This window comes from Pelobates fuscus, chromosome 2 (assembly GCF_036172605.1).
Source record: "Pelobates fuscus isolate aPelFus1 chromosome 2, aPelFus1.pri, whole genome shotgun sequence".
NCBI classification, from domain to species: Eukaryota; Metazoa; Chordata; class Amphibia; order Anura; family Pelobatidae; genus Pelobates; species Pelobates fuscus.
Genome location: NC_086318.1, coordinates 450,787,369 through 450,859,457, shown reverse-complemented (window position 1 = coordinate 450,859,457; position 72,089 = coordinate 450,787,369). Strand labels below are relative to the sequence as shown.

General features: G+C 49.5%; 1 protein-coding gene across 4 annotated transcripts; it reads right to left on the bottom strand.

Moving 5' to 3' along the window:
* Nucleotides 1-25,094: 25,094 nt before the first annotated feature.
* On the bottom strand, nucleotides 25,095-56,478 carry CNPY3 (canopy FGF signaling regulator 3). Of its 4 annotated transcripts, none has more exons than XM_063444218.1 (8): nucleotides 56,397-56,478; nucleotides 46,965-47,066; nucleotides 45,641-45,770; nucleotides 45,164-45,260; nucleotides 42,623-42,745; nucleotides 39,547-39,664; nucleotides 27,871-28,099; nucleotides 25,095-26,200 (listed from the first exon to the last, which is right to left on the bottom strand). In XM_063444218.1, exons 2-7 carry the CDS (start codon nucleotides 47,056-47,058, stop codon nucleotides 27,909-27,911), a joined length of 753 nt encoding a protein of 250 aa, XP_063300288.1. In that variant the 5' UTR covers nucleotides 47,059-47,066; nucleotides 56,397-56,478; the 3' UTR covers nucleotides 25,095-26,200; nucleotides 27,871-27,908. The 4 variants fall into 4 exon arrangements, with proteins under 4 accessions (XP_063300288.1, XP_063300291.1, XP_063300289.1 ...); XM_063444221.1 differs by having other exon boundaries at nucleotides 25,095-26,057; XM_063444219.1 differs by lacking the exon at nucleotides 25,095-26,200 and adding an exon at nucleotides 26,577-27,521.
* Nucleotides 56,479-72,089: the final 15,611 nt, after the last annotated feature.

Genomic DNA, 72,089 nt, shown 5'->3' with positions numbered 1-72,089 from the left:
AGACCATACCATACTACTAGCCCCTTTACGTGTCATATTGGTGATGGGGGCTATTACAGAAGAAAACCCCTTGATAAATCTTCTGTAATAGTTCGCAAACCCAATAAATCTTTGGAAGGCTGTAAGCCCGCTTGGTACTGACCACTGTATAACATCCTCTAGTTTCTTAGGGTCCATCTAAAAACCAGAGGCAGAAATGTTATACCCCAAAAACTGTACTTCAGTATGATCAAACAAGCATTTTTCCAATTTACAATAAAGTTTGTTTTCCAGTAAAGTCTGCAATACTTGTTTGACCTGTTTGTGGTGGGTTTGAAGGTCAGGGGAATAAATAAGGATATCGTCCAAATAAACCAGGACAAAAGAATAGATATAATCCCTGAGTACATCATTAATAAAATCCTGGAATACGGCCAGTGCATTGTGTAGCAAACTCACCCCTTTAACAGAGTTTGCCATGAGCTTTTGGAGGGGGCTGCTTGCCCGCCTCCTGCCCTGTGATTATGGTCCCTGGGAGATTTGGCCCTTCAAGTGCAACATTTGGGCGGACTGTATTTTATTATACTGCCACTTAAGCAGCATATGGAATTCTATTGGACTGTGTATGTCTCTTTCAGACTATGGCCCTCTCATTAGCCCATGCTAAACTTAAACTCCATGGTGATTTGACTGTGTTTGTGGCATCTCAGCGCTGTTCGGATATATTGTGCGCTCAGATCCAAGCCATCTGGGGATGGGTTGAATGTGGGGGTTCTGTTTAGTATGATAGGAGTTATGTATTTTTGTGTCTTTTTGTGTCTTTTGCTAACATGTGCTCAATTGAGTATGCCTTTATCCCTGGATATAATTGGATTACCTCTCCATTCGTCTCCAGGATAGAGGACTCTTGTGAAACTGGTTTGGGCCGAAAAGCCATGCTGGCAGTGGGTTTTATTAATACTTTTGCTAACTTTTGAATCCCTGGTCTGATTCGTGCCATTTTTTAATATGTTGTTTCCCTGAATGGATTGATTGTGAATATGTAATAAATTTTTATGTGAATGTGATGTATAGTTTTAAAGTTATAGTATATTTGTAAAAACTGTATTCAGGGCCGGCCTTAGGGGTGTGCGAGCTGTGCGGCCGCACAGGGCGCCATGGAGCAGGGGGCGCCCTGTGGCCGCACAGCTCACACATGGCAGAAGAAAAAAAAAAAAAAAAAAATTGCGGAGGGGGCGGAGGGGGTGGAGCTTAGCGAGCGGCGGGGACGGGGCTTAGCGTGCGGCGGAGGCGGAGCTTAGCGAGCGACGGGGCGGGGCTTAGCGTGCGGCGGGGGCGGAGCTAAAATGCCGTCTTATTGCTGCAGGGGAAGCAGGAAGGAGTCCCTGCTTCCCCCCACAACCAGAATCCAGGAGCTGCACTGCCTGTCTGCCTCCAGAAGGAACAGAGATAACTATGTGATTGTCTGCTTGTGTGTTTGACTGTCTGCCTGTGTGTGACTGTGTGTGTGTGAGAGACTGTCTGTGTGTCTCTGTGTGTGTGTGTGTGATAGCAATAGCCAGAGCACTTATTCGTTCACCCAAAGTTCTACTTCTAGATGAAGCCACTTCTGCATTGGACAATGAAAGTGAGAAGGTAAGAACACAGAGTATAATATAAATCCCAGTGAATGGTGAAAGAGATCTATTAGAGCAAAACTGTAATGGTTCTTGTCTAGATTAACACCAAACATTCAGAGTTCCGTTTTTCATGTAGCTGAGTTGTTTTTAATTACTTAAGCAGGTGTAAACACTACAAATTCCTGTGACCCATAGCCTAAAAAAGTTTTTAAAAAACAAAAGAATACTGCTCCATTGCCAAATTGTGAGCTCTAATTAATATATTGATTGCCGTACAAATGTGTAGAGTGAGGAAATACAAAACTGTCAAGTCACTATGATGGATGCCTTTAACAGCACTCCAGATAACCAGATCTATGACAAAATGTCTTTGAAAATGGTTCTCTTAGGGAGTACAGACACTGCCAGATGGGAAGAGTGGAATAATTATGTACATTCCAGATTATCCTCATGCACAATCCCTAGTATGATACTTTAACCAATCCTTCTACACTTCTGTTTAGCTACACAAGGACATTAGATAGGAGAAAATTTTAAAAAAGACTGCTTATCTAATTTTTGTGAAATCCTAGCATATCATAACGAAAACATGATTAGATACCTCAGACTTAAAAATTGTGTCCCTTCATATTAAAACAAATATAAATAAACGATTAAAAAGAAAATTAGGGTTCCCTGACACACCCCCAAAAAAATTTCAAGAGGCCCAACAAGGGACCTCTCCTCTTCATCCACCACCACATTGGCTATAGTGTGAAGAATAATAGAAATAAAGGCTCAAGAGATGCTAAAGATCCAGAGGACCTTACCTCATCAAATCCAATATTTTGAAAGCGGGTTAATATACAACAGTGGATAAGAGTATACTCTTTGGTTAATTGATTTTCTTGCGACTACAGTTTGTTTGTCTGTTTAGAAAAGGTTGGAATGCCTGTTCCCGTTTAGTAAAAAATTGACATCAGGCACTCCAGCAACCTTTTTTCGATTGAGTAGGTTTTTGGGGGTAAATTTTGACAACCACATGCTTTTCTTAGCTTAAATGTTGGTCATCATACATGTAATAGTTAGCATGTACAAGTGCATCCTTTGAAGAAAAAATATCTTTTACACAGCAACTTCTACCATGCATTTCTGGGCCCAACTCTTTTTAACACACCCATGTATATTAAATCATCCAGACAAAACATACAACATTTTGCATTGTGGATTAAGAAAGAATAATGGGGTCACAAGAAATTTCAAAACTTCCCTATCCTTTCAGTTAGACTGATCTCAATTATAGAACTGCTGGCCTTTTCCAAATTGACACTGAATTTCATCTGAAATTTCCATTAGCTGTCTATGTGATTGTCTGCTTGTGTGTGTGACTGTCTGTGTGTGACTGCCTGTGTGTGTGACTGCCTGTGTGTGACTGCCTGTGTGTGTGACTGCCTGTGTGTGTAACGGTCTGTGTGTGTGACTGTGTGTGCGTGGCTGTCTGCCTGTGTGTGTGTGTGCGTGGCTGTCTGCCACAGTGTGTTTGGATGTCTGCATGTGTGTTTGTGTGTGACTGCCTGCCTGTGTGTGTGACTGCCTGCCTGTGTGTGTGGCTGCCTGCCTGTGTGTGTGGCTGCCTGCCTGTGTGTGTGGCTGCCTACCTGTGTGTGTGTGTGTGTGTGTGTGTGTGTGTGGCGGTCTGTCTGTGTGTGTGTGTGTGTGGCGGTCTGTCTGTGTGTGTGTGTGTGTGGCGGTCTGCCTGTGTATGCTACTGACTGGGCAGACTAGATGGGCCGAATGGTTCTTATCTGCCGTCACATTCTATGTCTGTGTGTTTGTGTGGCTGTCTGTGTGTGACTGCCTGCATGTGTTTGTGTGTGCGCGTGTGTCAGGGTGTGTGGGAAGGGGGAAGTAGTGGGGGCGGGGGGAACGGGAAGGGGGGGCGCTGTGAAGATTTTTCGCACAGGGCGCCTAAAGGCCTAAGGCCGGCCCTGACTGTATTTATCTGCCTGTGATAATTGTAGAGTATTTGCTTAAGTCTCTCTTTACTAGAACTCCACAGCAGCACAGAAAAAACAACCAATCAGAAAAAAGTTAGATACTATAAAACTCCCCTCCCCATGCATCATTTCCTCTTTCAAGCTGCGACAAAACAGAATAAAAAGCAGAGAACATCATGGGGAAGTCATAGATACGATGAATACAACGATGTCCACCATCCGAGAGTAACCGTCAAACTAGATAGTGTTGATGGACTGTAAACTGAAACGAGAGAAAAACAGAATCGAACAGGTTGATTATCCAATGAAATGTACTCTGAATAAACATGTAGGTACCCAATGTAGCAACCAAAATTAACCTAAATATGTAGATATCCCAACCCTACTTATGAAAAAAACACAGACATAAGGAACAAGCGACAGGTATCAGAGACAACAAACAGAGTTGCATACATACCTGATAATCTAAACTATAACATTAAACAAGGGAGGGACAAGAATGGGTGGGAAATACTCGCCTCCTGTCATTAATAAAATTAAGATTATAGGTACACTAAAGCTAGCATAATCTACAATTTTATAACATGACAGGAGGCTTCGTATTTGCTGTTTCAACGCTCAGTTCACCAATCCAACGCTGTTTGTGTCGCTGGTATCTATTCCAGGAAATATCGGAGTAATCCTAATTGGACATTCCAAGTACGATAACTGACAGTAGACGGATCAAAGAAAATGCCAGCCGACGAAGCATCTGAATTACAGAAAAAAGTACCATCCGCTGGTAAATCCATTGTATGTGGTTGCGACATGTTTACTAGTAGCCGGTCCATGAGCTGGCAAGCTGACCTATCAGCCACATTCCTGTAACTGTAATATCGAAGGTCAAGTTCGGACTTGGGGACACGAGAAGAAACTGCCACCATGTCTCAACTCTCAATGATCCGTAAGGCGGTTCCTCCGATCGTGCCAGGGACATTCGGCTATGAGGCCTTGCAGGTAGATCTCCAATCTCAAGGAATGCGCCCAAGTCCACCACCAACATCGCACTAGAAACCGAGGATGATCTTTCGTTCCTTCCTGTCCTACCCGGTGAGATGTCTCATCCGAGAATAAATTCATAATGCAGGCAAGAGTGTGGCCAAACTAGCCGTATTCCAAGTGATTCCAAGATTCCAAATGGACTGTGTAAACCTCGGACGCCATTCAGGGTTCCGAACTGAACTTGTGTGGAGGGACGGTGGTCGACTATTCTGGGAATAGTGAATCCCGGAAACCTTCAAAGGAAAGGGAAATGCCAACCGGAATGCAGATTTCCATCCAGTAATGCCCTCGTCAAAGAGTGAAAGATGTCTGTAGGAGTCGGGGCACACCAGGTACCTCCGTAAAGTCTCGTAGATCTCCTCGACGGTAGTTGAAAAGAAGGTTAGCGCGAATCCAAAAAAGAGGGATGAATAGAGTATAAACAAAGGGTCCTCCATCTCCGAACCATGTTCACCAGGTATGCGCTCCGAGGAGACGGGGCAGTCACGCCATCTTATCCCAAGATCGTAAAGACCGGGGAAGTCAAGACAACCGGGGATTCCTGACTTACCATGTGACCCATACGTACGGTTTTACCTTCAGACCGGGTAATAGGCCTTCCTTAATCTTGTTACCCGAGCAAGGCAGTGCCTGTTTGCTCCATGAAGGTATCCGTATCTCCTGACATCTTGACATGGGAGAAACTGTCTGTGCAGTTTGCTCATAATGGTCTGGATATCCAAAACAGAAAGTAATCTCTGTATTATATGGTGCAGAATACGCCAAAAAACCTGCACTCTCATAATACCGGAGGACCATCCGTTAGCCGTACCATCTCCAGGAGTGTGTGTAAATAAGTGGGAGACCCCCCCCGTTATACCTCTGAGTATTTCTCACGTGTTTTACAGTGGTCCAGATTAAGTAGATCCATTACAGGAGATAGAATAGAGGGATCTAGTCTAAACATGTAATTCTTGCATGACCAGGCAGTCCTCTAGAACGAAGGCAGTAGTGTGGATGTCAGCCCTAATTGAATTCAGGCGGGACGCCCCTCTATGTAGTCATCAATGTCTTGCACAGGTACAAGCCTGTGTGATGAACAAATGGCCGGTACTGTAGAGCGTTGAGTGTATGAGAGAGCCGCGCTCTCTACTACTTTGATCGCATACCGTGAGAGCGTTCGGCTGCTAGCCTGAGCGGGCCGCACCCGTTAGGAACCAACAGCAGAGTCTACATCCGTGACTGGTTCTCTCTATGAGAATGGGTCCACCCAACCTGTCCTCTGTATCCAGCCCAGTATCTGGTTGAGGACGAGTGAGGGGCTGCGCCCTTTAATAACAAATCAGTATCTGGTTCTGTATGAGAGGGTTCGCCCTCCGTTCCTGAAAATAAATATACTCGGATCGAGGTGATGGAGGGCCGCACCCTCTTGTGGTGCAAACTAGAGTTCCTAGATATTCAGGGTGACCAAACTGTAGGGCGCACCAATTAAAAAATGTCAGCATAAGGCCGAGGGCAATCTGGGAAAACAACGATGGAAAACTATCAACCGACTATCCGGATACCGTGCGCGCGGGGTCCAGGTAGACCGCTGGTAGTCCGAGGAAAGCTGGAGACGTTCTCCGCAATCCACGAGTGCCCGGGAGGTTGGAGGAGGACAAGTCAGGCCTCACGACGACCCGAGCGAAAAGGAAATCATGAAAAAAAAAAAACAATTAACATAGATAAGAGAAAATACACCCATTCTATCTCGGATAGAAGGAAAACAGCAGGCCGGAAGGTAAGAAAAGTAAGTCCCACTGGACAGGGCCAGGAGCTAACCTAACGCAGGAAAAAACTACCGAACCTATAAGGATTCCGGGAGGCAGATACGGAGTAGCTGGTAAAGACAAGGAAAAACACCGCTTTCTCCTGTAGGAGTCTGAGTACCGGTCCTTGCCTGTGCGAAGTTCTCCTTGGAGATGTACCGTCGCCGGTTTGGAGTAAACCGTGGATGTGTCTTCATAAGAAACTTTGTCCTTCAGGCATGAGGTTAAGGGCCTTTCCCACCATATTCAGATGGCCGTATACTGGTGTCCTCTTGAACACTATGGCAATGGTGTTTGTCTGGACACCTGCCTATCTCCATGTCACTGGTGGACACTGGGTTTTCCTCATTGATATTACCCCAGGCCTGCGGCCAAAAAGGGTTTGGTACCAATAGTGTACCAATAGTGTAGGCCCATCAGTAGGGCATAGGCCCAGCAGGCCAAACGAATGGACACAGAAAGGTTAGCCAAGCATATAGTCACAGACCTAGCAGGCCATTCAAGTAGGCACCAACATAGGCTATTCAATGGGGCACAGACATAGCAGGCCAATCAATGGGGCACAGACATAGCAGGCCGTTTTAATGGGCACAGGCATAGCAGGCCGTTTTAATGGGCACAGGCATAGCAGGCCATTCTTATGGGCACAGACATAGCAGGCCATTCTTATGGGCACAGACATAGCAGGCCGTTCTTATGGGCACAGACATAGCAGGCCGTTCTTATGGGCACAGACATAGCAGGCCAATCAATGGGGCACAGACATAGCAGGCCAATCAACGAGGCACAGGCATAGCAGGCCAATCAACGAGGCACAGACATAGCAGGCCAATCAATGGGTTGTGTATTACCATAATATTATTATTAACATGAATTTATATAGCGCCTTCTGATTCCGTAGAGCTTTACAGTGGGTATTGAATGAGTAACGGGGACCTCTGAGTTCGGGTAGAGGTCCCTAAAAATTGTAGATCCTCAGGGCATCTTGTGACCTAGGACCCTTTTAGACAGCGTAATGCTGTGTGAGTAACTTGAACCGGGACTGGCAGTCCCTATGTGCCCAGTCGTCAAATAGTGGTATTCCAGCTGTATTGGGTATAAGCGGAAGTATTCCAGTGACCATCATGTCCATGAATGTAAGGTACACTGAGCGCTACTGTCCATGAACTGTGGATAGGTATGCACATTCACACACGGATCTATTTGAACTATCTTAGCATATTATAGATTACCATCCTCATACCACGTGAAAGGTATTGTAATCACGGACACCTCAAGGAGTAGGGTTAAACAATAGCCAACTCAATGACTCTCCCCAAGAACCTGATAAAATTTATAATATCAGCGTAGACTCGTCTCCCATATTAGTTTGAGTGAGAGCCAGGTCTTATATATACGTCATGGGCAGAGAATTCATACCAGAGTAGTCCCCTCTGAGACCTCATAGCTGGGCCAGAAAAAATATATACTGAGAAGGATATGAATCCAAGAGCTAACTGGCACTGTACACACCCTGTACCGAGCCTGTATAACTGCGTTCATATACACCTGTAACTCGCAGAAATCTGTGATATACCCTGACAGAACGCACAGTAGTCAGCGATACGCACTGTCCGCAAAACTCTCAGCGATCTGAGATACACACTGTCAGCAAAACTCACATGTCAGTAGTAAAAACTCAGTGTCAGTACAACTAAATCTGTGATCTACACTGTCAGAAAGCGCACATCAATCTGTGGTATATACTGTCAGCATGATACACACTTGTCAGCAAGATTCACAGTAATCTTAAGAACCTATCTAGTGAGGCACAAGGATAGGAACAGAAGAACAATAGCTGAATAGTGCAAATAAATTACTTCCTAAACCTATAATATATTAAACTCATAACAAGCTAGAACCCTGGTACTTGTACATAGCCAAAACCAGTTGCCATAAAAGTATAAAAATGTGCTTACCCCTTATCTAAATAGCGAACTGGCTCTGCATGCTGAGAGCCAGAATCCCAGCGTGGAAAAAATCTTGCGGTCCAACTACCGTGGGTGGAGGAGGGGCCGCGAGCAAGTGCCGGTCGTGTGCACGTGGCTCCTGAAGGAGCCGGCCGTGGCGAGGCGGCCATGTGCGCGAGCAGGTCCGACCGCGGGCAACCCCGCGCGGTGACAGGCTCACACCGGAGCTCGGGGAGTCAGAGGAGACAGCCAAACGGCTAGTCTCCTGACACCCTGAGTGAAAGCGCCCGCTGCCCGCGAAGGGCGTAGGAAAGGGGGGGGGGGAAGGAAACAAAAAGGGGAGCGACCCTGGCAGCATCCCCAGCCCCAAAGAAACAGGGGCCAACTAAACCTATACAATAAGTTATAAAGCATAATAAATAGAAAAGAAACACAACATGATAACTAGGTAAAAAGCAGAAGCCATAAATCTGATAACTACATTTAATAAAAATAATATTTAAACTAAATATATAGCCTATAAACTAAATAAGAGCAAATAATATATATGTACATAATATGACAACAAAAGAAGGTATATAATATATAAAATAAATAAATAAGGTAACTATAAACAGTGAATATAAATCCTAATAAATAACAATAAATCGCAGTAGTGGGTGGCTACTATAAGCAGGAGGCAGTGGTACTCTGACCTGCACTGTCTGCGGAGCAGCAAAGAAAGAGGAAATGATGCATGGGGAGGGGAGTTTTATAGTACCTAACTTTTTTCTGATTGGTTGTTTTTTCTGTGCTGCTGTGGAGTTCTAGTAAAGAGAGACTTAAGCAAATACGAAGCCTCCTGTCATGTTATAAAATTACATTTCCCATTGTGTAAGATAATTGTATCACAGGAAGAGGGAATGACTTTACTGTGGATTGTAACTGTTATTTTATTGGTTATTTTATACCTCCCTGTGGGCGGTCCTGTATGTGCAAGACCGTAATAAAAACCAGGCTGGGTGTGCCAGCACAGTCAGTTCTACTTTACCCTCAATTTGGAGTGTTGTCTCTTATTGGGGGAATTTGCTACAAGGGATTGCTATGCTTGTCATGTCATATTCCCTTGCTGAATCACTGCTAGCTGGTTCCTGTTTTGCTCTCTGAAGGAGTCTACGGTGGTTATGGTGTCTGCTGCAGTGCTTGGAGTCCTCAGGAAGCGCTAGGAGCATCCTTCAACGGAGGTACCCAGTCGGGGTGCCAGGTGATCCGTTACACATTGCATAGCCCAAAAGGCATAACAAGGTACTCATAGTGCCCGCATCTAGTGTTAAATGCCATTTTCCACTCATGTCATTCCTTGATTCTTACCAAAATTGAATGCACTCCTGAGATCCAGTTTGGTAAAGATCTTAGCACACTGGAGTCTATCAAACAATTTGGAAAGGAGAGGAATAGGGTAGGCATTCTTAACATATCCCCAGATAGCTTAGGTCTGAGCGCACATTATTACTGAATGGCGCTCAGACTACACACATACAGTTCAATTGCCATGGAGCCAAAGTGTTTTATTAGACGAATAGGCTCCATGCCTGAGTGACAGGCAACAGAGGGTTGTAGTCAATGGAGTATATTCAATGCTTGGGCTTGTCACCAGTGGGGCACCTCAGGGATCTGTACTTGGACCCATTCTCTTTAATATTTGTATTAGTGATATTGCAGAAGGTCTTGATGGTAAGGTATGTCTTTTTGCCAATGATACTAAGATATGTAACAGGGTTGATGTTCCAGGAGGGATAAGCCAAATGGAAAATGATTTAGGTAAACTAGAAAAATTGTCAGAGTTGTGGCAACTGCGCAAAGTAGATGGTGGGAACCGCACTCAATCCCAACGACCAAGGGTGCTCCGGATCAGGACCAGCAATCCCAGAATTATACACGAAAGAAGAAAGGACCACAGACACTCCAAATTGAAACAGTATGCAGATTTATTAGGAAAAAATGCAACGCAAAGCAACGTTTCGACCAACAAAGAGCTTGAAAAAGACCTTTGTTGGTCGAAACATTGCTTGGCGTTGGATTTTTTCCTAATAAATCTGCATACGGTTTCAATTTGGAGTGCCTGTGGTCCTTTCTTCTTCAGAGTTGTGGCAACTGACATTTAATGTGGATAAGTGCAAGATAATGCATCTTGGATGTAAAAACCCAAGGGCAGAGTACAGAATATTTGATAGAGTCCAAACCTCAACATCTGAGGAAAGGGATTTAGGGGTGATTATTTCTGATGACTTAAAGGTAGGCAGACAATGTAATAGAGCAGCAGGAAATGCTAGCAGAATGCTTGGTTGTATAGGGAGAGGTATTAGCAGTAGAAAGAGGGAAGTGCTCATGCCATTGTCAGAACACTGGTGAGACCTCACTTGGAGTATTGTACGCAGTACTGGAGACCATATCTTCAGAAGGATATTGATTCTTTAGAGAGAGTTCAGAGAAAGGGTACTAAACTGGTTCATGGATTGCAGTAATAAACTTACAAGGAAAGGTTAAAGGATCTTAACATGTATAGCTTGGAGGAAAGACGAGACAGGGGGGATATGATAGAAACATTTAAATACATAAAGGGAATCACCACAGTAAAGGAGGAGACTATATTTAAAAGAAGAAAAACTACCACAGCAAGAGGACATAGTCTTAAATTAGAGGGGCAAAGGTTTAAAAATAATATCAGGAAGTATTACTTTACTGAGAGGGTAGTGGATGCATAGAATAGCCTTCCAGCTGAAGTGGTAGAGGTTAACACAGTAAAGGAGTTTAAGCATGTGTGGGATAGGCTATCCTAACTATAAGATAAGGCCAGGGACTAATGAAAGTATTTAGAAAATTGGGCAGACTAGATGGGCCTGATACCGGAGAAACTGACGGAAGCCAAGCACAGAGAGATGGACACAGGTTTCTTCCGGAAGGAAGAGATTCTTTATTCGATTCACCGACCGGGACTCAGAGGGACTAATGTCACCAAAATACAACAAGATCTGAGCCCCGAACAATAGTGTAGGCTCCTTATATAGGCATGTAACTCCTCCCATAATAAGCTCCACCCACACATACTCTTACCCAATCAATCGAACAAGAACTAACTTCCTGTTTGACCACATGGCTTGCCCAGCACAATGGAGGAGGGGAATACTATATCCTGTATCCTTGCACATGCTCCGTACACTACTGATTGTATCTTTGCCACGTGCAACCAACCGACCGATACACCAGGATATGCACGTACACATACCACGTGGTAATCTCGGCCTACTAAATTTATTTTTACCGAGATTCCACCACAGGCCTAATGGTTCTTATCTGACATCACATTCTATGAGAGGCTGAACCAAGGACACTCTAGTGGCCATCTAAGTGACTGTTACTAGGCAGCAATGTGAACAGTGCCTTTTCTATGAAAAGGCAGTGTGACAGACGTCTCTGTCTTTGGATTACTGTGATTTAACTGTGAGTAACTATGTGAGGATTTGAACCCTGGTTCACATGCTGCTAAACCGCTTCCTTACCAGTACACCAGCCTGCCTTTTGCAAATTTACCTGAGATCTGATAACGTTGACTCTACAAGCAATGATATCAGTGACAACTCTCTTCAGCTGTGTCTGATCAGGTGTCTGGTTCTTGGCCTATTTAAGCCACTTCCTGTCTCTGTACCTTTGCCAGATTATTGTGGTTCCTGTACTCTCTAATCAAGCTCGTTCCTGTTTCTCCTACCTGTTGCTGAATTTGGACCGTTTTCACTTTGCTGCTTCTCCTTCCCACTGACCTCGGCTTGCCTCACTACGATTATCATCTTTCTGTTCCAGTCTCTCATCTCTGCTTAGAACCAGACGGCCACTCAAGGCTCAGGGGCTCAACCACCTGGGTAACAAGTGGCTACCTCTGGCAGAAAATATTGCTGATCTAACTACTGGACTCCAAAACTTTGTAACATCAATATCATTACATTAACCCTGGTTCATCTGTTTGTTCGGTAATTCCCACTTGTCCGTACGGCCCTATGTTTCATTACCCTTTATGCGAAATAACTACCGAATGGCAGGCCACCCAGCAGGGAAGTGTGCTGCTTGTTAACCTTTTTGCCCTCATTAATGTTGTGGTTAACCGCAGACACTTCCAACTCCCGAACAGTCGGCTGGGTGGTTGTTGTTCGTATGAACCAACGCGTGGTGGCGGCCATCTTGGACATTCGAACGCCCAGTGGTGTTTCGTCGCCAAAACCCATGGAACTAAAATCGGACACTGTTTCATACGAACACCGCTGAAGTCGCTGACCCTTCCTCGTCCTGTTCCCAGTTTATACGAACGCAGTGCCGTTCAGTACATTGATTATATGAACAGAGCCGCCCAGATAGCCAACCCATGGAGTCCATTCGTACGACAAATACACTATGTGCAAGACTTTAGCTCCATGGCTAATGAACTGTGTATATGGGATCTGAGCGCTATTCAGTGATATTGTGCGCTCAGATCTAGGCTATGTGGGGATACGTTGAATGTGGGGGTTCTGTTCGGTAGTTTGGGAATTATATATTTTTATTGTATTTTACGGTTTCTGTAAAATGGAGGTTATGCTCTATCCCTGGAGATAATCGAGTTACTTCTAGCACTTAACCCAATTATCTCCAGGATAGAGAGGTTTGTAATGTCCATGTGGGAGTGTTTATCCATGTGTCTGTTTGTGATTGGTTAATGCTAAAAATTGTCCCAGTCTTCCACAAAGTCCCTATGGGAGTGTCCCTTGCTGGAAGACCTGCATAAAAGACGGGCATGTAGCCCACATTAAACAGATTCCTGCTTGAACCTCAATACAGAGCCTCATCTCGTACTTGTGTTTTCCTGTTCGGTGCTTAGGAGTGTAGCTGACTTCGTATTCGGGAAGGGAACATCTTTGGCGGCGTTAACCCCTTCTATACCCGGGGTGCCGTTACAGACAGTGTTTACATTGAAAGTTCGGCAGGTACCGGCTATAGACACCAGAACATTAAGCTGTAATGGTTCTGTGCCTATAGTGTCCCTTAAGAATTTCATTTTTCTAGTTGAAAATTAAACTTAAAATTAGTTTTAAAAAAATTGGCTCCTAATTTTTTTAGCTGGCTCCTAGATTCTAAACAAATTTGTCAAGTCCTGGTCTACCATAAAGAGAAAGCTTCACAAGAGCAAATACCGAGGGTTCACCTATAGAACAGAAAGGCCAGATTAGATTTTGCCAAAAAACATCAAAAAAGCCAGCCCATTTCTGGAACAGTGTTCTTTAGACAGATGAAACTAAGACCAACTTGTACCAGAATGATGCAAAGAAAAAAAAGTATGGAGAAGGCTTGGAATGGAACACGTTAGCAGCAGTGTGATGGCATGGGCATGCATGGCTTCCAATGGCACTGGGTCACTAGTATTTATTGATGATGGGACAGAAGATAGAAGCAGCCAGATGAATTCTGAAGTGTATCGGGATATATTGTCTGCTCAGATTCAGCTAAATTCAGCAAAGTTGATTGGATGAGCGCTGCAAAAGCAACACAGGAGGTTTTTTTAAGGCAAAAAACATACATTTTTACTTACCGTAAATTTATTTTTCCTGAAGATTAGAGGCAGTGCTTTACCAATGGGATTTCTAATCTGGAGGGAAAAATAGGCAGGCAATTCTCCAACTTTTTTAAGACCCTCCCCTTAATTAACTACATTCCTTTAAATAACATCTCACCTCAAACAACCCCAGAAAATGCACAATTCCGAGTTTATTAGAAAAAAAGGGGGGGGGGGGAATTATAGCACTGCCTCTAATCTTCAGGAAAAATAAATTTACGATAAGTAAACATTTATGTTTTTCCCTTCAGATTAGAGGCAGTGCTTTACCAATGGGATATGACAAAGCAATTCCAAAGGGCGGGATTTATTTCACCACTGCTTGTAGCACCTTTCGCCAAAAAGCTGCATCTTCTGAGGCCAGTATGTCTAACCTGTAATGCTTCGAGAACGTATGCAGAAAAGACCAAGTAGCCGCTGAACAAATCTGAGAAGGAGTAGCTGCCGCACGCAGAGCCCAAGAAGTAGATATAGCCCTAGTTGAATGGGCCTTTATGGGGCCTGAAATTTCCGCGTTGCTTGAGGAATAAGCCAAAAGAATACAATCCTTCAGCCATCTAGCCAGAGAACTCTTTGAAGCTTTCATCCCTTTCCTTGTGCCATTGATCAAGACAAAAAGGCTGTTATCCTTTCTAAAAGATTCCGTAGATTCAAGATATTGCATAAGACATCGCTTCACATCTAGGCAGTGAAACTTTCTTTCCAAGGCATTTGAAGGATTTTGGCAGAAAGCAGGCAATACCACTTCTTGGTTGATGTTAGAAGAATTCAAAACCTTAGGAATAAACGAAGGGTCGAGCTTCAAAACCACCTTGTCTTGATGAAAGACCAAAAACGGAAAATTCGCCCGTAGAGCTTGGATTTCTCCCAACCTCTTGGCCGATGTGATTGCCACCAAAAAAAACGTTTTTTAAGATAAAATCTTCAGAGATGCCTCTGCTAGAGGTTCAAAGGGCGGCTCACAAAGAGCGGATAAAACTAAATTTAGATGTTGGGAACTAAACGGCCCAGAGCCCTGAAGAATCTAGATATCAGAATGTTTGAGGCTAAACAACTGAAAGAAAAGAAACTGAAAGAAAAGAAAAAGAAGCTGAAACTTGTAATTTTAAAGATGCTGGCTTCAATCCCTTTGCGAATCCCATCTGAAGGAATTTGAGAATCTTTTGGATGGAGGCGGAAACAGGGTCCTCTTTAAACCTACAACGCCATTGACAAAAATTCTTCCAAATCTTGGAGTAAACTTTAGACGTAGACTCTTTGTTAGTAGCCAATACAATTTTTATGACCTCAGGATCTAGGCCTTTACTCTTTAAAATCTGGAGTTCAGACACCAAGCCGTCAACTGGAATCTCTGAAGGGTTGGAAGAGGAACCATGGAGGGATCTAGAATTTCTTCTGACAGTGGAAGATTCCAAAAAGTGGCCCCTGGAATATTTAGAAGAACCGAAAACCAACTTCTTCTTGGCCACCAGGGAAGGATTATGACAATCCTTAGTTTTTCCAACTTGATCTTTTGAAGCACTTTGGGAATAAGAACTAGGGTGGGAATACATATGCAAGGTTGAACTTCCATGGTACTGACAGAGCAGCTATGATATCAGGTTTGTCTGCGGGGTTCAGAGATGCAAACCGTCTTGTCTTCCTGTTTGTCCTGGAGGCCATAAGGTCTATTTCTGGACAACCGAAACGGTCTGAAATAAGCCTGAAAATTCTGCACGAAAGGGACCAATCTGTTTGTTTTAAGTGATGACGACTCAGGGCGTCTGTTAATACGTTGAATTTTCCCAGTATGTGAACCGCCGAGATCGATAGGAGGTGCACTTCCGACCACAGCATGATCTTTGAACAAAGAGTTTCCAATCTTGTCGACCTTGTACCTCCTTGTTTGTTTAAAAACGCCACTGTCGTTCGATTGTCCGAACGTATCTGAATATGCTGACCTTTTATCTGGAACTGAAACGCCAGGAGAGCCATCCACACTGCCTTCAATTCTTTGAAATTTGAGGAAGTTCTCACATCCTTTACTTGCCAAAGCCCCTGCTTCTTCAGGTACTCCAAATGGGCACCCCAGCCCAGTGCCGAGGCGTCTGTTGTTAAAATTCTGAAGGATTTCATTTGGAATGCAAGCCCTGCTTGCAGGAACCGAGACGAGGTCCACCAATGAAGATTTCTCAAAGTTTGATTGTTGAATTTCATCAGCCCGTCCAGGCTGTCTGTCCGTCGATTCCATACTTGTAGAATGTTTTTCTGAAAAGGCCTCATTCTGGCTTTTGCCCAACCACGGCAAGGATAGAAGCCGTAAAAAGACCCAGTAAACTCATTGCTTCTCTGACTGAAAAAACACCTTTTTCTCTGAGTCTCTGAATTGAATGTTTTATCTTTAGCTTCCTCTCCTCTGGCAGGAAAATCTTCATAGAGATTGAGTCTAAGATTAGACCCAAGAACTGAATCCTTTGAACCGGAACCAATTCCGACTTGCTGAAATTTATTAGCCAACCATGAGCTTGTAGGGCTTGTAAAGCTGTAAGAAGGTCTAGTTTTAGTTGCTCCTTTGACTCCGCAATCAAAAGCCAGTCATCCAAATAAGGGATGACATAAATCCTCAAACTTCTTAGATACGCTGAGATGACCACTAGCAGTTTTGTGAACACCCTGGGCGCAGATGAAAGGCCGAATGGTAGGGCTTTGAATTGGTAATGCTTGGTCACCGATTGGATGCAGATCGCAAATCTTAGTAGCCTTTTGCTGGATTCTGCCATGGGCACATGAAGATAAGCGTCCTTTAAATCCAGGGACGTAAACCAATTTCTTGGCTGAACCAGAAGAGAAGCAGATTTTATTGATTCCATACGGAACCTCTTTTTTACAATATACTTGTTTACGGCCTTTAGGTCTAGTATGGGTCTGCAAGAACCATCTGGCTTTGGTACCAAAAATAATCTTGAATATGTGCTCTGATGTCTTTCTCTTCGGGGTACTTCTTCCACAACTCTCTTCTGCAGGAGTCTTGACACTTCTTGCATCAAAGCTAACTGTTTCCTGAGAATGAACCTTGGAACATAAAAAAAAATTTCTCGGGGTATTTGTCAGTTCCAGACTGTACCCGTACTTTATTACTGAGAGAACCCAGCGATCTGATGTCATACTTTCCCAGTGATGTAGGAAGTGAGACAATCTTCCTCCCACTGGCCTGGCGTCACAACATTTTATTTCTCTTGTCCGTGAGTGTTTCTTTCTTTCTATAATCGAAGACTTTCTTTTGTTGCCCCCTATAGTAGTTCCTGCGAAAGGAACTTCTAAATGAGGGCTGAATCCCCACTTTACGGTTCCAAACTTGTCTCTTATGGGATTCAGACAAGGCCTTCCTGCCTTCCTTCATCTGTTTTAACAGATCATCTAGTTTAGACCCGAATAGTCTTCCAGATTCAAAGGGTAAGTCACACAAAGAATTTTTTGATTACGCGTCAGCTGACCAGTTTCTAAGCCAAAGTGCTCTTCTAGATACTGTCGTTAGACCCAAATTCTTAGCAGACAATTTTAGACTTTCTGAGGAAGCATCTACCAAAAAATCTGCCGACATTTTGATATTTTTTAATAGCTTCACTGGATCTTCTTTTGACTCTCCTGCATAAACCTTCTCTAGTTCTTCTAGCCAATGTTTTTGGGCTTTAGCCACAGATGTTCCTGCGATAAGAGCTTTCGTTTGGGCCGCTGAAGAAACAAACATCTTCTTTAAGGACGAGTCCATCCGCTTCTCCATCACATCCCTTAAACCACTAGCTGAATCCTCTCCAGAATCAGAAGCACCAGTACCTGAGCTTGTATCTAAATCTTCCCAGGTTCTCTGCCTTTTCTTTGAATGTTTTACTACCTGTAAATCCTGAGAAACCAAAGACTGGGCTGATTGCATAGCTGCCGTTTGCATATTCACAAATGTTTGCTGCATACACTGCTGTAACCAGCTAAGAAATGTGGACATTTCTGATTTTTTAGCTTCCTCCAAAGCCTCTTTGGAACATAGAGAACTAAGTTTCTTTTTATACCCATCCGGCATAGGTTGGAAACATATTGAGCATCTTAAATGCTTGGATTTTGTAGAGCATTTCCCCTTTTCTGTAGCTTTCTCCGGAATCTCTGGATTAGACATACTGAGGAAAGAAGAGAAATAAAAAAAAAACACTTTTTTATTTCCCCTTTAAGATTCAGGCTAGAGCCATTTCAAATAAAAGCTAAATGTCTTACCTTAAATGGCCTCACAATGTGTTGGAGGGCAGGTGAGAAACACACTTGCAACAGATGTGATAGCTCCTGGCAAACAGAGGTTGCTGCTGGAAGTTGCTCCTTTAAGTCCTGTAGCCACTGAACGAAAAACGCCAAGTTAAGAATTTCAGATTTGGCGCCTGAATCCAGGTTCGCATTGCGCATGTGCATAGCGCTCCGCGAATCCCTGGGGGAACGCAACATAACCTGTACGTGCGTTCCACTGCAGGACCACCCAGCCGACGCACGCCTGCGTCCTTCGTCTGACCGGCACCTGGCGCAGACGAGACGGCATAAAAAAACGGCTGAACACGCCGTCCGGCGTTCCACACTATACTTACCTTGAAAGGAAGCAGAGCCTCCCGAGCCTCAGCCCTTCTCACCTGCTTCCTGTGGAGAAAAAACCTGCACACCTCCCCTGCCGAAGGCAGGCAAAGAACTGGGGTTGTTTGAGGTGAGATGTTATTTAAAGGAATGTAGTTAATTAAGGGGAGGGTCTTAAAAAAGTTGGAGAATTGCCTGCCTATTTTTCCCTCCAGATTAGAAATCCCATTGGTAAAGCACTGCCTCTAATCTGAAGGGAAAAAAGTGGATTATTCTGCAATGGTCAAGTCAGTCATCTGATCCCAACGTGCTCGAGCATGCATTTCACTTGCTGAAGACAAAACAAAGCAGAAAGACCCACGAACAAACAACAACTGAAAACAGATGCAGTAAAGTTTATGTTCTAATAAACCAAACCCAGTGGGATGTTTCAAGATACTCTAACCAGTGCTGCCGCTTCTCTAACCGCCACTTAGGTAGACCATCCCAAAGTAGGGGCTCCTCTCAAGCTCTCTTTGGGTCACTACCCTTTTTATATGAACTTCTAGTATCATTCGGAGACCTGGCAGGATACAAGTTCAACCATGGCAAATCTCGTGCCATGCCCCCGGGCATGTCAGCTACCAATGATATACAGAGGCAATAAAGTTTGCAATTTAAAAATAATACCCTTAAATATTTGGGCATTCAGCTCACTTTAGACGTTAAGGCCCTGTAAAAGCGAACTACATCATTTACGTCAAACCCTTTATACTGCTAAATAGTGAGACCCCAAGCCAGACTTCTGATGAGGTGGAGGGAGGTTTTGGTTTCCAAGATATTCAATCAATTTATCATAGGGCGGAGCTTAGCAACTAAACAGTGCGGACGCCATTCTTGGTGCTCCGGCAAACCGACAGAATTGACCGTAATCGCTGCTTCAGGAGCAATATCAGATTGATACACCTACAGTGCAGACAAGCCGGCAGTGTCAGCAACCGACTGATGCCCTTTTTATTCCTGCAGATGGGCAGGAAGGTGCGCCGCAGAGTTAAGGCCTACTCTGCTTACGCGGCCTTCAAGACCATGCTTCCCACCTAGGTGTGCTCATCTCACCACCCACTGAGACTGGGTGGCCTGAACACTCAGTTGAAATGGGAAGAAAATCCCATTGATTAGCAATAGGTGCGTGCAAAGACACCCGCGACATAGGCACAATGCTCAGTGCCCCACAGCCCTAAAGAAAGCAGCCATGTCTGACAAAGATACAGGCTCCACAGGTTCGGCTCATGTCTTGGGGGGAAGCCACGGACCCCAGTCCCACCCAGAGGTACAGATAGATCCTGATGCATTAACTCCAGCTACCAAACTGGATATTAGAACATTCTGCTAGAATTGAAGCAGATGTCTGCTGCTGACATGGACCTAATGAGGACAAAGGTTCAAGCAGTGACTTACCGAGTGAAAACCTCGGAAGAGGACATAATAGATGTACAACATGAAGTGAAGGGCCTCAAAGAAACCGTGATTCAACTCCAATCCTCCCACTCAACCCTGCTCAATAAAGCTAGATGCCGCGGAGGACTGAAGCCACAGAGGAAACATAAAAATTAGAGGCATCCCTGATGAGATTGGCCAGTCCGAACTACCGCACTATCTCAGAAGTCTCGCTACTTTGCTACCACATGCACAGGCAAAAAAGTTAGCATTCAAATGAATTTTTCACATCAACAAATCAAGACAGTCACCACTGCTAGCATCCCAAGACGTAATCCTGCAGTGCCAATCCCTGACGGACAGAAATCACATCTTTGCAGCTGTGAAAGGCAAAACGCTGCTTGACTTCGAGTCCACCAAACTCACCTTTTTTCAGGACCACTCTCCAAAGAAAGAGAACACTGGGCCCAGTGACCCACCGACTACTAGAACATGGAGTGGCCTACCGTTGGATAATGCCAAGAGCCTTGTCAGTAGCGCGCAACGGCACCACTATGAAACTCTCCTCTATAACAGAGGCGGATTCTTTCCTCCAAGCTCTGGGGCTCTCAATGGAACCTAGGTCCCCTGAAGAGCCCACCCCTTCTCAAACATGGGATCCAACAAGCACTGTTCCCTTCGTACCATGAAGGAGAGGCGCCCCAATAGCAGCAACTTGAATTGAAAATTAAGAAAAAAAGCACATAAGCATATATGTTGTTATTATTATTGTTATTACTGGTATTTATATAGTGCCATCATATTCTGTAGCACTTTACAATATTATCAAAGGGGGAGATTTAACAATAAATGAGACAATTACAAAACCTTACAGGAACAATAGGTTAAAGAGGGCCCTGCTCAAACGAGCTTACAGTCTAAAGGTGGTGGGGCGCAAAACACAACAGGACAGGAGGTAGCAATCAAACAAGGTGGACTGAAGCAGAGCTGGAGGAGAGAATAGAGTGCTGCCCTTTAGGAGAGAGCAAGGGACAGGTATGTAAGGTTACTCGGGGAGGCCATAAGCTTTCCTAAAGATGAGATGAGTTTAGAGGAACTTTTTAAATGATTGAAGACTAGGGGAGAGTTTGATGGTCGTAGGCAGGCTATTCCAAAGGAAAGGAGCCACCCGCGAGAAGTCCTGCAACCGTAAGTTAGCCGTACGGGTGCTAGGAGCGGACAGGAGAAGGGCAGAGCTGAGTGGCCGCGAAGGGGCATACCTGCGGATCAGTAAAGAGATATAGGAGGGGCTAGAATTGGTTAGTGCTTTATAGGTGTGGATAAGTGTGGCATAAATGCCTCTGCCACGTGTTCTTGGAGGGGCCTGCTTGCCAGCCTCCTGCCTCAGGACTATAGCCCCTGCAATGGACCTTGGCTAAAATACTTTAAAAAGGCTCCATTCGTGGAGACCAACCATTAGCCCTGATCCCATGGAACAATTTTGGGAATAGGACCATGTGCACGGTTGGTCAAAATTATGACTTCCATGGAAATCCCAAGCCCCTGAAACAATCTGGGTGATATTTGGATATGTTGGTCCCCCAGTTCAGGGCTATCAGGGGACTTTTGTGGGGGATGTGTACTGAGAGATAATTAAATTCTATGTTTGTGTACTCAAGTAATTATCTCTCAGGCACAGGGGAGGGATTACCCTGTTTTGTATGGGAGTGTCCTGTACCTGAGAGCCAATGTAATCGTGTGTATGTTTTTACTGTAGTTTACTCTCAGGCCCAGGGGTGAGTGCCCTTTGCATGGGGACCTGCATATCAGGCCAGTTGTGGCTACCAATAAACAAATTCCTGCTTACCCTCAACATAGAGTCTCATCTCACGTGTGAGGGAGAATGGCTGTATCACGCTGGGGATTGCTATATCACTATACTCCCCTGGGATTACAATCACTTGCTCTTTTAAGAGAATATTGCTACACTCTCTTGGAAGATGGATCCTGGTCTTGGGTCCAGGGTGGCTGGAGGACAGCGAGACCCCAGCCAAGCTGTAACGCTGGAAGTGGGGACTACAGAGCTGATGGAGAATGGCTTGGGTGCTAAACCTGGCTGTCTTAAAGAAGATGCACCCCTACACTAAACTAATGTAGTGTGACTAGACATAGATTATGTGGCAATGTTCCTTGGTCTATGGCCACAAAATTACGTTCATTGCACATACAAAACATGACGTTTAAAGGGACACTGTGGCGGGACATCGCTACTAAGTGCCATGTCCCCTGAGCATTCAGAGGTTTGGTTTTATATTTTGTGTCTCCAATATGTACTGTGATGGTTTTCCCTTGTTAAGTATGTGTTTCTCTTTGTATTTGGCAATCACTTGCCCCTGTCCCCTGTGGCAAACCTAGCCACTTACAGAATGTCCTTGTATATATCTTGCTATTACTGCATTGCAGAACATTTAAAAGTTGACAGTTGACTCCTGGAGCCGTGAATAAAAATTGTCAGTTGACTCCCAGGCTATGTGTCGTGTGGTCCTTGGGAATGGGAATTATGCTGTGTGTCCTGCCTTCTGTATGCTGAATCCTGATTACCAGCAGAGAGCCCTTGGATTAACCCCTGCCGCTCCGCTACAATTGGTGGCAAGTGACGGGATCATTCCTACAGCCCAGGAGGACAGCTACAGAGCAAGCATGGCGCCCAGCTATACTCTAGAGGAGTTTGATGCCATGTTGAAAAGTTTGCTGGCTTTCTTCGGACCCAATCCACAGGAGAAATCCGTGCAGCTTGTGAGGAGAATAGAAGGAGAGCAACTGCAGTTCAAAGCAGAGCAGGCAAGGGAGAAACGCCAGCAGCAGTGTGAGTCACAGGGAGCTGAAGGTGCCGTCCTTCCTCCCCAGCGGCAGTGTGTATCCTTGAGAGAGGAGACAGTTGATCTCTCTCCCCAGCAGCCAGGTGTGTTACAGGGAGAGAAGTGCCCCGTCCTTCCTCCCCAGCGGCAGTGTGAAGTCCAGGGAACGGAGACAACCTGTCTCGTTCTCCAGCAGCAGTGTGAGTTATCAGGAGAGATAACCACAGGTACGGAGGGTGTCGTGGCTGGGACTGCGGTCGCCACAGGCACCCAGCAGGTAGAAGAGTTGGCTCCTCCGACTCTCCCTGGAGCTGAGCCCAGAGACCTGGTATGGTCGGGTCAGCAAGTAGCAGGTGAAGCTACGGTATCCGCTACCCCTTTCCCTAAGGATGCTCCGGCATCCGAGCAGAGGGTACCCAGCCTCTGCTTGCTACTTCCCCAGGAGCAGATGAGTGTGGAGGCGCGGGCCTCCGGGCAGAGGGCAGGTAGCCCACCCTTGTTGCCTGAACCGGGTCCCAGCAGCTGTACAGGACCCCCGGAGCCGTAAACGCAGAGGTGCGAGCCTCCAACCAAGGGGCAGCCCGTATAGCCCCCTAGCAGCTGAGTGAGATCCAGGGGGAGTTGAAGACTCTCCCCCTCCCCAGGATCCCGAACAGCACCAGAGGGAGAGCACAGTCGGCTCCCCTTCCCAGAAGCCAAGCCAAGATGAGCCCAGCAGACAACATCCTCCTCGGCCAGTCGGAGGAACCCAGGTGACAGAAGGGCTGGGTGGGCACCTTTGTTTGGGTGGGGGCTGTTATGGGCTTGGGAAGCCAGGGGGCACCCTTGTTTGGGTGGGGGGCTGCCCAGGTGCAAAACCGCCTGTGGAACGGAGCCTGGGATGGATGGCTCCCCAGGCTAAAGAGACTTTATGTCTAAGTCACCCTGTACCCAGGGAGGGTGCAGGGTGCAACGCCGGCCGTGCCCAGGACTCAAAGGGGGCTGGTCGGGACAAGGACTATTGAGGAGGGGACATGGCACTAAAAGACTGTGTCCACTCCGGGCAGCAGCCAGCTGACACGTGTGAGTCAGGCTGGTGCTGCCGGGAGTGGACAAGGGGGAGATATGTGGCGGGACATCGCCACTAAGTGCCATGTCCCCTGAGTATTCAGAGGTTTGGTTTTATATTTTGTGTCTCCAATATGTACTGTGATGGTTTTCCCTTGTTAAGTATGTGTTTCCCTTTGTATTTGGCAATCACTTGCCCCTGTCCCCTGTGGCAAACCTAGCCACTTACAGAATGTCCTTGTATAGATCTTGCCATTACTGCATTGCAGAACATTTAAACGTTGACAGTTAACTCCTGGAGCCGTGAATAAAAATAGTCAGTTGACTCCCAGACTGTGTGTCGTGTGGTCCTTGGGAATGGGAATTATGCTGTGTGTCCTGCCTTCTGTATGCTGGATCCTGATTACCAGTGGAGAGCCCTTGGATTAACCCCTGCTGCCCAGCAACAGACACTTCAGGCACCCAGACCACTTCTGCCCATTAGAGTGGTCATTCCCAGAAGTTCAGGAACAATTCCAGACCTTCCATTTACTTTTTTCGTATTTAAACTAGCTTGACTTCTGGGAACAGCAGAAGTGTTGAATATTCAGGGAGATCACACAAAGTTTGAAAATATGTGTCTGCTAAAAGCCCTTAGGATAAAGACACGGTCTGCGTGCTATGCCTCAATTACAAGCGCAGAGAGGGCACTTGAGTGGAGCTTCATGCAAGCTTGGCATAAAGTGCTGGGCAAATCATTAGGTGAAGAACAATGGAGAATGGCCTACCAGATTATACTGTAAATACTCTGCAAACTTCAATATAGGTGGTACTTAGTACCAGCACGATTAGTACGCCTTTACCCAGGTTCCAGTAATGCTGTGGCTCAGAGAAAGGTACCTTGCTACACATATGGTGGGAGGGTGCTCCTTTTAAATCTTTCTGGGATATGCTGGCCAGGTAAATCGCAGAAATTACAGAGTAACAACGGTTGAAGACATTTTCATTTTCTAGTCTCTGCAGTGCTATCACTTGCTTGGAAGTGGAAAACTACTAGAATCCTCGGGAATTTAAAACTAATCTGTCAAGTTCCCTAAACTATAAGTACAAAACTATGTCCCTGGCACAAATACAAATAGGTGAATCTACAATAGAATCTTGCCGATTATGGGAGGGATTCCTGACCAGTCAAAAAGAGAGAGTATAAAACTTCAAATAATTTTATTCATTTTTCACAAAAAACAAAACAAAAAAAAACACTCTTCACAGACTGATGGGGAGGCAGAAGATGTGATGTGATGTGAAAAAATAAAACCAATGACAGCAAAAAAAAAAAAAAAATACATGATGATAAAATAAAAGGATAGAGCACATAAGAAATTAGTGAAAAAAAATAAAGAAACTTGCAGCAGAGAGTGGAGGCAGGAGGCAAGTGGTGTAATTTAGCACAGGCTGCAATGTGGTATAATGATGTAGAAAACAGAGACCGGAAGACAATGGTAGGATGGAGCAGCATGCGGAGTACCTGATTTCCGTCAAAGCTCAGTTTCACACAGGTTCAACTGCAGGTTAAACAGACTACAGCTCTTACGAGCCACGAGTGAATTAAGAAAGTGAGGGAGCGTAATGGCTGGAGTGACTAGAGCAATTGGAAGAAAGCAGAGGGAGCCATAACCACTTAGATAAAACAAACAGTAGTTAAAGACCTATAAAAATACAGCAACAATAAAATGCTTAGAGAATAACACCATGTAAAGACTGCCAAACGCATCCTTAAGACCCCAGAAGAAAGCCATATGAGCGTGCTTGGATTCCAGAGTTAAAATGACCAAGAATCAGAATTCCAAAAGGTCAAATCTCACAGCTCGTCCCCCTAACGTTCAACAGACATTTGACATGAAATTCATCATAAGCTCCAACATGAAGGGGAGAATCAATGTAACAGAGGAAGGGGACAAAAGAGTATCAGGCATTAAAAATGTTTTGGAATTTGGGTAATTCAGAGTTCAGAGGTGAAGGCATCCACAAAATATGCTGAGAATGTAGCTACTGGGAGCGTAGATTAGATAAACCTCAGGTTGGTGGGATGGTAAAGGTACTCTCTGAGTCTGTTGTAAAAAGTTTATGTCAGCTGCGAGATGGAAATGGTAAACCCCAGGGTGGATGGCAAGAAGCTGCATCAGTTGAGGCTGTAGCAGCTGGGAGATGGGATATGGTAAACCCCAGGCTGCATCAGCTGGAAATTGGGATACGGTGAACCCCAGGTTGGTTGGAGAGAGGCTGTACCAGCTGGGAGATGGATATGGTAAACCACATGTTAGTTGGGGAGAGGATATATCAGCTGGGAGATGGGATATGGTAAACCCCATGTTAGTTGGGGAGAGGATATATCAGCTAGGGGGTGGGATATGGTAAACCCCATGTTAGTTGGGGAGAGGATATATCAGCTGGGAGATGGGATATGGTAAACCCCATGTTAGTTGGGGAGAGTCTGTATCAGCTGGGATATGGGATATGGTAAATGCCAGGTTTGTTGGGTAGAGGCTGTATCAGCTGGGAGATGGGATATGGTAAACCCCATGTTAGTTGGGGAGAGGATATATCAGTTGGGGATGGGATATGGTAAATCCCAGGTAAGTTGGGGAGAGTCTGTATCAGCTGGGAGATGGGATATGGTAAACCCCATGTTAGTTGGGGAGAGGATATATCAGCTGGGAGATGGGATATGGTAAACCCCATGTTAGTTGGGGAGAGTCTGTACCAGCTGGGAGATGGGATATGGTAAACCCCATGTTAGTTGGGGAGAGTCTGTATCAGCTGGGATATGGGATATGGTAAATGCCAGGTTTGTTGGGTAGAGGCTGTATCAGCTGGGAGATGGGATATGGTAAACCCCATGTTAGTTGGGGAGAGGATATATCAGTTGGGGATGGGATATGGTAAATCCCAGGTAAGTTGGGGAGAGTCTGTATCAGCTGGGAGATGGGATATGGTAAACCCCATGTTAGTTGGGGAGAGTCTGTATCAGCTGGGATATGGGATATGGTAAATGCCAGGTTTGTTGGGTAGAGGCTGTATCAGCTGGGAGATGGGATATGGTAAACCCCATGTTAGTTGGGGAGAGGATATATCAGTTGGGGATGGGATATGGTAAATCCCATGTTAGTTGGGGAGAGTCTGTACCAGCTGGGAGATGGGATATGGTAAACCCCATGTTAGTTGGGGAGAGTCTGTATCAGCTGGGATATGGGATATGGTAAATGCCAGGTTTGTTGGGTAGAGGCTGTATCAGCTGGGAGATGGGATATGGTAAACCCCATGTTAGTTGGGGAGAGGATATATCAGTTGGGGATGGGATATGGTAAATCCCAGGTAAGTTGGGGAGAGTCTGTATCAGCTGGGAGATGGGATATGGTAAATCCCATGTTAGTTGGGGACAGGATATATCAGCTGGGAGATGGGATATGGTAAATCCCATGTTAGTTGGGGAGAGGATATATCAGCTAGGGGGTGGGATATGGTAAACCCCATGTTAGTTGGGGAGAGTCTGTACCAGCTGGGAGATGGGATATGGTAAACCCCATGTTAGTTGGGGAGAGTCTGTATCAGCTGGGATATGGGATATGGTAAATGCCAGGTTTGTTGGGTAGAGGCTGTATCAGCTGGGAGATGGGATATGGTAAACCCCATGTTAGTTGGGGAGAGGATATATCAGTTGGGGATGGGATATGGTAAATCCCAGGTAAGTTGGGGAGAGTCTGTATCAGCTGGGAGATGGGATATGGTAAATCCCATGTTAGTTGGGGACAGGATATATCAGCTGGGAGATGGGATATGGTAAATCCCATGTTAGTTGGGGAGAGGATATATCAGCTAGGGGGTGGGATATGGTAAATCCCATGTTAGTTGGGGAGAGTCTGTATCAGCTGGGAGATGGTAAATCCCATGTTAGTTGGGGAGAGGATATATCAGCTGGGAGATGGGATATGCCAGGTTTGTTGGGTAGAGGCTGTATCAGCTGGGAGATGGTAAACCCCAGGTTGGTTGGAGAGAGGCTGGTTATAGGCTCATGAGATGCTAGAGTTCCTCTTTGGCTCCATTTTGAAGAGTCTGTGTTTCAGGGCTTTCAATCTGGATATTCTTGTCTTTCATGCCCAAGGTCTTATTTTTGTTCTTTTTTTTCTTCTCTCCTTGTTTCTTCACTTTTTTCTTCCCATTTGATGGACCAGTGTCCCCCTTCATACTCTCCCATTCCTCGTCCAAGCAGCCTGCAGACATTGGAGACAACATTTAATGAGCATCAAAACCAAACCAGAAGGCAAATTGGAATATTAAAGGGATAATAAAGTCACAAGTAATGGGGCAAGTAATTTTATAACATGACAGGAGGCTTCGTATTTGCTTAAGTCTCTCTTTACTAGAACTCCACAGCAGCACAGAAAAAACAACCAATCAGAAAAAAAGTTAGGTTCTATAAAACTCCCCTCCCCATGCATCATGTCATCTTTGTTTGCTGCTCCGCATCAGTACAGGTCAGAGTACCACTGCCTCCTGCATCTAGTTGGTGGCTTTGGGATTTATTGCCTTTTTACAGCTCTTTATAGAGGTTTATTGGGGGACTTTCTGTGCATTTTAAGCTTCCCATATTTTTGTTAGACTGTCTTTGGATTCATGGGGGGCCTTACTGTGCCTTCATAGACATTACTGTGCCTTTAAATATACCTTTCTGTGCCTTTATATACTTTACTGTACCGTCATGTACTGTGATTTCATATACCCCCCTGTCTATTGCCATTATTCCCCTTTTTCTATCCTCTGCCGTTTTATTTTTGGCGTTTTTTACCGTGCAGGTCCGACAGTCCTGTGCGCGGTCTACCGGCCCTGGAGGGCTCGCAAACAGTGTGAGCACCCGGAACTTATTTCCCGCATGGCTGCTTACCACTTATGTCTGCGCCCATGGATTGGCCAGCTATGTCTGCGCCCCATTGATTGGCCAGCTATGTCTGCGCCCCATTGATTGGCCAGCTATGTCTGCGCCCCATTGATTGGCCAGCTATGTCTGCGCCCCATTGATTGGCCAGCTATGTCTGCGCCCCATTGATTGGCCAGCTATGTCTGCGCCCCATTGATTGGCCAGCTATGTCTGCGCCCCATTGATTGGCCAGCTATGTCTGCGCCCCATTGATTGGCCAGCTATGTCTGCGCCCCATTGATTGGCCAGCTATGTCTGCGCCCCATTGATTGGCCAGCTATGTCTGCGCCCCATTGATTGGCCAGCTATGTCTGCGCCCCATTGATTGGCCAGCTATGTCTGCGCCCCATTGATTGGCCAGCTATGTCTGCGCCCCATTGATTGGCCAGCTATGTCTGCGCCCCATTGATTGGCCAGCTATGTCTGCGCCCCATTGATTGGCCAGCTATGTCTGCGCCCCATTGATTGGCCAGCTATGTCTGCGCCCCATTGATTGGCCAGCTATGTCTGCGCCCCATTGATTGGCCAGCTATGTCTGCGCCCCATTGATTGGCCAGCTATGTCTGCGCCCCATTGATTGGCCAGCTATGTCTGCGCCCCATTGATTGGCCAGCTAGGTCTGCGCCCCATTGATTGGCCAGCTATGTCTGCGCCCCATTGATTGGCCAGCTATGCCTGGGCCCATTTGATTGGCCAGCTATGCCTGGGCCCATTTGATTGGCCTGCTATGTCTGGGCCCATTTGATTGGCCTGCTATGCCTGTGCCCATTTGATTGGCCTGCTATGTCTGGGCCCATTTGATTGGCCTGCTATGTCTGGGCCCATTTGATTGGCCTGCTATGTCTGGGCCCATTTGATTGGCCTGCTATGTCTGGGCCCATTTGATTGGCCTGCTATGTCTGGGCCCATTTGATTGGCCTGCTATGTCTGGGCCCATTTGATTGGCCTGCTATGTCTGGGCCCATTTGATTGGCCTGCTATGTCTGGGCCCATTTGATTGGCCTGCTATGTCTGGGCCCATTTGATTGGCCTGCTATGTCTGGGCCCATTTGATTGGCCTGCTATGTCTGGGCCCATTTGATTGGCCTGCTATGTCTGGGCCCATTTGATTGGCCTGCTATGTCTGGGCCCATTTGATTTGCCTGCTATGTCTGGGCCCATTTGATTGGCCTGCTATGTCTGGGCCCATTTGATTGGCCTGCTATGTCCCTAGGGGCAAGGCTTTTATGAAGATTGTGACTTAGTGCCCTTCGCCACTTGGTCCTGGAGAGCCCTGCTTGCCAGCCTCCTGCCCTGCGACTATGGCCCGGGGGGGTGTGGCCCATTATTGGTCTTATGGACTTTTATTTGGACTGGTGCTGGCCCTTTAAAAACAGTGTATGGACATATTTAAACTTTTGGGACACTTTTCTGCCCCTTTGAATCCATGGGAAGATATGCCTCTTTCCCTCTCCCGGTCCCATTTTTCTCCAGCAGGGCGTTATCCCAGGGACACTGCCAAACCAGTTGGAACTAGCTGTTTGTCCCTCCTCAGTCAAAATATGACTTCCACCTATCTCCTGAACCACTTAACCGATTCAAGTGAATTTTGGATATATTTGTCCCCAAATTATGCTGGTTATAAAAATATAAGTATGAAGTATAAGATTGGTAAACTCACAAAGTTACAAAAATTGCATAAAAGTATGGTTTGTTAGTTCAGAGAAAATTGAGTTGATACAGTAATTAACTCAATTATCTCCCAAGCAGAGGGGAGGATTCTTATTGTAAAAAGTGGGTGTGCTTATCCATGTGCCTTTATTTTATTGGTTGTTAAATTTACAGTTCCAGTGCCCCACAAGGTCCACGTGGGTGGTAACCTTGCTGGGAAAGTTGTATATAAGCAGGAATAAACGCTCATTGGAGTCAGTTCTTCTTGACCCTCAACACGTAGTCTTGTCTCGTGATTGGAGGGGATAGCTATACTCACACTGGGGATTGCTATGCTCTGCATACTCCCCTGAGCTTTAATCACTTAGCTATTTTAAGAGCGTGTTCCCGATACGCTCTCCTGGAGGAGAGGTATATCCCACACGGTCCTGGAGGACAGAAGCTGATGCAGGGTGGACAGAAGACGGCGAGACTCCAGTTAAGCTACGGCGGTTGTGGAGTCTGCGGTGGTTGTGGTGTCTGGTGCGGTGCTTGTGGTCCTCGACGCAAGCTAGGAAGCGTCCATCAACGGCAGGTACTCGGTCGGAGTACGGGGAGTTCCATTACAGTGGTGGCATGGCTTTCCTAGTGCGAGGAGCAGCATCCTGGGAACACCAAGCAACCATGGAGTATTGGTACAGTCAAGTATGGTATGCTAGGAGTTCGTGGGACTTCAGGCTAGAAGGGAGGTATTCCTATAGCTCGGTTCTCAAATTCACATTCATGGATCCCTTGGCCTAGGGCCTACTCGTGGAGATAAGTGCCCGGACAGTCAGGGATACAGGGACCTAAGGTATATTATACCCTATCTTGAAGGTGGCGTGCTGACCAGGAGTTCCTCCACGAACTTTGACAGGTCGGGCATGGAACAGGATCGTACAGACGATTAATCAGATTATTCACTCTCCCCCTAATCAGTTGCCAGTCTCACGGACGGAAGTCCTGCTCCAGACGCGCTCACCATGGCAGTTTTGTTTTTTTGTCAGCCGGCATACACTTCGAACCGATTTCGAAGCCTTTGCGGTCCACCACGCGAATACAGCAGGGAGGACTCGTCTTAGTCTATGCAGGACCCCATTATCCTTGGATCCGGACCACCTATCACTCCCCGACGAGGATATATTTGGATGGAAATCTCATCATCTAGTTTCATTGCCCTCTTTTGGTTATATCCATGATTTACAGTTCCCCAGAGTAGTCTATCACCGTTTCGCTACGCTAGTTCAGTGTTGGGACTCTGATTGGACGTCCCTTGGGAGTACCTTTTTCTACCACAGTTACGGGTTAAGCAGTCCATCTGGAGTACTGGAAACACTCTTGCCGGCATAATAGGTTCATTCTCGGACGAGACCACTCAGACGCATTACCTGAGGTTGGAATTTTGTCTACAAGGCCACATCACCTGGTGATCGAAGAAGCCATCTTCCACATCAAAGGTCGAGACCTGGTGGCAGATTTTATCGCGATTCTAAATCCACGGATGACCCTCTGTGTTTTACAATTACAGGGAAATGACTAATAGGACAGCTTTGCAGTTCATGGACGTCTGCTAGGAAACAGGTCGTAACCCCACATACAGTGGATCTAACAGCGGATGGAGTTTTTCCCGTATTTGGGGTACATCGACAGCTAGCATCTTCATTGATCCGTCTATTGTAACTTCTCACAGTTGGAGGGTGTTAAGACACTCACAGCTTAAATAGATTAAACCGCCGTTTAGACAATAATCCCCCTTTCCAGAGATGCAGGCTCTGCACGGCCGACCGCCAAACTCCCGAACCGAGTGTAAGGGAATGCGGTACACTCACGAACATAAAATCAGCCGAACTCCTTCCACGGCTAAAACAGGCAAAATAAATCCTTCCAAGTAGCAATCCCCCCCAAACACGAGACCAAGCTCCGTCTTGAGGGTAAAACAGGAATCTGTTTAATGAGGGCTACCTGCCCGGTATTTATGCAGGTCTCCCACCTGGTGGACACTCCCTTAGGGGACCAGATGGAAGACTGAGACATATATTGGACAGTAGCCAATCGCAGTGGCCCAGGTGTAAACACTCGCCTTTACATGCATAAATGCCTCCTCTCTATCCTGGAGATAATTGAGAAGGAATCTAATTATCTCCAGGGATAGAAGCAAATCGTCATTTTATATACAACTGTAAAAACACATAAAAATATATAACTATACAAATACCGAATGCATAGGCTTTGTGTAACGTATAGCCTGGATCTGAGTGCATATTTCTACCGAATAGCGCTCAGATCCAATGCGCACAGTTCAATCGCCATGGAGTCAAAGTCTTTCACATGTTTTTCGGTATACGATAGCCATCCCATGGAGTCAATTTGGGTTAAGTCCATGCGTATGATCCAAACTCCCGAACGGACCGGTGTTCGTATGCCTCAACGAAAGCGAAGGACGATCGGTAGTTTCAGCGGTGTTCGGTAGATAAAGTGTCAGTTTATAGTTCCATAGAATCCTCGCCGAACATCGCTGGTCTTTTATAAAATGGCCGCCGCCTCGTGGTCGGCATACGAACGACGAACACCCTGCATACGGATAGAATGGAGAGGTGTCTGCGGTTAACCACAACGTTCTAATTGGGGCCAAGAGGTTAACCAGCAGCACACTTCTCTCCTGGGTGGCCATCCGTTCGGTAGTTTTAATCGGTGTGAAGAAAATGGACTTTATCCGACCTTTTCTTCTATGTTTATGTGTTTGCTAAATTTTTCTGCCTAAAATTGGTTATTAGTTCGGCAGTTTGAAACTACCGAACCCCGACCCCCTCCTGCCTTGTTATGTTCAAAAGCGCCGTCGATTAAGTGTTCTCTGGGTGGCCGCTGTTCGTATGGCCTTCACCTGTGGTGAGCGGGGCGGACGGCCGCTGCCCCGCTATCCTACTCCATGGACCCCAACCCGAGGCGCAATCCCGAGCGGGTCCGGCCCTGCTTCCCCCCCTATGGGCCGGGGGGGTGATCCCGGTCCCCACCTGGAGACCCCAACCGAGGCATCGCAGCTGGAACTGTGGGGAACCCAGCGCGGCACCTAAAATGGCGGGCGCCATGTGCCCAGGAGGCGGGAGAGAGATCTGCTACCTCCCCGCGATCACGACCCACAATGCAGCTCCTGACACACGAGCATACAATCCAGTGAAGACGGGAAACAATATACAGGAGAACCAGTCTCCCATACAAGATGCTGCACCCTACGCCTGGAGGACTGCACTTCTCATCACAGCCAGCACAGACGACGCACAGCTTGACTTTAGCCGGTCTGAAGCATGGCCTCACAAAGCCCTCTAAATGCGGAGGAAAGACGAGCGGAGAGAGGAGCCAGACCTGCCAACCTGTGATGCACTGCGGGACTTTCGCTTGCCCCAGGAGGGAATCGGCTGAACAGGGACTGGTACTACTAAGGGCTGAATTTCATGAAGAATCGGGCCCGAAAGCACTCCATTGACCTGAAAATCTTGCCTATTGGTTTTGCAAAGCGGAAGATGAACAGTACATATTTTCACAAGAAAGAACAGAGATTTTACTGGCATGTCAAGTTCCAGTTTCCACAGAGTGAAGCGGAATACACTGAAAAAGGGGTACCGGACAATAAAAGTCTTCATAAAATTCTAGAAAGATACATTGATCCCACAGAGTCTGATCCTGTCATTCGCCAAAGGTTACAGATTTACGTGTCGTCTCCAGGTGTAAAAGTGTTTATGGTGTTAGATCAGCAGAAGCTGGGTCTGGGCAGGTACGTTGAACTTGATCTCCAAAAAAGTCTTCTGGACAATCTGCATAATAAGACCGTGATCGAGTTTCCAACACTCTGCGTGGTTTTAAAGGATTTTGCTGGTGATTTTGCGACATGTGGTCAAGCTTCAATTTGCTGAAGATGAATCTCTGACCCGAAGAAAGCTTGACATTCTACTGTTTTAATCTTACAAATATCTAGTGTGTTTTATAAAAAAAATAAACTAAAGGGTCATTCCAAGCACGAACCCATCACCCTGTACTAACTGCTTATGGTGCACTAAACAACAATCCCTACTTTATATTCGTGCACACTGCACACTCTGGAAGGGCTAGCAAGTTTTTGTGTAGTTACAGAAAGATATGTTGATAACCTGTAATTTCAGATATATAAATTCCTCTTTATTTTACAACAAAGACTGAAAAACTGAAGCTGACAATTTGTTTGTGAGATTAAAGGAAGGGAAGCATGGATACGATAAAATCTGATCACAAAACTAGAAATTAAAATGTGCATTGGTGTTGCAGTTCCTAAACACGGAACGTGAGGGACGTCAAGGGAATTCCAAAGCAACAATAAGGACAGAACCCAGAACGCGAGGCAAATTGTGGGAATTTCAAAGCAGCAGTAAAGACAGAACACGTAACGAGAGAGACAACGTGGGAATTCCGAAGCAGCAGTAAGGATAGAACATGGAACACGAGGGACATTGTGGAAATTCCAAAGCAGTAGTAAGGACAGAACACGGAACATGAGAGACATCATGGGAATTCCAAAGCAGCAGTAAGGACAGAACATGGAACGTGAGAGACATCATGGGAATTCCAAATCAGCACTACGATTAGAACATGGAAAGCTAGGTACATCGTGGGAATTCCAAAGCAGCAGTAAGGACAGAACATGGAACGTGAGAGACATCATGGGAATTCCAAATCAGCACTACGATTAGAACATGGAAAGCTAGGTACATCGTGGGAATTCCAAAGCAGCAGTAAGGACAGAACACAGAACGTGAGGGACATTGTGGTAATTCCAAAGCAGCAGTAAGGACAGAACATGGAACTTGAGAGACATTGTGGGGATTCCAAAGCAGCAGTAAGGACAGAATATGGAACATGAAGGACATCGTGGGAATTCCAAAGCAGCAGAACACGGAATGCGAGAGACATCATGGGAATTCCAAATCAGCAGTACAATTAGAACACGGAAAGCGAAGGACATCGTGGGAATTCCAAAGCAACAATAAGGACAGAACACAGAACGTGAGGCCCATTGTGGGAATTTCAAAGCAGCCGTAAGGACAGAACAAGGAAAGCGAGGCACATTGTGGTAATTCTAAGCAGCAGTAAGGACAGACCACGGAACGTGAGAGACATCGTGGGAAATCCAAAGCAGCAGTAAGGACAGAACACGGAATGCGAGAGACATCATGGGAATTCCAAATCAGCACTACGATTTGGACATGGAAAGCTAGGTACATCGTGGGAATTCCAAAGCAGCAGTAAGGACAGAACATGGAGCGTGAGAGACATTGTGGGTATTCCAAAGCAGCAGATAGAACAGAACATGGAACGCGAGGGACATCGTGGGAATTCCAAAGCAGCAGTAAGGACAGAACACAGAACGTGAGAGACATCGTGGGAATTCCAAAGCAGCACTAAGGACAGAACATGGAACGTGAGAGACATCGTGGGAATTCCAAAGCAGCAGTAAGGACAGAACACGGATGTGGCGAAACCGACCTCGCCACGTGTCCTTGGAGGGGGCTGATTGCCCGCCTCTTGCCTTTGGACTATGGACCAGACTTTATGGGAATGTGATACCCCAGATAGCCATACCATGGAGCCTATTCATATAATGAAAGACTATGGGAAAGACTTTAGCTCCATGGCAATTGTACTGTGTGAGTAGGATCTGCGCGCTATTCGGTAGTTTTGTGCGTGCAGATCCCAGCTATCTGGGGATAGGTGAAATGTCTGTGTGTTATGTGTAAATGTGACTTTATGTATTTTAAAGTGTTTTATGTTGTTTTGCAACCATGTGGTTAATGGAGTCTGCCTTTAGTCCTGGGTAATTGGATTACTTCTCCAATTAACTCCAGGGCAGAAGGGAGGAAACCAGGGTGCATTGTGGGGATGTTTTTCTGCCAGACAGAAAGGAACAAAAGATACTTTTAGTAACTTTTGAACCCCTGGTCGGATTCATGCCATTTTTTAATATGTTGTTCCCCTGAATGGATTGATTGTGGATATGTATTTTTATGTGAATGTGATGTATGGTTTTAAAGTTATGAAAGTTGTGTAAAAGTATATTTTACACTGTATGCATAATGGGATTATGTGTCACACTAAGGGGAGGGGATGTGTGGGAGGTAACATCTATGTCATTGGTTCTTTTATGCCTCCCCCTGGGTGTGGCCTGTATGTGTGAGTTGGAAATAAAAGCCAGGCTGGATGAGCCAGTCCAGAGTTCCTGTTTTACCCTCAAAGTGATGTGTCGTCTCATTATTGGGGGAAGGATTTATTGTATGCTGTTCCAGTTGACTGCTAGGAGTACAAGCCTATTCGTATGGTTCCTATTCAATGGTCTACAGCATTCATACGCTTGGGAGGATTTAAAGGTTTCTCGGATTCGGTGATTGTGGTGTCTGCCAGAGTGCTTGGAGTCCTCAGGAAGCACTAGGAGCATCCATTAACGGAGGTACCAAGTCGGGGTGCCAGGTGGTCCGTTACAACGGAACGCGAGGGACATCGTGGAAATTCCAAAGCAGCAGTAAGGACAGAACACAGAATGTGAGAGACATCGTGGGAATTCCAAAGCAGCTGTAAAGGACATTTGCTGTTTTGGAAGCTGAGGAAACAATCTCAAGAATTCATCTAAAACAACAGGAATTTACAAATGATATATAATATAAAATTATGTCAAAGTGTGAAACACTGGGAATTCTATTCCAGTTAATTTAAAATTATAGATCAAAAACAGCTAAAAATTGGGGAAATTCTCGATCTCTGCTTTGTGCTCAGAAAAGGTATTTTAGCCTAAAATTTGGAATTCCTGACAATCCTCACCCTGCCATTGTGTCAATGTCCCCGTTAATTACATCAGAACTAGGTATAGCGGCAGTATCAGACCTGTGAAACCTATAAATTCACAGACATTACTGACTGTGGTGTCATCCCAATTCAGAAAGGAAGGAGCCACCAAATCCATGACAGGTAGGAGGTATGAAACAAACACATTGCTTGTAACAGGACAGGGTTCTAAAAGATTAGAGAGCTGCATAAGCCTTTGTGTGTAGGGCGGTTCATTGGCTAAAAGAGCTAAACCCACAGTCTTAGCCCTAGACACAAAGGCTTCGCTCAGTAGTGAGTCCCCTCTAAGCTTCCAGTAACAAGGGAGGAATTAAAGGAACACTCCACACACCATAACAACTACAATAGCTCTAGTTATGCTGCTTTGAGTGTTCTTTAAATAAGTCAGTCATTTTCATTTGTATCTTAAAGGTACACTATAGACATCAAACCAACTTTATCTTAATTAAGCAGTTTTGGTAAATTGGGCTCGCACTCTTTATACACTATATAAATCCATAGATAGATAGAAGCGGGGCTCGCTCTGTTCATACACTATATAAATCCATAGATAGAAGCAGGGCTCGCTCTGTTTATACACTATATAAATCCATAGATAGATAGAAGCAGGGCTCGCTCTGTTTATACACTATATAAATCCATAGATAGATAGAAGCAGGGCTCACTCTCTTCATACACTATATAAATCCATAGATAGATAGATAGAAGCAGGGCCCGCTCTGTTTATACACTATATAAATCCATAGATAGAAGCAGGGCTCGCTCTGTTTATACACTATATAAATCCATAGATAGATAGAAGCAGGGCTCGCTCTGTTTATACACTATATAAATCCATAGATAGATAGAAGCAGGGCTCGCTCTGTTTATACACTATATAAATCCATAGATAGATAGAAGCAGGACTCGCTCTGTTTATACACTATATAAATCCATAGATAGAAGCAGGGCTCGCTCTGTTTATACACTATATAAATCCATAGATAGAAGCAGGGCTCGCTCTGTTTATACACTATATCAATCCATAGATAGAAGCAGGGCTCGCTCTGTTTATACACTATATAAATCCATAGATAGAAGCAGGGCTCGCTCTGTTCATACACTATATAAATCCATAGATAGATAGATAGAAGCAGGGCCCGCTCTGTTTATACACTATATCAATCCATAGATAGAAGCAGGGCCCGCTCTGTTTATACACTATATAAATCCATAGATAGAAGCAGGGCTCGCTCTGTTTATACACTATATAAATCCATAGATAGAACCAGGGCTCGCTCTGTTTATACACTATATAAATCCATGGATAGATAGAAGCAGGGCACGCTCTGTTTATACACTATATAAATCCATAGATAGAAGCAGGGCTCACTCTGTTTATACACTATATAAATCCATAGATAGAAGCAGGGCTCGCTCTGTTTATACACTATATAAATCCATAGATAGATAGATAGATAGAAGCAGGGCTCGCTCTGTTTATACACTATATAAATCCATAGATAGATAGAAGCAGGGCTCGCTCTGTTTATACACTATATAAATCCATAGATAGATAGAAGCAGGGCTCGCTCTGTTTATACACTATATAAATCCATAGATAGATAGAAGCAGGGCTCGCTCTGTTTATACACTATATAAATCCATAGATAGAAGCAGGGCTCGCTCTGTTTATACACTATATAAATCCATAGATAGATAGAAGCAGGACTCGCTCTGTTTATACACTATATAAATCCATAGATAGAAGCAGGGCTCGCTCTGTTTATACACTATATAAATCCATAGATAGAAGCAGGGCTCGCTCGGTTTATACACTATATAAATCCATAGATAGAAGCAGGGCTCGCTCTGTTTATACACTATATAAATCCATAGATAGAAGCAGGGCTCGCTCTGTTTATACACTATATAAATCCATAGATAGATAGAAGCAGGGCTCGCTCTTTTTATACACTATATAAATCCATAGATAGATAGAAGCAGGACTCGCTCTGTTTATACACTATATAAATCCATAGATAGATAGAAGCAGAGCTCGCTCTGTTTATACACTATATAAATCCATAGATAGATAGAAGCAGGGATCGCTCTGTTTATACACTATATAAATCCATAGATAGATAGAAGCAGGGCTTGCTCTGTTTATACACTACATAAATCTGTAAAATGTATAGAAGCAGGACTGGTAGATTCCATATCTTTAACACTTACTCTTATCTTGGCCTTTCAGTACATGTCTGGCACACAAAAAATCTGTAATATCCTCTTCTTGGTGATTACGGTACCAGTCCTCAATGACCTCTTCATATTCCTCCATCAATATTTCGCACTGTACAGGGCAGAGAGTCAGGTTATTTAAACATGAGACAGGGAAGTAAAAGAATGAGGAAAGGAAGAAAGAACGGAAAACATAGATTATCTACAGAGCAAACCAATAGACAGAGACCGCGGGAGCGTGAGCACCAGGGAAGGAGAGACCGCGGGAGCGTGAGCACCAGGGAAGGAGAGACCGCGGGAGCGTGAGCACCAGGGAAGGAGAGACCGCGGGAGCGTGAGCACCAGGGAAGGAGAGACCGCGGGAGCGTGAGCACCAGGGAACGAGAGACCGCGGGAGCGTGAGCACCAGGGAAGGAGAGACCGCGGGAGGGTGAGCACCAGGGAAGGAGAGACCGCGGGAGGGTGAGCACCAGGGAAGGAGAGACCGCGGGAGGGTGAGCACCAGGGAAGGAGAGACCGCGGGAGGCTGAGCACCAGGGAAGGAGAGACCGCGGGAGGCTGAGCACCAGGGAAGGAGAGACCGCGGGAGGCTGAGCACCAGGGAAGGAGAGACCGCGGGAGGCTGAGCACCAGGGAAGGAGAGACCGCGGGAGGCTGAGCACCAGGGAAGGAGAGACCGCGGGAGGCTGAGCACCAGGGAAGGAGAGACCGCGGGAGGCTGAGCACCAGGGAAGGAGAGACCGCGGGAGGCTGAGCACCAGGGAAGGAGAGACCGCGGGAGGCTGAGCACCAGGGAAGGAGAGACCGCGGGAGGCTGAGCACCAGGGAAGGAGAGACCGCGGGAGGCTGAGCACCAGGGAAGGAGAGACCGCGGGAGGCTGAGCACCAGGGAAGGAGAGACCGCGGGAGGCTGAGCACCAGGGAAGGAGAGACCGCGGGAGGCTGAGCACCAGGGAAGGAGAGACCGCGGGAGGCTGAGCACCAGGGAAGGAGAGACCGCGGGAGGCTGAGCACCAGGGAAGGAGAGACCGCGGGAGGCTGAGCACCAGGGAAGGAGAGACCGCGGGAGGCTGAGCACCAGGGAAGGAGAGACCGCGGGAGGCTGAGCACCAGGGAAGGAGAGACCGCGGGAGGCTGAGCACCAGGGAAGGAGAGACCGCGGGAGGCTGAGCACCAGGGAAGGAGAGACCGCGGGAGGCTGAGCACCAGGGAAGGAGAGACCGCGGGAGGCTGAGCACCAGGGAAGGAGAGACCGCGGGAGGCTGAGCACCAGGGAAGGAGAGACCGCGGGAGGCTGAGCACCAGGGAAGGAGAGACCGCGGGAGGCTGAGCACCAGGGAAGGAGAGACCGCGGGAGGCTGAGCACCAGGGAAGGAGAGACCGCGGGAGGCTGAGCACCAGGGAAGGAGAGACCGCAGGAGGCTGAGCACCAGGGAACGAGAGACAGCGGGAGGGTGAGCACCAGGGAACGAGAGACAGCGGGAGGGTGAGCACCAGGGAACGAGAGACCGCGGGAGGCTGAGCACCAGGGAAGGAGAGACCGCGGGAGGCTGAGCACCAGGGAACGAGAGACAGCGGGAGGGTGAGCACCAGGGAACGAGAGACAGCGGGAGGGTGAGCACCAGGGAACGAGAGACCGCGGGAGGGTGAGCACCAGGGAACGAGAGACCGCGGGAGGGTGAGCACCAGGGAACGAGAGACCGCGGGAGGGTGAGCACCAGGGAACGAGAGACCGCGGGAGGGTGAGCACCAGGGAACGAGAGACCGCGGGAGGGTGAGCACCAGGGAACGAGAGACCGCGGGAGGGTGAGCACCAGGGAACGAGAGACCGCGGGAGGGTGAGCACCAGGGAACGAGAGACCGCGGGAGGGTGAGCACCAGGGAACGAGAGACCGCGGGAGGGTGAGCACCAGGGAACGAGAGACCGCGGGAGGGTGAGCACCAGGGAACGAGAGACCGCGGGAGGGTGAGCACCAGGGAACGAGAGACCGCGGGAGGGTGAGCACCAGGGAACGAGAGACCGCGGGAGGGTGAGCACCAGGGAACGAGAGACCGCGGGAGGGTGAGCACCAGGGAACGAGAGACCGCGGGAGGGTGAGCACCAGGGAACGAGAGACCGCGGGAGGGTGAGCACCAGGGAACGAGAGACCGCGGGAGGGTGAGCACCAGGGAACGAGAGACCGCGGGAGGGTGAGCACCAGGGAACGAGAGACCGCGGGAGGGTGAGCACCAGGGAACGAGAGACCGCGGGAGGGTGAGCACCAGGGAACGAGAGACCGCGGGAGGGTGAGCACCAGGGAACGAGAGACCGCGGGAGGGTGAGCACCAGGGAACGAGAGACCGCGGGAGGGTGAGACCGCGACAGTGGCAGACAGGGCCACAGGGATTGAGAGACTGTTGCAGGGTGGGCACCAGTGAAGCAGGGACAGTGGCAGGGTAAGTCCCAGGGAATCATGGATCATGGCAGGCAGGGCCCCAAGGACCGTGGGAGGCAGGACTCCAGGGAATCAGGGACTGTGGGAAGCAGAGGCCCGTGGAATCAGGGACTGTGGGAGGCAGAACCCCAAGGAATCAGGGACCGTGGGAGGCAGAACCCCAAGGAATCAGGGACCGTGGGAGGCAGAACCCCAAGGAATCAGGGACCGTGGGAGGCAGAACCCCAAGGAATCAGGGACCGTGGCAAGATAGGCATCAGAGAATGAGAGACTGTGGCAGGGTAGGCACCAGAATAAGAGGCGAACAAGAGGAACTGAGAAGAAGAACTATAGACTGTGGGAATGGATGAGTGAGTGAGTGAGAATGAGGTGAGGAGATCAATAAGTAATACAACAGATACTCAGAGAGAATGGCATGTGAGTGTGGGACAGCAATAAATAAGTGAGTCTGTGAAAGACAGCAAGTGTAGACCGAGAACACTCCTAGTAACGGAGTGCACTCTCTATTTAGCCCCTTTGCTCCTCACTGTCCCATATATCATTACACCCCCACCCCTCGTTGAAACAAGCCTTCAATCACAGTTACCCCCTCCTCAGACATTTTATAGCAGATTGATGCCCTGATATCCTTGTACCTGTTTCTTCATATCAGCAACCTCCGCAGAAGTTTCATTCCACAAATCATACGGAATATCCATTACCACCTTTACTCCTTTATGGACAAGGTGGTGGAGAGTCTGGAAGGTCTCGGACATCCCCTGTGATAATATAAACACTCATAAGAGTCAAGGTGACAACATTTACATATCTCTGTACATGGAGAGTTACCGTACAGAGGTCTGTATATCTGGCGAATTACTGTACAGAGGTCTGTATATGTAGTGAGTTACCGTACAGAGGTCTGTACATGTGGTGAATTACTGTACAGCGGTCTGTATATGTAGTGAGTTACCGTACAGAGGTCTGTATATGTAGTGAGTTACCGTACAGAGGTATGTACATGTGGTGAATTACTGTACAGAGGTCTGTATATGTAGTGAGTTACTGTACAGAGGTCTGCATATCTGGCGAATTACTGTACAGAGGTCTGTATATGTAGTGAGTTACCATACAGAGGTCTGTACATGTGGTGAATTGCCGTACAGAGGTCTGAATAAGTGGTGAATTACCATACAGAGGTCATTATTTCTACAGAGGTCTGTATACAGTATCTCACAAAAGTGAGTACACCCTTCACATTTTGTAATACATTTTATTATATCTTTTCATGTGACAACACTAAAGAAATGACACTCTGCTACAATGTAAAGTAGTAAGTGTACAGCCTGAATAACAGTTTAAATTTGCTGTCCCATCAAAATAACTCAACACACAGCCATTAATGTCTAAACTGTTGGCAACAAAAGTGAGTAGACCCCTAAGTGGAAATGTCCAAATTGGGCCCAAAGTGTCAATATTTTGTGTGGTCAGCATTATTTCCCAGCACTGTCTTAACCCTCATGGGCATGTAGTTCACCAGAGCTTCACAGGTTGCCACCGGAGTCCTCTTCCACTCCTCCATGACGACTTTACGGAGCTGGTGGATGTTAGAGACCTTGGGCTCCCCCACCTTCTGTTTGAGGATACCCCACAGATGCTCAATAGGGTTTAGGTTTGGAGACATGCTTGGCCAGTCCATCACCTTTACCTTAAGCAAGGCAGTGGTCGTCTTGGAGGTGTGTTTGGGGTCTTTATCATGTTGGACTACTGCCCTGCGGCTCAGTCTCCGAAGGGAGAGGATCATGCTCTGCTTCAGTATGTCACAGCACATGTTAGCATTCATGGTTCCCTCAATGAACTTTAGCTCCCCAGTGCCAGCAGCACTCATGCAGGCCGAGACCATGACACTCCCATCACCATGCTTGACTGTAGGCAAGACACACTTGTCTTTGTACTCCTCACCTGGTTGCCGCCAAACACGCTTGACACCATCTGAACCAAATACTTTTATCTTGGTCTCATTGGACTACAGGACATGGTTCCAGTAATCCATGACCTTAGTCTGCTTGTCTTCAGAAAACCGTTTTAAGGCTTTCTTGTGCATCATCTTTAGAAGAGGCTTCTTTCTCGGACCACAGCCATGCAGACCAATTTGATGCAGTGTGCGTCGTATGGTCTGAGCACTGACAGGCGGACCCCCCACCCCTTCAACCTCTGCGGCAATGCTGGCAGCACTCATGCATCTATTTTCCAAAGACTACCTCAGAATATGATGCTGAGCAAGTGCACTCAACTTCTTTGGTCGACCACGGCAAGGCCTGTTCTGAGTGGAACCTGTCCTGTGAAACCACTGTATGGTCTGTGCAGCTCAGTTTCAAGGTCTTGGCAATCTTCTTATAGCCTAGGCCATCTCTATGTAGAGCAACAATTCTATTTTTCTGATCCTCAGAGAGGTCTTTGTCATGAGGTGCCATGTTGAACTTCCAGTGACCAGTATGAGAGAGTGTGAGAGCGATAACACAAAATTTAACACACCTGCTCCCAATTCACACCTGAGACCTTGTAACACTAACGAGTCACAAGACACCCGGCTGGAAAATTGCTAATTTAGCCCAATTTGGAAATATCCACTGTGTACTCACTTTTGTTGCTAACGGTTTAGACATGAATGGCTTTGTGTTGAGTTATTTTGATGGGACAGCAAATTTACACTGTTATTCAGGCTGTACACTTACTACTTTACATTGTAGCAGAGTGTCATTTCTTCAGTGTTGTCACATGAAAAGATATAATAAAATATTTACAAAATGTGAGGGGTGTACTAATTTTTGTGAGATACGGTATGTAGTGAATTACCGTACAGAGGTCTGTATATGTGGTGAGTTACCGTACAGAGGTCTGTATATGTGGCGAATTACCGTACAGAGATCTGTATATGTGGCGAATTACCGTACAGAGATCTGTATATGTGGCAAATTACCGTACAGAGATCTGTATATGTGGTGAGTTACCGTACAGAGGTCTGTATATGTGGCGAATTACCGTACAGAGGTCTGTATATGTGGCGAATTACCGTACAGAGGTCTGTATATGTGGCGAATTACCGTACAGAGGTCTGTATATGTGGCGAGTTACCGTACAGAGGTCTGTATATGTGATAAATTAGTCCTATGTAAAGGTCAATATAAATCTCACACCTTAGCAAATCGATTGCTGCCGCTACGTTCTTTATGCAAATTGTATTCCAGGAGCCTTTGACAAAGGCCCTCCGTGACTTCAATCAGCCGAATGTCCCTGGGAACAACACATGGTCACTTACAGAGAACATACAGGGATCTATTCCAAAAACAGGAGCTCACGTGAGATTACAGCAGACCTTCATAACGTAGGTCACAATAATCCAGTAAGAATAAATATCAATATGGCAGAGTTTGCAAGGCAGCTGTCAACAGGCACAGTGGGTGAATCTGGCCCGGTGATAGACCTACTGACTATAGGAATGGCTATGAATAGTGAACAACAGGAAAGGAGGTCCAAGTACACTGAGGGTAGCTTTACCAGGGAATGGGTGGGAGAGAGTGGAAAGGACGATGGGAATAGACTGTATATCAGTCTACATTAGTTGGAAAGAGGAGCCCACATACAACACAGATTTAATTTCTCCTACAACTCACGAATTGATGTATTTAATCTTCTTTTTCTTTTTGTCCTCTTCGAGGAATCCATATCGAGTTTCAATCACCTCTCTCGTCCGAGATGTCTCATGAAAAGAGGACTTGAGCTCCACTGCCACATATTTACAAACTGTGGACAAAATATGCACCGTATGGTGGACTGTAAAAGGTATACACACCATCCCAAACCCACCGAGCTGCCAATACACGATCCCAATCTCACCAAACCCCCTGTACACTATCCAAAGCCCCCCAACATATTATCGATCTCACACAACCTATGCACTATCCCAATCCCACCATGCCCATATACACTGTCCCAATCCCACCAAGCCCCTCTACGCTATCCTAATTCCACTAAGCCCCCTACCACATTATCAAACCAAACAAACAATCTATACATTATCCCAATCCCACCAAGCCCCTCCCTGTCACATTGTACCAATTCCATCATGCCCCCGTCACATTATCAATACCACTCAACCTATACACTACCCTATTCCCACCAAGCCCCTCTACACTATCCCGAGCCCCCCCAACACATTATCAATCCCACACAACCTATAAACTGAGCCACTTTCCTGATACCACATTCCTATACATTATCCATATTCCACCAAGCTCTTTTCCAAACACACAATATTATTGAATTCAAACATGCACAACACACTATATCTGCACTGTCTTAGCTACAGGAGGACATGCATTTCAATCATTGTTTGTGAACAGGATCACAACTATTGCTGGAGCTGGGAATGCATGGCCTCAGATCAAGTCTCTCTCATTGTGGCTGAGGACTATCTGGGTATTTTAAGATGGTGGGGTAGCCTAGACTAGTAAACCATCCAATCTACAAGCCAGCAGATATGAAATAAGAAGATTGCCCGGAATACAAGTAAATGTTTATCATGGACTAAATATTACATAAAAAACAGAGCTCTGAAGTCCGTGAGGCCTGTACTGAGGGCAGTTTAATGGTATTACCAGAGCAACCAGGTGATACCTTCTCATACAAAAGCTTTGAGGACTCCCAGGTGCGATTCTCCAAACCATTGCTTTTTCATCAAACATAGCAAGGAGACATCGGACGGCAAAATGATTCAACTAATCAATCCTTTCCGTACTGGAACCTCTAATAACGGTCTGTGTGAAATTGCTAAATGTAAACAGTGTTGTTTATAAAAAGCTGCACGGTTTTCATGAGCAAGGCCAAAGGTGGCAGCATCTTTAAGACCATTAAGATCATTTTGGTGCTTAAACAGACCTGGAACTCCTGCCGTATTTCCAGACAAACAGACACGGAACTCAATTACTATCACACTACCTTCACACTTGCTGGGCAAATGCACCCATTCTCCGTCAGATTTGTCTGCTGTCTGGGAGCCAAGAGGGAGAAGGAGGAGAACAAGAAACCACATACTGAGTCCTGCAAAAAACCAAAACAATTACTGTCCATTCACTAGAGAACATACTACAGAATATAATAATATAATATGCTAAGGGCTACTTAGTGAAATAGCTGAAATGGAAAAATCATCCAAGCCAGCTATACTGACAGTTCACACATTTTGGTCTTAGTTTTGCAATTCACTTTAAATTCCTGACAATTCTTACTTTAGTAAATAACCAAGAAAAGGAACACATGAATACACAGTACATTTGTCCCAACGTCAAGACATATGTGACCCGCTGCGTTTCCCCAATAGTAATAAGATACTAAATACCATATTCCAAGTGAATGGAATGTCAAATGTCGCTCTATGTGACCGTGATAGAGAATTGAGAAATAATAAGAATAAATTCATTCATGCTCCTGTGAACCTAGAGGTATAGAAATAGCCGTTATACATGGAGGTATCTATTGTGTCTGGCTCTACCTATTATTCCATCTATTAGAATTTACTCAAAAAATATAGGGTCCTCCTTAGAAATCTCTAATTATATCTAGGCTTCTGATATATTGTATGGTATCTTGAGAAGTACTCTGCCAGACACAATCTGGTTAGTAAGGAAAAGGTATTGGTAGTATATTGCCAAAAAATATGGAAATAAAATGTTAAATTGATAATAATTCCTACAAAACCAATAAGTCAAAGGTAGAGATAAAACAAAAGTTGGTCTCTTCAAAATAGTCAAAATAGGGAGGTATATATTAATATTATGATAGAGATTAGTAGTGAGAATCCAGTCTGGCAGAGGGTAGAGATATTAGAAAAGCTAGCAGTAAGAATGGATTATGAAGCCTCTCTCCCTGATAAACTAACTACACAGAGAAGGAGCAAAAAGATTAGAACATAATTACAAATTTAAACAGAAAAACCCATGTGCCGTGTCAAGCGCCCATAGAACCAAAAGAGAAAGCAAACGCCCAACGCACCTTCGTCAGGGGGCAAACAAACTACTGATTTTCTTATATACCTTATCTCACCCTAGGCTGTGTCCATAATCAACCAATGAAATGCGTATATCTCTATACAGTGCGTATTACAGTCAGGTCCATAAATATTGGCTCTATACACCAACACAATGGGTTTGAAATGAAACAAACAAGATGTGTTTTAACTGCAGACTTACAGCTTTAATTTGAGGGTATTTACATCCAAATCAGGTGAACGGAGTAGGAATTCCAACAGTTTGTATTTGTGCCTCCCACTTTTTAAGGGACCAAAAGTAATGGGACAGATTAACAGTCATAAATCAAACTTTCACTTTTTTTTTTTTTTTGTGCACAAGATAAACAAACCTGGGTACGCCACAACAGCGGAGTCAATGTAAAGAGAAGTTCAGTGTACAATATTGGTTGTGACATTTGTTAGTCAGGCAGATTATCCTAAATTGGTTCCTCTCTTAGTGTAAGTATGCTAGCTTAGCCTATGTGTCAAGAGGAGGTGGACAGAGGAGTGCCCACTCTGGGGCGCGGTCCTGATCACGCGGAGCTTGGAGTAGGCCCCAGACCTCCATCGGATTTTCTTGCCGGTTTGTGGGAATATAAAGGGCATCTATGCGCTGCTCACCCCTGCAGGTGCCAAGGTGTGTGGCTTTCACCCTTCGATGGAGCGATTTGGGGTGCGATATCTGTCGGATTGTACTCCTGATTTAGGAGCTGAGTGACATTGCTGCCATTTCATCCGGACGCTTGGCTCCGCCTCCTCCAACTTTCACTATTTAATACATGGTTGCAAATCCTTTGCAGTCAATTACAGCCTGAGGTCTGGAACGCATAGACATCACCATACACTGGGTTTCAACCCTGGTGATTCTCTGCCAGGCCTCTACTGCAACCGTCTTCAGTTCCTGCTTGTTCTTGGGGCATTTTCCCCTTCAGTTTTGTCTTCATCAAGTGAAATGCATGCTCAATCGGATTCAGGTCAGGTAATTGACTTGGCCATTGCATAACATTCAACTTCTTTCCCTTAAAAAAACTCTTTGGTTGCTTTTGCAGTATACTTCGGGTCATTGTCCATCTGCACTGTGAAGCGCAGTCCAATGAGTTCTGAAGCATTTGGCCGAATATGAGCATACACATTATCAATAAATACAAAGGAACCAGTTCCATTGGCAGCCATACATGCCCACGTCATGACACTACCACCACCATGCTTCACTGATGAGGTGGTATGCTTTGGATCATGAGCAGTTCCTTTCCTTCTCCATACTCTTCTCTTCTCTTCCCATCACTCTGGTACAAGTTGATCTTGGTCTTATCTGTCCATAGGATGTTGTTCCAGAACTGTGAAGGCTTTTTTAGATGTTTTTGGCAAACTATAATCTGGCCTTCCTGTGTTTGAGGCTCGCCAATGGTTTACATCTTGTGGCTCGCCAATGGTTTACATCTTGTGGTCTTGTGAAGTCTTCTCTTGATTGTTGGCTTTGACACACATACACCTACCTGCTGGAGAGTGTTCTTGATCTGGCCAACTATTGTGAAGGGTGTTTTCTTCACCAGGGAAAGAATTCTTCAGTCATCCACCACAGTTGTTTTCCGTGGTCTTCCGGGTTTTTTGGTGTTGCTGAGCTCACCAGTGTGTTCTTGCTATTTCCGGATGTTCCAAACAGTTGATTTGGCCACACCTAATGTTTTTGCTATCTCTCTGATGGGTTTGTTTTGTTTTATCAGCCTAATGATGGCTTGCTTGACTGATAGTGACAGCTCTTTGGATCTCATATTGAAAGTTGACAGCAACAGAATCCAAATGCAAATAGCACACTTGAAATGAACTCTGGACCTTTTATCTGCTCTTGTCAATGGGATAATGAGGGAATAACACACACCTGGTCATGGAACAGCTGAGCGGCCAATTGTCCCATTACTTTTGGTCCCTTGAAAAGTGGGAGGCACATATACAAACTGCTGTAATTCCTACACCGTTCACCTGATTAGGATGTAAATACCCTCAAATTAAAGCTAAACGTCTGCAGTTAAAGCACATCTTGTTCATTTCATTTCAAATCCATTGTGGTGGTGTATACAGCCAAAAAGATTAGAATTGTGTAGATGTCCCAATATTAATGAACCTGACTGTATATCTCTATACAGTGTGCGTGTTCTCTCTCTCTCTCTCTCTATACAGTGTGCGTGTTCTCTCTCTCTATACAGTGTGCGTGTTCTCTCTCTACACAGTGTGCGTGTTCTCTCTCTACACAGTGTGCGTGTTCTCTCTCTCTATACAGTGTGCGTGTTCTCTCTCTACACAGTGTGTGTGCTCTCTCTCTCTCTCTATACACAGTGTGTGTTCTCTCTCTCTCTATATATATACAGTGTGTGTTCTCTCTCTCTCTATATATATATACAGTGTGTGTTCTCTCTCTCTCTATATATATATACAGTGTGTGTTCTCTCTCTCTATATATACAGTGTGTGTTCTCTCTCTCTATATATACAGTGTGTGTTCTCTCTCTCTATATATATATATATACACAGTGTGTTCTCTCTCTCTCTCTATATATATATATATATATACAGTGTGTGTTCTCTCTCTCTATATACAGTGTGTGTTCTCTCTCTCTATATATATATACACAGTGTGTGTTCTCTCTCTCTATATATACAGTGTGTGTTCTCTCTCTCTCTATATATATATATACAGTGTGTTCTCTCTCTCTCTCTATATATATATACAGTGTGTTCTCTCTCTCTATATATATACAGTGTGTGTTCTCTCTCTCTATATACAGTGTGTGTTCTCTCTCTCTATATATACACAGTGTGTGTTCTCTCTCTCTCTATATATATACAGTGTGTGTTCTCTCTCTCTATATATATATACAGTGTGTGTTCTCTCTCTCTCTATATATATACAGTGTGTGTTCTCTCTCTCTATATATATACAGTGTGTGTTCTCTCTCTCTATATATATACAGTGTGTGTTCTCTCTCTATATATATATACAGTGTGTGTTCTCTCTCTCTCTATATACAGTGTGTGTTCTCTCTCTCTATATATACAGTGTGTGTTCTCTCTCTCTATATATATATATACAGTGTGTTCTCTCTATCTATATACAGTGTGTGTTCTCTCTCTCTATATATACAGTGTGTGTTCTCTCTCTCTATATATATATATATATATATACAGTGTGTTCTCTCTCTCTCTATATATATATACAGTGTGTGTTCTCTCTCTATATATATATATATACAGTGTGTTCTCTCTCTCTATATATATATATATACACAGTGTGTGTTCTCTCTCTCTATATACAGTGTGTGTTCTCTCTCTCTATATACAGTGTGTGTTCTCTCTCTCTATATATATATACAGTGTGTGTTCTCTCTCTCTATATACAGTGTGTGTTCTCTCTCTCTATATATAGTGTGTGTTCTCTCTCTATATATATACAGTGTGTGTTCTCTCTCTCTCTATATACAGTGTGTGTTCTCTCTCTCTCTATATACAGTGTGTGTTCTCTCTCTATATATATATATACAGTGTGTGTTCTCTCTCTCTATATATATATACAGTGTGTGTTCTCTCTCTCTATATATATACAGTGTGTGTTCTCTCTCTCTCTATATACAGTGTGTGTTCTCTCTCTCTATATATATATACAGTGTGTGTTCTCTCTCTCTCTATATATATATACAGTGTGTGTTCTCTCTCTCTCTATATATATATATATACAGTGTGTGTTCTCTCTCTCTATATATATACAGTGTGTGTTCTCTCTCTCTATATATATATATATACAGTGTGTGTTCTCTCTCTCTATATACAGTGTGTGTTCTCTCTCTCTCTATATATATACAGTGTGTGTTCTCTCTCTATATATATATACAGTGTGTGTTCTCTCTCTCTATATACAGTGTGTGTTCTCTCTCTCTCTATATATATATATACAGTGTGTGTTCTCTCTCTCTCTATATATATATATACAGTGTGTGTTCTCTCTCTCTATATATACACAGTGTGTGTTCTCTCTCTCTATATATACACAGTGTGTGTTCTCTCTCTCTATATATACACAGTGTGTGTTCTCTCTCTCTATATATACACAGTGTGTGTTCTCTCTCTCTCTATATATATATATATACAGTGTGTGTGTTCTCTCTCTCTATATATACAGGGTGTGTTCTCTCTCTCTATATATACAGTGTGTGTTCTCTCTCTCTATATACAGTGTGTGTTCTCTCTCTCTCTATATATATACAGTGTGTGTTCTCTCTCTCTCTCTATATATATATACAGTGTGTGTTCTCTCTCTCTATATATATATATACAGTGTGTGTTCTCTCTCTCTATATATATATATACAGTGTGTGTTCTCTCTCTCTATATACAGTGTGTGTTCTCTCTCTCTATATATACAGTGTGTGTTCTCTCTCTCTATATATACAGTGTGTGTTCTCTCTCTCTATATATATATATACAGTGTGTTCTCTCTCTATATATATATATATATATACAGTGTGTGTTCTCTCTCTCTATATACAGTGTGTGTTCTCTCTCTCTATATATATATATACAGTGTGTGTTCTCTCTCTATATATATACAGTGTGTGTTCTCTCTCTCTATATATACAGTGTGTGTTCTCTCTCTCTCTATATATACAGTGTGTGTTCTCTCTCTCTCTATATATACAGTGTGTGTTCTCTCTCTCTATATATATATACAGTGTGTGTTCTCTCTCTCTATATATATACAGTGTGTGTTCTCTCTCTCTCTATATATATATACAGTGTGTGTTCTCTCTCTCTCTATATATACAGTGTGTGTTCTCTCTCTCTATATATACAGTGTGTGTTCTCTCTCTCTATATATACAGTGTGTGTTCTCTCTCTCTATATATACAGTGTGTGTTCTCTCTATATATATACAGTGTGTGTTCTCTCTCTATATATATACAGTGTGTGTTCTCTCTCTCTATATATATACAGTGTGTGTTCTCTCTCTCTCTATATATATATACAGTGTGTGTTCTCTCTCTCTCTATATATACAGTGTGTGTTCTCTCTCTATATATATATACAGTGTGTGTTCTCTCTCTCTATATATACAGTGTGTGTTCTCTCTCTCTATATATATACAGTGTGTGTTCTCTCTCTCTATATATATATATATATACAGTGTGTGTTCTCTCTCTCTCTATATATACAGTGTGTGTTCTCTCTCTCTATATATACAGTGTGTGTTCTCTCTCTCTCTATATACAGTGTGTGTTCTCTCTCTCTCTATATATATATACAGTGTGTTCTCTCTCTCTCTATATATATATATATACAGTGTGTGTTCTCTCTCTCTATATACAGTGTGTGTTCTCTCTCTCTATATATATACAGTGTGTGTTCTCTCTCTATATATATATATACAGTGTGTGTTCTCTCTCTATATATATACAGTGTGTGTTCTCTCTCTATATATATACAGTGTGTGTTCTCTCTCTCTCTATATATACAGTGTGTGTTCTCTCTCTCTCTATATATATATACAGTGTGTGTTCTCTCTCTCTATATATATATACAGTGTGTGTTCTCTCTCTCTATATATATATATACAGTGTGTGTTCTCTCTCTCTATATATATACAGTGTGTGTTCTCTCTCTTTCTATATATACAGTGTGTGTTCTCTCTCTCTCTATATATACAGTGTGTGTTCTCTCTCTCTATATATACAGTGTGTGTTCTCTCTCTCTATATATACACAGTGTGTGTTCTCTCTCTCTATATATACAGTGTGTGTTCTCTCTCTCTATATATATACAGTGTGTGTTCTCTCTCTCTATATACACAGTGTGTGTTCTCTCTCTCTCTCTATATATACAGTGTGTGTTCTCTCTCTCTATATATATACAGTGTGTGTTCTCTCTCTCTCTATATATACAGTGTGTGTTCTCTCTCTCTCTCTATACAGTGTGTGTTCTCTCTCTCTATATATATATATATATATATACAGTGTGTGTTCTCTCTCTCTCTCTCTCTATATACAGTGTGTGTTCTCTCTCTCTATATATATACACAGTGTGTGTTCTCTCTCTCTATATATATATACAGTGTGTGTTCTCTCTCTCTCTATATATATACAGTGTGTGTTCTCTCTCTCTATATATATACAGTGTGTGTTCTCTCTCTCTCTATATATATATACAGTGTGTGTTCTCTCTCTCTCTCTATATACAGTGTGTGTTCTCTCTCTCTCTCTCTATATATATATATACAGTGTGTGTTCTCTCTCTCTCTCTCTATATACAGTGTGTGTTCTCTCTCTCTCTATATATATACAGTGTGTGTTCTCTCTCTCTCTATATATATATATATACAGTGTGTGTTCTCTCTCTCTATATATACAGTGTGTGTTCTCTCTCTCTATATATATACAGTGTGTGTTCTCTCTCTCTATATACAGTGTGTGTTCTCTCTCTCTATATACAGTGTGTGTTCTCTCTCTCTATATACAGTGTGTGTTCTCTCTCTCTATATACAGTGTGTGTTCTCTCTCTCTATATATACAGTGTGTGTTCTCTCTCTATATATATACAGTGTGTGTTCTCTCTCTCTATATATACAGTGTGTGTTCTCTCTCTCTATATACAGTGTGTGTTCTCTCTCTATATATATACAGTGTGTGTTCTCTCTCTCTATATATACAGTGTGTGTTCTCTCTCTCTATATATACAGTGTGTGTTCTCTCTCTCTATATATACAGTGTGTGTTCTCTCTCTCTATATATATATACAGTGTGTGTTCTCTCTCTCTATATATATATACAGTGTGTGTTCTCTCTCTCTATATACAGTGTGTGTTCTCTCTCTCTATATATACAGTGTGTGTTCTCTCTCTCTATATATACAGTGTGTGTTCTCTCTCTATATATACAGTGTGTGTTCTCTCTCTATATATATACAGTGTGTGTTCTCTCTCTCTATATACAGTGTGTGTTCTCTCTCTCTATATATACAGTGTGTGTTCTCTCTCTCTATATACAGTGTGTGTTCTCTCTCTCTATATATATACAGTGTGTGTTCTCTCTCTATATATATACAGTGTGTGTTCTCTCTCTCTATATACAGTGTGTGTTCTCTCTCTCTATATATACAGTGTGTGTTCTCTCTCTCTATATATACAGTGTGTGTTCTCTCTCTATATATACAGTGTGTGTTCTCTCTCTCTATATATACAGTGTGTGTTCTCTCTCTCTATATACAGTGTGTGTTCTCTCTCTCTATATATACAGTGTGTGTTCTCTCTCTATATATATACAGTGTGTGTTCTCTCTCTCTATATATACAGTGTGTGTTCTCTCTCTCTATATATACAGTGTGTGTTCTCTCTCTCTATATATACAGTGTGTGTTCTCTCTCTCTATATATACAGTGTGTGTTCTCTCTCTATATATATACAGTGTGTGTTCTCTCTCTCTATATATACAGTGTGTGTTCTCTCTCTATATATATACAGTGTGTGTTCTCTCTCTCTATATACAGTGTGTGTTCTCTCTCTCTATATATACAGTGTGTGTTCTCTCTCTCTATATACAGTGTGTGTTCTCTCTCTCTATATATACAGTGTGTGTTCTCTCTCTCTATATATATACAGTGTGTGTTCTCTCTCTCTATATACAGTGTGTGTTCTCTCTCTCTATATATACAGTGTGTGTTCTCTCTCTCTATATATACAGTGTGTGTTCTCTCTCTATATATATACAGTGTGTGTTCTCTCTCTCTATATATACAGTGTGTGTTCTCTCTCTCTATATATACAGTGTGTGTTCTCTCTCTATATATATACAGTGTGTGTTCTCTCTCTCTATATATACAGTGTGTGTTCTCTCTCTCTCTATATATATACAGTGTGTGTTCTCTCTCTCTATATATATACAGTGTGTGTTCTCTCTCTCTATATACAGTGTGTGTTCTCTCTCTCTATATATACAGTGTGTGTTCTCTCTCTCTATATACAGTGTGTGTTCTCTCTCTCTATATATACAGTGTGTGTTCTCTCTCTCTATATACAGTGTGTGTTCTCTCTCTCTATATATATACAGTGTGTGTTCTCTCTCTCTATATATACAGTGTGTGTTCTCTCTCTATATATATACAGTGTGTGTTCTCTCTCTCTCTATATATACAGTGTGTGTTCTCTCTCTCTATATATATACAGTGTGTGTTCTCTCTCTCTATATATATACAGTGTGTGTTCTCTCTCTCTCTATATATACAGTGTGTGTTCTCTCTCTCTCTATATATACAGTGTGTGTTCTCTCTCTCTCTATATATACAGTGTGTGTTCTCTCTCTCTGTCTGTCTCTGTCTGTTACTCACTCTGTCAGGTTCGCTGTTTCCGGTTAATTCCTCTCACGTGACCAGCAGCCAATCAGAGAGCTCGGAGTGTCATGTGACCGACCGATAGCACCTTTATCACATGAATAGACACCAGCCAATCAAGGACAGCCGGTAACCATGGTAACAGACTGCACTTCCTGCATCGGTACCGCCCCCTAAACACCAGCCCCGCCCCCACCGCCCCCCCCCAAACACCAGCCAGGCTCCCTCACTGCTCCCCCCAAACACCAGCCAGGCTCCCTCACTGCACCCCCCAAACACCAGCCAGGCTCCCTCACTGCACCCCCCAAACACCAGCCAGGCCCCCTCACTGCACCCCCCAAACACCAGCCAGGCCCCCTCACTGCACCCCCCAAACACCAGCCAGGCCCCCTCACTGCTCCCCCCAAACACCAGCCAGGATCCCTCACTGCTCCCCCCAAACACCAGCCAGGCTCCCTCACTGCACCCCCCAAACACCAGCCAGGCTCCCTCACTGCACCCCCCAAACACCAGCCAGGCCCCCTCACTGCACCCCCCAAACACCAGCCAGGCTCCCTCACTGCACCCCCCAAACACCAGCCAGGCTCCCTCACTGCACCCCCCAAACACCAGCCAGGCCCCCTCACTGCACCCCCCAAACACCAGCCAGGCCCCCTCACTGCACCCCCCAAACACCAGCCAGGCCCCCTCACTGCTCCCCCCAAACACCAGCCAGGATCCCTCACTGCTCCCCCCAAACACCAGCCAGGATCCCTCACTGCTCCCCCCAAACACCAGCCAGGCCCCCTCACTGCTCCCCCCAAACACCAGCCAGGCCCCCTCACTGCACCCCCCAAACACCAGCCAGGCTCTCTCACTGCTCCCCCCAAACACCAGCCAGGCTCCCTCACTGCTCCCCCCAAACACCAGCCAGGCCCCCTCACTGCTCCCCCCAAACACCAGCCAGGATCCCTCACTGCTCCCCCCAAACACCAGCCAGGATCCCTCACTGCTCCCCCCAAACACCAGCCAGGCCCCCTCACTGCTCCCCCCAAACACCAGCCAGGCCCCCTCACTGCACCCCCCAAACACCAGCCAGGCTCTCTCACTGCTCCCCCCAAACACCAGCCATGCTCCCTCACTGCTCCCCCCTAACACCAGCCCTGCTCCCTCACTGCTCCCCCCAAACACCAGCCAGGCTCCCTCACTGCACCCCCCAAACACCAGCCAGGCTCCCTCACTGCTCCCCCCAAACACCAGCCAGGCCCCCTCACTGCTCCCCCCAAACACCAGCCAGGCCCCCTCACTGCACCCCCCAAACACCAGCCAGGCTCTCTCACTGCTCCCCCCAAACACCAGCCATGCTCCCTCACTGCTCCCCCCTAACACCAGCCCTGCTCCCTCACTGCTCCCCCCAAACACCAGCCAGGCTCCCTCACTGCACCCCCCAAACACCAGCCAGGCTCCCTCACTGCTCCCCCCAAACACCAGCCCTGCTCCCTCACTGCTCCCCCCAAACACCAGCCAGGCCCCCTCACTGCACCCCCCAAACACCAGCCAGGCTCTCTCACTGCTCCCCCCAAACACCAGCCATGCTCCCTCACTGCTCCCCCCAAACACCAGCCATGCTCCCTCACTGCTCCCCCCAAACACCAGCCCTGCTCCCTCACTGCTCCCCCCAAACACCAGCCCCGCCCCCTCACTGCTCCCCCCAAACACCAGCCAGGCTCCCTCACTGCTCCCCCCAAACACCAGCCAGGCTCCCTCACTGCACCCCCCAAACACCAGCCAGGCTGCCTCACTGCTCCCCCCAAACACCAGCCAGGCTGCCTCACTGCTCCCCCCAAACACCAGCCAGGCTCCCTCACTGCTCCCCCCAAACACCAGCCCTGCCCCCTCACTGCTCCCCCCTAACACCAGCCCTGCTCCCTCACTGCTCCCCCCAAACACCAGCCAGGCTCCCTCACTGCTCCCCCCAAACACCAGCCAGGCTCCCTCACTGCACCCCCCAAACACCAGCCAGGCTCCCTCACTGCTCCCCCCAAACACCAGCCAGGCTGCCTCACTGCTCCCCCCAAACACCAGCCAGGCTCCCTCACTGCTCCCCCCAAACACCAGCCAGGCTCCCTCACTGCTCCCCCCAAACACCAGCCAGGCTCCCTCACTGCACCCCCCAAACACCAGCCAGGCTCCCTCACTGCTCCCCCCAAACACCAGCCCCGCCCCCTCACTGCTCCCCCCAAACACCAGCCATGCTCCCTCACTGCTCCCCCCAAACACCAGCCAGGCTCCCTCACTGCTCCCCCAAACACCAGCCAGGCTCCCTCACTGCTCCCCCCAAACACCAGCCAGGCTCCCTCACTGCTCCCCCCAAACACCAGCCAGGCTCCCTCACTGCACCCCCCAAACACCAGCCAGGCTCCCTCACTGCTCCCCCCAAACACCAGCCAGGCTGCCTCACTGCTCCCCCCAAACACCAGCCCCGCCCCCTCACTGCTCCCCCCAAACACCAGCCATGCTCCCTCACTGCTCCCCCCAAACACCAGCCAGGCTCCCTCACTGCTCCCCCCAAACACCAGCCAGGCTCCCTCACTGCACCCCCCAAACACCAGCCAGGCTCCCTCACTGCACCCCCCAAACACCAGCCAGGCTCCCTCACTGCTCCCCCCAAACACCAGCCAGGCTGCCTCACTGCTCCCCCCAAACACCAGCCAGGCTCCCTCACTGCTCCCCCCAAACACCAGCCAGGCCCCCTCACTGCTCCCCCCAAACACCAGCCAGGCCCCCTCACTGCACCCCCCAAACACCAGCCAGGCTCTCTCACTGCTCCCCCCAAACACCAGCCATGCTCCCTCACTGCTCCCCCCTAACACCAGCCATGCTCCCTCACTGCTCCCCCCAAACACCAGCCCTGCTCCCTCACTGCTCCCCCCTAACACCAGCCATGCTCCCTCACTGCTCCCCCCAAACACCAGCCATGCTCCCTCACTGCTCCCCCCTAACACCAGCCATGCTCCCTCACTGCTCCCCCCAAACACCAGCCCTGCTCCCACACTGCTCCCCCCAAACACCAGCCCCGCCCCCTCACTGCTCCCCCCAAACACCAGCCAGGCTCCCTCACTGCTCCCCCCAAACACCAGCCAGGCTCCCTCACTGCACCCCCCAAACACCAGCCAGGCTCTCTCACTGCTCCCCCCAAACACCAGCCAGGCTCCCTCACTGCTCCCCCCAAACACCAGCCAGGCTCCCTCACTGCTCCCCCCAAACACCAGCCCCGCCCCCTCACTGCTCCCCCCAAACACCAGCCAGGCTCCCTCACTGCTCCCCCCAAACACCAGCCCTGCTCCCTCACTGCTCCCCCCAAACACCAGCCATGCTCCCTCACTGCTCCCCCCAAACACCAGCCCCGCCCCCTCACTGCTCCCCCCAAACACCAGCCAGGCTCCCTCACTGCTCCCCCCAAACACCAGCCAGGCTCCCTCACTGCTCCCCCCAAACACCAGCCCTGCCCCCTCACTGCTCCCCCCTAACACCAGCCCTGCTCCCTCACTGCTCCCCCCAAACACCAGCCAGGCTCCCTCACTGCTCCCCCCAAACACCAGCCAGGCTCCCTCACTGCACCCCCCAAACACCAGCCAGGCTCCCTCACTGCTCCCCCCAAACACCAGCCAGGCTGCCTCACTGCTCCCCCCAAACACCAGCCAGGCTCCCTCACTGCTCCCCCCAAACACCAGCCAGGCTCCCTCACTGCTCCCCCCAAACACCAGCCAGGCTCCCTCACTGCACCCCCCAAACACCAGCCAGGCTCCCTCACTGCTCCCCCCAAACACCAGCCCCGCCCCCTCACTGCTCCCCCCAAACACCAGCCATGCTCCCTCACTGCTCCCCCCAAACACCAGCCAGGCTCCCTCACTGCTCCCCCAAACACCAGCCAGGCTCCCTCACTGCTCCCCCCAAACACCAGCCAGGCTCCCTCACTGCTCCCCCCAAACACCAGCCAGGCTCCCTCACTGCACCCCCCAAACACCAGCCAGGCTCCCTCACTGCTCCCCCCAAACACCAGCCAGGCTGCCTCACTGCTCCCCCCAAACACCAGCCCCGCCCCCTCACTGCTCCCCCCAAACACCAGCCATGCTCCCTCACTGCTCCCCCCAAACACCAGCCAGGCTCCCTCACTGCTCCCCCCAAACACCAGCCAGGCTCCCTCACTGCACCCCCCAAACACCAGCCAGGCTCCCTCACTGCACCCCCCAAACACCAGCCAGGCTCCCTCACTGCTCCCCCCAAACACCAGCCAGGCTGCCTCACTGCTCCCCCCAAACACCAGCCAGGCTCCCTCACTGCTCCCCCCAAACACCAGCCAGGCCCCCTCACTGCTCCCCCCAAACACCAGCCAGGCCCCCTCACTGCACCCCCCAAACACCAGCCAGGCTCTCTCACTGCTCCCCCCAAACACCAGCCATGCTCCCTCACTGCTCCCCCCTAACACCAGCCATGCTCCCTCACTGCTCCCCCCAAACACCAGCCCTGCTCCCTCACTGCTCCCCCCTAACACCAGCCATGCTCCCTCACTGCTCCCCCCAAACACCAGCCATGCTCCCTCACTGCTCCCCCCTAACACCAGCCATGCTCCCTCACTGCTCCCCCCAAACACCAGCCCTGCTCCCTCACTGCTCCCCCCAAACACCAGCCCCGCCCCCTCACTGCTCCCCCCAAACACCAGCCAGGCTCCCTCACTGCTCCCCCCAAACACCAGCCAGGCTCCCTCACTGCACCCCCCAAACACCAGCCAGGCTCTCTCACTGCTCCCCCCAAACACCAGCCAGGCTCCCTCACTGCTCCCCCCAAACACCAGCCAGGCTCCCTCACTGCTCCCCCCAAACACCAGCCCCGCCCCCTCACTGCTCCCCCCAAACACCAGCCAGGCTCCCTCACTGCTCCCCCCAAACACCAGCCCTGCTCCCTCACTGCTCCCCCCAAACACCAGCCATGCTCCCTCACTGCTCCCCCCAAACACCAGCCCCGCCCCCTCACTGCTCCCCCCAAACACCAGCCAGGCTCCCTCACTGCTCCCCCCAAACACCAGCCAGGCTCCCTCACTGCTCCCCCCAAACACCAGCCAGGCTCTCTCACTGCTCCCCCCAAACACCAGCCAGGCTCCGTCACTGCTCCCCCAAACACCAGCCAGGCTCCCTCACTGCTCCCCCCAAACACCAGCCAGGCTCTCTCACTGCTCCCCCCAAACACCAGCCAGGCTCCCTCACTGCTCCCCCAAACACCAGCCAGGCTCCCTCACTGCTCCCCCCAAACACCAGCCAGGCTCCCTCACTGCTCCCCCCAAACACCAGCCAGGCTCCCTCACTGCACCCCCCAAACACCAGCCCTGCTCCCTCACTGCTCCCCCCAAACACCAGCCAGGCTCCCTCACTGCACCCCCCAAACACCAGCCAGGCTCCCTCACTGCTCCCCCCAAACACCAGCCCTGCCCCCTCACTGCTCCCCCCTAACACCAGCCCTGCTCCCTCACTGCTCCCCCCAAACACCAGCCAGGCTCCCTCACTGCTCCCCCCAAACACCAGCCAGGCTCCCTCACTGCACCCCCCAAACACCAGCCAGGCTCCCTCACTGCTCCCCCCAAACACCAGCCAGGCTGCCTCACTGCTCCCCCCAAACACCAGCCAGGCTCCCTCACTGCTCCCCCCAAACACCAGCCAGGCTCCCTCACTGCTCCCCCCAAACACCAGCCAGGCTCCCTCACTGCACCCCCCAAACACCAGCCAGGCTCCCTCACTGCTCCCCCCAAACACCAGCCCCGCCCCCTCACTGCTCCCCCCAAACACCAGCCATGCTCCCTCACTGCTCCCCCCAAACACCAGCCAGGCTCCCTCACTGCTCCCCCAAACACCAGCCCCGCCCCCTCACTGCTCCCCCCAAACACCAGCCCCGCCCCCTCACTGCTCCCCCCAAACACCAGCCAGGCCCCCTCACTGCTCCCCCCAAACACCAGCCAGGCTCCCTCACTGCTCCCCCCAAACACCAGCCCCGCCCCCTCACTGCTCCCCCCAAACACCAGCCAGGCTCCCTCACTGCTCCCCCCAAACACCAGCCCTGCTCCCTCACTGCTCCCCCCAAACACCAGCCATGCTCCCTCACTGCTCCCCCCAAACACCAGCCCCGCCCCCTCACTGCTCCCCCCAAACACCAGCCAGGCTCCCTCACTGCTCCCCCCAAACACCAGCCAGGCTCCCTCACTGCTCCCCCCAAACACCAGCCAGGCTCTCTCACTGCTCCCCCCAAACACCAGCCAGGCTCCGTCACTGCTCCCCCAAACACCAGCCAGGCTCCCTCACTGCTCCCCCCAAACACCAGCCAGGCTCTCTCACTGCTCCCCCCAAACACCAGCCAGGCTCCCTCACTGCTCCCCCAAACACCAGCCAGGCTCCCTCACTGCTCCCCCCAAACACCAGCCAGGCTCCCTCACTGCTCCCCCCAAACACCAGCCAGGCTCCCTCACTGCACCCCCCAAACACCAGCCCTGCTCCCTCACTGCTCCCCCCAAACACCAGCCAGGCTCCCTCACTGCACCCCCCAAACACCAGCCAGGCTCCCTCACTGCTCCCCCCAAACACCAGCCCTGCCCCCTCACTGCTCCCCCCTAACACAGCCCTGCTCCCTCACTGCTCCCCCCAAACACCAGCCAGGCTCCCTCACTGCTCCCCCCAAACACCAGCCAGGCTCCCTCACTGCACCCCCCAAACACCAGCCAGGCTCCCTCACTGCTCCCCCCAAACACCAGCCAGGCTGCCTCACTGCTCCCCCCAAACACCAGCCAGGCTCCCTCACTGCTCCCCCCAAACACCAGCCAGGCTCCCTCACTGCTCCCCCCAAACACCAGCCAGGCTCCCTCACTGCACCCCCCAAACACCAGCCAGGCTCCCTCACTGCTCCCCCCAAACACCAGCCCCGCCCCCTCACTGCTCCCCCCAAACACCAGCCATGCTCCCTCACTGCTCCCCCCAAACACCAGCCAGGCTCCCTCACTGCTCCCCCAAACACCAGCCAGGCTCCCTCACTGCTCCCCCCAAACACCAGCCAGGCTCCCTCACTGCTCCCCCCAAACACCAGCCAGGCTCCCTCACTGCACCCCCCAAACACCAGCCAGGCTCCCTCACTGCTCCCCCCAAACACCAGCCAGGCTGCCTCACTGCTCCCCCCAAACACCAGCCCCGCCCCCTCACTGCTCCCCCCAAACACCAGCCATGCTCCCTCACTGCTCCCCCCAAACACCAGCCAGGCTCCCTCACTGCTCCCCCCAAACACCAGCCAGGCTCCCTCACTGCACCCCCCAAACACCAGCCAGGCTCCCTCACTGCTCCCCCCAAACACCAGCCAGGCTGCCTCACTGCTCCCCCCAAACACCAGCCAGGCTCCCTCACTGCTCCCCCCAAACACCAGCCAGGCCCCCTCACTGCTCCCCCCAAACACCAGCCAGGCCCCCTCACTGCACCCCCCAAACACCAGCCAGGCTCTCTCACTGCTCCCCCCAAACACCAGCCAGGCTCCCTCACTGCACCCCCCAAACACCAGCCAGGCTCCCTCACTGCTCCCCCCAAACACCAGCCAGGCTGCCTCACTGCTCCCCCCAAACACCAGCCAGGCTCCCTCACTGCACCCCCCAAACACCAGCCAGGCTCCCTCACTGCTCCCCCCAAACACCAGCCAGGCTCCCTCACTGCTCCCCCCAAACACCAGCCAGGCTCCCTCACTGCACCCCCCAAACACCAGCCAGGCTCCCTCACTGCTCCCCCCAAACACCAGCCAGGCTGCCTCACTGCTCCCCCCAAACACCAGCCAGGCTCCCTCACTGCTCCCCCCAAACACCAGCCCTGCCCCCTCACTGCTCCCCCCTAACACCAGCCCTGCTCCCTCACTGCTCCCCCCAAACACCAGCCAGGCTCCCTCACTGCTCCCCCCAAACACCAGCCAGGCTCCCTCACTGCACCCCCCAAACACCAGCCAGGCTCCCTCACTGCTCCCCCCAAACACCAGCCAGGCTGCCTCACTGCTCCCCCCAAACACCAGCCAGGCTCCCTCACTGCTCCCCCCAAACACCAGCCAGGCTCCCTCACTGCTCCCCCCAAACACCAGCCAGGCTCCCTCACTGCACCCCCCAAACACCAGCCAGGCTCCCTCACTGCTCCCCCCAAACACCAGCCCCGCCCCCTCACTGCTCCCCCCAAACACCAGCCATGCTCCCTCACTGCTCCCCCCAAACACCAGCCAGGCTCCCTCACTGCTCCCCCAAACACCAGCCAGGCTCCCTCACTGCTCCCCCCAAACACCAGCCAGGCTCCCTCACTGCTCCCCCCAAACACCAGCCAGGCCCCCTCACTGCTCCCCCCAAACACCAGCCAGGCCCCCTCACTGCACCCCCCAAACACCAGCCAGGCTCTCTCACTGCTCCCCCCAAACACCAGCCATGCTCCCTCACTGCTCCCCCCTAACACCAGCCATGCTCCCTCACTGCTCCCCCCAAACACCAGCCCTGCTCCCTCACTGCTCCCCCCTAACACCAGCCATGCTCCCTCACTGCTCCCCCCAAACACCAGCCATGCTCCCTCACTGCTCCCCCCTAACACCAGCCATGCTCCCTCACTGCTCCCCCCAAACACCAGCCCTGCTCCCTCACTGCTCCCCCCAAACACCAGCCCCGCCCCCTCACTGCTCCCCCCAAACACCAGCCAGGCTCCCTCACTGCTCCCCCCAAACACCAGCCAGGCTCCCTCACTGCACCCCCCAAACACCAGCCAGGCTCTCTCACTGCTCCCCCCAAACACCAGCCAGGCACCCTCACTGCTCCCCCCAAACACCAGCCAGGCTCCCTCACTGCTCCCCCCAAACACCAGCCCCGCCCCCTCACTGCTCCCCCCAAACACCAGCCCCGCCCCCTCACTGCTCCCCCCAAACACCAGCCAGGCCCCCTCACTGCTCCCCCCAAACACCAGCCAGGCTCCCTCACTGCTCCCCCCAAACACCAGCCCCGCCCCCTCACTGCTCCCCCCAAACACCAGCCAGGCTCCCTCACTGCTCCCCCCAAACACCAGCCCTGCTCCCTCACTGCTCCCCCCAAACACCAGCCCTGCTCCCTCACTGCTCCCCCCAAACACCAGCCATGCTCCCTCACTGCTCCCCCCAAACACCAGCCCCGCCCCCTCACTGCTCCCCCCAAACACCAGCCAGGCTCCCTCACTGCTCCCCCCAAACACCAGCCAGGCTCCCTCACTGCTCCCCCCAAACACCAGCCAGGCTCTCTCACTGCTCCCCCCAAACACCAGCCAGGCTCCGTCACTGCTCCCCCAAACACCAGCCAGGCTCCCTCACTGCTCCCCCCAAACACCAGCCAGGCTCTGTCACTGCTCCCCCCAAACACCAGCCAGGCTCCCTCACTGCTCCCCCCAAACACCAGCCAGGCTCCCTCACTGCTCCCCCCAAACACCAGCCAGGCTCCCTCACTGCTCCCCCCAAACACCAGCCAGGCTCCCTCACTGCTCCCCCCAAACACCAGCCAGGCTCCCTCACTGCACCCCCCAAACACCAGCCCTGCTCCCTCACTGCTCCCCCCAAACACCAGCCAGGCTCCCTCACTGCACCCCCCAAACACCAGCCAGGCTCCCTCACTGCTCCCCCCTAACACCAGCCCTGCTCCCTCACTGCTCCCCCCAAACACCAGCCAGGCTCCCTCACTGCTCCCCCCAAACACCAGCCAGGCTCCCTCACTGCACCCCCCAAACACCAGCCAGGCTCCCTCACTGCTCCCCCCAAACACCAGCCAGGCTGCCTCACTGCTCCCCCCAAACACCAGCCTGGCTCCCTCACTGCTCCCCCCAAACACCAGCCAGGCTCCCTCACTGCTCCCCCCAAACACCAGCCAGGCTCCCTCACTGCACCCCCCAAACACCAGCCAGGCTCCCTCACTGCTCCCCCCAAACACCAGCCCCGCCCCCTCACTGCTCCCCCCAAACACCAGCCATGCTCCCTCACTGCTCCCCCCAAACACCAGCCAGGCTCCCTCACTGCTCCCCCAAACACCAGCCAGGCTCCCTCACTGCTCCCCCCAAACACCAGCCAGGCTCCCTCACTGCTCCCCCCAAACACCAGCCAGGCTCCCTCACTGCACCCCCCAAACACCAGCCAGGCTCCCTCACTGCTCCCCCCAAACACCAGCCAGGCTGCCTCACTGCTCCCCCCAAACACCAGCCCCGCCCCCTCACTGCTCCCCCCAAACACCAGCCATGCTCCCTCACTGCTCCCCCCAAACACCAGCCAGGCTCCCTCACTGCTCCCCCCAAACACCAGCCAGGCTCCCTCACTGCACCCCCCAAACACCAGCCAGGCTCCCTCACTGCTCCCCCCAAACACCAGCCAGGCTGCCTCACTGCTCCCCCCAAACACCAGCCAGGCTCCCTCACTGCTCCCCCCAAACACCAGCCAGGCCCCCTCACTGCTCCCCCCAAACACCAGCCAGGCCCCCTCACTGCACCCCCCAAACACCAGCCAGGCTCCCTCACTGCTCCCCCCAAACACCAGCCAGGCTCCCTCACTGCTCCCCCCAAACACCAGCCAGGCTGCCTCACTGCTCCCCCCAAACACCAGCCAGGCTGCCTCACTGCTCCCCCCAAACACCAGCCCCGCCCCCTCACTGCTCCCCCCAAACACCAGCCCCGCCCCCTCACTGCTCCCCCCAAACACCAGCCATGCTCCCTCACTGCTCCCCCCAAACACCAGCCAGGCTCCCTCACTGCTCCCCCAAACACCAGCCAGGCTCCCTCACTGCTCCCCCCAAACACCAGCCAGGCTCTCTCACTGCTCCCCCCAAACACCAGCCATGCTCCCTCACTGCTCCCCCCTAACACCAGCCATGCTCCCTCACTGCTCCCCCCAAACACCAGCCCTGCTCCCTCACTGCTCCCCCCAAACACCAGCCCCGCCCCCTCACTGCTCCCCCCAAACACCAGCCCCGCCCCCTCACTGCTCCCCCCAAACACCAGCCAGGCTCCCTCACTGCACCCCCCAAACACCAGCCAGGCTCCCTCACTGCTCCCCCCAAACACCAGCCAGGCTGCCTCACTGCTCCCCCCAAACACCAGCCAGGCTCCCTCACTGCTCCCCCCAAACACCAGCCCTGCCCCCTCACTGCTCCCCCCTAACACCAGCCCTGCTCCCTCACTGCTCCCCCCAAACACCAGCCAGGCTCCCTCACTGCTCCCCCCAAACACCAGCCAGGCTCCCTCACTGCACCCCCCAAACACCAGCCAGGCTCCCTCACTGCTCCCCCCAAACACCAGCCAGGCTGCCTCACTGCTCCCCCCAAACACCAGCCAGGCTCCCTCACTGCTCCCCCCAAACACCAGCCAGGCTCCCTCACTGCTCCCCCCAAACACCAGCCAGGCTCCCTCACTGCACCCCCCAAACACCAGCCAGGCTCCCTCACTGCTCCCCCCAAACACCAGCCCCGCCCCCTCACTGCTCCCCCCAAACACCAGCCATGCTCCCTCACTGCTCCCCCCAAACACCAGCCAGGCTCCCTCACTGCTCCCCCAAACACCAGCCAGGCTCCCTCACTGCTCCCCCCAAACACCAGCCAGGCTCCCTCACTGCACCCCCCAAACACCAGCCAGGCTCCCTCACTGCACCCCCCAAACACCAGCCAGGCTCCCTCACTGCTCCCCCCAAACACCAGCCAGGCTGCCTCACTGCTCCCCCCAAACACCAGCCAGGCTCCCTCACTGCTCCCCCCAAACACCAGCCAGGCTCCCTCACTGCTCCCCCCAAACACCAGCCAGGCTCCCTCACTGCACCCCCCAAACACCAGCCAGGCTCCCTCACTGCTCCCCCCAAACACCAGCCCCGCCCCCTCACTGCTCCCCCCAAACACCAGCCATGCTCCCTCACTGCTCCCCCCAAACACCAGCCAGGCTCCCTCACTGCTCCCCCAAACACCAGCCAGGCTCCCTCACTGCTCCCCCCAAACACCAGCCAGGCTCCCTCACTGCTCCCCCCAAACACCAGCCAGGCTCCCTCACTGCTCCCCCCAAACACCAGCCAGGCTCCCTCACTGCACCCCCCAAACACCAGCCAGGCTCCCTCACTGCTCCCCCCAAACACCAGCCAGGCTGCCTCACTGCTCCCCCCAAACACCAGCCAGGCTCCCTCACTGCTCCCCCCAAACACCAGCCAGGCCCCCTCACTGCTCCCCCCAAACACCAGCCAGGCCCCCTCACTGCACCCCCCAAACACCAGCCAGGCTCTCTCACTGCTCCCCCCAAACACCAGCCAGGCTCCCTCACTGCTCCCCCCTAACACCAGCCATGCTCCCTCACTGCTCCCCCCAAACACCAGCCCTGCTCCCTCACTGCTCCCCCCAAACACCAGCCATGCTCCCTCACTGCTCCCCCCTAACACCAGCCATGCTCCCTCACTGCTCCCCCCAAACACCAGCCCTGCTCCCTCACTGCTCCCCCCAAACACCAGCCCCGCCCCCTCACTGCTCCCCCCAAACACCAGCCAGGCTCCCTCACTGCTCCCCCCAAACACCAGCCAGGCTCCCTCACTGCACCCCCCAAACACCAGCCAGGCTCTCTCACTGCTCCCCCCAAACACCAGCCAGGCTCCCTCACTGCTCCCCCCAAACACCAGCCAGGCTCCCTCACTGCTCCCCCCAAACACCAGCCCCGCCCCCTCACTGCTCCCCCCAAACACCAGCCCCGCCCCCTCACTGCTCCCCCCAAACACCAGCCAGGCCCCCTCACTGCTCCCCCCAAACACCAGCCAGGCTCCCTCACTGCTCCCCCCAAACACCAGCCCCGCCCCCTCACTGCTCCCCCCAAACACCAGCCAGGCTCCCTCACTGCTCCCCCCAAACACCAGCCCTGCTCCCTCACTGCTCCCCCCAAACACCAGCCATGCTCCCTCACTGCTCCCCCCAAACACCAGCCCCGCCCCCTCACTGCTCCCCCCAAAAACCAGCCAGGCTCCCTCACTGCTCCCCCCAAACACCAGCCAGGCTCCCTCACTGCTCCCCCCAAACACCAGCCAGGCTCTCTCACTGCTCCCCCCAAACACCAGCCAGGCTCCGTCACTGCTCCCCCAAACACCAGCCAGGCTCCCTCACTGCTCCCCCCAAACACCAGCCAGGCTCTCTCACTGCTCCCCCCAAACACCAGCCAGGCTCCCTCACTGCTCCCCCAAACACCAGCCAGGCTCCCTCACTGCTCCCCCCAAACACCAGCCAGGCTCCCTCACTGCTCCCCCCAAACACCAGCCAGGCTCCCTCACTGCACCCCCCAAACACCAGCCCTGCTCCCTCACTGCTCCCCCCAAACACCAGCCAGGCTCCCTCACTGCACCCCCCAAACACCAGCCAGGCTCCCTCACTGCTCCCCCCAAACACCAGCCCTGCCCCCTCACTGCTCCCCCCTAACACCAGCCCTGCTCCCTCACTGCTCCCCCCAAACACCAGCCAGGCTCCCTCACTGCTCCCCCCAAACACCAGCCAGGCTCCCTCACTGCACCCCCCAAACACCAGCCAGGCTCCCTCACTGCTCCCCCCAAACACCAGCCAGGCTCCCTCACTGCTCCCCCCAAACACCAGCCAGGCTCCCTCACTGCTCCCCCCAAACACCAGCTAGGCTCCCTCACTGCTCCCCCCAAACACCAGCCAGGCTCCCTCACTGCACCCCCCAAACACCAGCCAGGCTCCCTCACTGCTCCCCCCAAACACCAGCCCCGCCCCCTCACTGCTCCCCCCAAACACCAGCCATGCTCCCTCACTGCTCCCCCCAAACACCAGCCAGGCTCCCTCACTGCTCCCCCAAACACCAGCCAGGCTCCCTCACTGCTCCCCCCAAACACCAGCCAGGCTCCCTCACTGCTCCCCCCAAACACCAGCCAGGCTCCCTCACTGCTCCCCCCAAACACCAGCCAGGCTCCCTCACTGCTCCCCCCAAACACCAGCCAGGCTCCCTCACTGCTCCCCCCAAACACCAGCCAGGCTGCCTCACTGCTCCCCCCAAACACCAGCCCCGCCCCCTCACTGCTCCCCCCAAACACCAGCCATGCTCCCTCACTGCTCCCCCCAAACACCAGCCAGGCTCCCTCACTGCTCCCCCCAAACACCAGCCAGGCTCCCTCACTGCACCCCCCAAACACCAGCCAGGCTCCCTCACTGCTCCCCCCAAACACCAGCCAGGCTGCCTCACTGCTCCCCCCAAACACCAGCCAGGCTCCCTCACTGCTCCCCCCAAACACCAGCCAGGCTCCCTCACTGCTCCCCCCAAACACCAGCCAGGCCCCCTCACTGCTCCCCCCAAACACCAGCCAGGCCCCCTCACTGCACCCCAAACACCAGCCAGGCTCTCTCACTGCTCCCCCCAAACACCAGCCAGGCTCTCTCACTGCTCCCCCCAAACACCAGCCAGGCTCCCTCACTGCTCCCCCCAAACACCAGCCAGGCTGCCTCACTGCTCCCCCCAAACACCAGCCAGGCTCCCTCACTGCTCCCCCCAAACACCAGCCAGGCTCCCTCACTGCTCCCCCCAAACACCAGCCAGGCCCCCTCACTGCTCCCCCCAAACACCAGCCAGGCCCCCTCACTGCACCCCCCAAACACCAGCCAGGCCCCCTCACTGCACCCCCCAAACACCAGCCAGGCCCCCTCACTGCACCCCCCAAACACCAGCCAGGCTCTCTCACTGCTCCCCCCAAACACCAGCCAGGCTGCCTCACTGCTCCCCCAAACACCAGCCAGGCTGCCTCACTGCTCCCCCAAACACCAGCCAGGCTCTCTCACTGCTCCCCCCAAACACCAGCCAGGCTCTCTCACTGCTCCCCCCAAACACCAGCCAGGCTCTCTCACTGCTCCCCCCAAACACCAGCCAGGCTGCCTCACTGCTCCCCCCAAACACCAGCCAGGCCCCCTCACTGCTCCCCCCAAACACCAGCCAGGCCCCCTCACTGCACCCCCAAACACCAGCCAGGCTCCCTCACTGCTCCCCCCAAACACCAGCCAGGCCCCCTCACTGCACCCCCCAAACACCAGCCAGGCTCCCTCACTGCACCCCCCAAACACCAGCCAGGCCCCCTCACTGCACCCCCAAACACCAGCCAGGCTCCCTCACTGCTCCCCCCAAACACCAGCCAGGCCCCCTCACTGCACCCCCAAACTCCAGCCAGGCTCCCTCACTGCTCCCCCCAAACACCAGCCAGGCCCCCTCACTGCACCCCCAAACACCAGCCAGGCCCCCTCACTGCTCCCCCCAAACACCAGCCAGGCCCCCTCACTGCACCCCCCAAACACCAGCCAGGCTCTCTCACTGCTCCCCCCAAACACCAGCCAGGCTGCCTCACTGCTCCCCCCAAACACCAGCCAGGCTCCCTCACTGCTCCCACCAAACACCAGCCAGGCCCCCTCACTGCACCCCCAAACACCAGCCAGGCTCCCTCACTGCTCCCCCCAAACACCAGCCAGGCTCTCTCACTGCTCCCCCAAACACCAGCCAGGCTCTCTCACTGCTCCCCCCAAACACCAGCCAGGCTCTCTCACTGCTCCCCCCAAACACCAGCCAGGCTCTCTCACTGCTCCCCCCAAACACCAGCCAGGCCCCCTCACTGCTCCCCCCAAACACCAGCCAGCCCCCCTCACTGCACCCCCAA

Coding starts and splice junctions, on each gene's coding strand:
- CNPY3 (XM_063444218.1), bottom strand. CDS start 47,058: ATGTGGTTTCTTGTTCTCCTCCTTCTCCCTCTTGGCTCCCAGACAGCA. Junction 39,665..42,622: donor TTGCTGATATGAAGAAACAG/GTACAAGGATAT, acceptor TGCCCTGTACAG/TGCGAAATATTGATGGAGGA. Junction 28,100..39,546: donor ACTGAAAGGCCAAGATAAGA/GTAAGTGTTAAA, acceptor CAATGTCTGCAG/GCTGCTTGGACGAGGAATGG.